Source organism: Coffea arabica, chromosome 6c, assembly GCF_036785885.1.
Source record: "Coffea arabica cultivar ET-39 chromosome 6c, Coffea Arabica ET-39 HiFi, whole genome shotgun sequence".
Classification (NCBI taxonomy): Eukaryota; Viridiplantae; Streptophyta; class Magnoliopsida; order Gentianales; family Rubiaceae; genus Coffea; species Coffea arabica.
In genome coordinates this window covers 15,281,543-15,342,490 of record NC_092320.1, presented here as the reverse complement: position 1 = coordinate 15,342,490, position 60,948 = coordinate 15,281,543, and the positions used below count along the sequence as shown (strand labels likewise).

The window sequence follows — 60,948 nt, the reverse complement described above, 5'->3', positions numbered from 1 at the left end:
AGAAAAGTGTAAACAAAAATTCAATTCATATGCATGATATTAACCTAGGGGAAAAAAAAAAGAAAAACAAAACGTGCATAGATAAAGTGGAATACTTAAATAAGGAAGGATGGATTGAATGATTTGAGAGGAAAGAGTATAAATGAGACGATTTGGATTTGAAGTCGGAGTGTAAGTGAACTCTCTCACTTAATTTATTTATTATTATTATTTTTTTTTGGAAAAGAAAGTGGAATACTTAAAAGACAATATAGCCAATTTTTCGTTCTTAATTTCCTAAAATCGTATGCAGCCCAAGTAATTAAGTCCAGCCCACAAACTACTACAAAAAAGTGTTGGGTCCGGTTCAAATCTCTGAGCTTTTCCCCACAATACTTCGGTTCAAGCCCAGAAAAAAAAATCCAAAATCTGCACCATCTCTTCTAATCCACCGAATTTCTGAACTGTTGCTGGAGGGACATCGGAAAGAAGAAAAAATGCCGAGCAAGAAGAGGAAGAGAGTTCAAGAAAGAGCGGCAATTCACCCTCGGAATAAATACTCCGAAAACCCGCCAGATTTCGGAGCCTTGGCGTCCATTTATCCCTCTTTCAAGCCTTACGTCTTCTACTCTTCTCGAGATGGTCGGCCAAGAATCGATTGGACTGATTACAATGCCACCCGTGAGCTCACCAGAGTCTTGCTCCTGCATGATCATGGCCTCAACTGGTAACAACTACTTAGTTAATTCGCCATTACTAAATTAACTACTCTATTTCGTTGTTTTGTTGACTTATCTTTTTTGGTTTCTGGGGCTTTATGGGACAGTATAAAAATGATCTTATATTGGTTTTGTATTTTGCTTCTTTGGGAAGGGGAGAAAGGGAATTACACGGATTTCTTTTTTGGCGAAATAAAGTTGTAACTTTTCTGGGATTTTTCTTTTGTGATGTGGGTATTAGGGGGTTAATGGATTGTGGCTTTGAATATTGAGGAAGAGATGGACAGAGTAAAAATGCACTTCAGTCACAATGAGCTAGGAAGATAAAAGTTTACGCATTTTTCTTTGCTTTCTTTCTTCATTTCACCTGTTTTCCTATTACATTTCAATTGTTCATCTAGCATATTGGAAACTGTGGTTTTATGGTTTATGGTTCTGCATACTTCAAAAATCCTGGAACCGGTAAAGCAATTGAAAATGGCTTGGATGCTTGTGTTCAATTCTTCATGAGTAATTTTGAACTTTATTATTTATTTTAAAACTTTCCAGCTGCATAGGATTCAGCTTTTCTTGTAGTATTTAAGATTAGTGTCATGCTGCAGCTGGCTTAGGTCGGATTGCCTTGTTGTATTGGTGCCGTGGATTGGAATTCTGAAGCAAAAGGGAAAAAGTCTTCTGAATGCATCGATTGGGTTGCTACTTTTTATGTATATGATATCAACATTTTTAGGATTTTCTTTCTTTTCTTATATTTGTTTGCAAAATGAAATTTTTGCATGTTTAATGATCCCAGACTAAATCCAACATCACAGGTGGATTCCTGATGGGCAGCTTTGTCCTACTGTTCCTAACAGATCCAATTACATCCACTGGATAGAAGACCTCTTGTCATCAGACATTATCCCTGATTGTCGAGCTGATGGGGATGCTGTAAAGGGTTTTGACATAGGAACTGGGGCCAACTGCATTTATCCCCTTCTTGGTGCGGCTCTACTTGGTTGGAGATTTGTTGCTTCAGGTGGTTTTCTTTGCCTATTCACCCTGTCATTTCCCTCACTTTCCCATTATTTTCCCAAATGATTTTTAACTATGATCTGATGGTAATTTACGATTTTATCTACAGATGTTACTGATGTTGCGTTGGAGTGGGCTGAAAGAAATGTTACAAGTAATCCGCATATCTCTGAATTGATTGAAATTAGAAAAATTGACAATGCAAAGACAATATTTGAAGAGAAAGACTTGCATGGTGAACTTGGCAGAGATAACGAAAGCATTGAAGATTTGGGCAACACAAGAGCCGTTATGATAGGGCCTGAACCATCATCTTCTCTCGAGTTACAATCTATGGTTGAGAAGAATTATCATGGCCCACCGATACTTGTAGGTGTTGTTAAGGATGAGGAGAAATTTGACTTCTGCATGTGTAATCCTCCCTTCTTTGAGACAATGGAGGAAGCAGGATTGAATCCAAAGACTGCATGTGGTGGGACTGCACAGGAGATGGTTTGTCCTGGTGGGGAAAAAGCTTTCATTACTCGAATGGTTGAAGATAGTGTTCAATTAAAGCAATCTTTTCGGTATATATGTTCAGAATCTTGTTTGATTCCTACTTAGTGCCCTTCATTTTCACAGAGAATTTTTGTGATTCAGTGTTTTGTAACTTCCATTTGCATGGTAGGTGGTACACTTCAATGATTGGAAGAAAATCAAATCTGAAAATCCTAATATCCAGGCTTCGGGAAGTTGGAGTCACCGTGGTGAAGACAACAGAATTTGTGCAAGGCCAAACTTGTAGATGGGGCCTTGCTTGGTCATTTGTACCACCATCTAGGAAGATTGTATCATCCAGTGCTACTGAGAAGAATAACCTATCTTTCATGCTTGAGGTGCACTATTCTTTTGTGTATTTTGCATTATTTTTTATTTACTTATTTTTGTTTGGCTTGCTGTTTCTACATGTCTTATCTTGTCTTCCCTTTATGAATTTTAGGTGTTTATGAATTGAGATGTCCAAATATTTTAATTAGGATGTATCGGCTGCTTCATGTAACTGGTCTCTTAGCTGTTAGAAAATATTGACAATTTGACATTAGGATGTATTATTGCTTCCATCGTGGTGTCTGGATTTAGCGCTGTCTACAAAATCACAGATTATGGTCACTCAGAAACCAGGTCATGTGTGTTTGTAGAGAGAGAGAGGTTGGGGGAGGGGGAGTAAGCAGGTTCTTGCTTTAGGCTTTTCAAAGCATGGTCCTTGTGAGGTTGAAGGCATCTCAGACAGGGACTTTTGGATTGTTGAATCAATAATCTTGGTGGGATTTCGTTAGTCAAATCACGAGTGCTCTTTGTTAGTATGAAATCCAAGTTTTAAGTTTCAGTTTTTCTTTGGTAATTGTTTTATTTGTACTGTTTTTGGATTCTAGTGAGTTATCTATTGTATTTTCCTGTCCTTGGGATTATTTGGATAAAATTAAGGTCCCAGAAGTTTTGACTATGATTTATGATTGTTGGACCCCTACAAGCATGGGCTGTTCCTGAATCAACTTTATCATCTTTTGTTTGATTCTTTAAATCTAATTCTTTTGGTCCACACTGAATTTCATGCTATTACGTATAATGCTGATCTTTCTCGTTGTTAACTTGACCAGATCTGGTATCTTGTAAGCTATTTGTGTTACTGTTGATTCAGGGTATTCAGCGCCAATATAGTGCTATTCACGTGTTGCAATCAGTGGAGTCCTTTTTGTGCAGTTGTGGTGCTTCTTGCAAAATAGATTCCACCTCCTTCAAGATTGATGTATGTTCATATTTCCAGTGTTTTGAAAATATTTGTTAATTTTAATACTTTATAACTCTTATAATTACTAAATCTGAGTTTTATGTTTTAGGTTATTGCTTCCAAAGATCAATGTGAGTCGATCCTTAACACTGAGGCACAAAATATATTTGCCACTCCAAGCTGTCCATATGAATTGGGGATGTCAAATGGTCCAAATGACCTTCAATCCAGTGACCTGCACCTTAGCATTTCGGTAAGTTTGCTTTTAGTATTTTGCTAGTAGGATAACTCTGTTTCACTACCTTTATAATTGGTCCAAATCTGTAGGTCTTTCAGCAAATTCCAGGCACACTTCTAGTTAAAGGCTTTTTGCACCAGAAAGAAAGTACAGGTATTCTCTAACCTTATTTCTTCATCTTCTTCCTTGTCAACATATTCTCTGCACCATGTACACTAATCTTGGTCAACTAAGCTGCTATAAATGGTTTGGCTTTACCTTGTAAGTGCTTTCTTCTATTTATCAGAAATTCAGCTTCTTTTGCTCAGATGTCATCCGGTCGCATTATTACATCTTGAAAGAATGTAAAATTTGCCTTTTCTGTCTCGAAAGCTTCTTTCATTTTTTTTTGTGTCGGGGGTTTTTGTGGTGGTTGGGGGTTTTGGGGGGGGGGGAGATAAAGAATAAAGCAATTGTCTTTAGTATTAGTAAATGACACGCTGTTTGTTGCTATTGACGAGAATTACTTGGTTGTTTACAGGATGACACTGAAGCTTGTTATGCTACTTCTGCAAGAATTGTTTTAATAGAACATTTTACTAGCATTGGTCAATTTCTTTGTTGTTTTTGGTGTGTGTGTGAAAAATTTCACATAGACATCTGATCATCTTAAACATACAGTGAATGAATTTGAATAGTCCATTTATCCTCTGATCGTTTATGCGAATAAGTGCTTGACTTTCCTTTAGATTAGTACTGATTCCTCAGTGCGAATAAGTGCTTGACTTTCTTTTACACCAGTCCGTCTTTCATCCTTTTATGATATTTCTGCAGTAGGGCCTCTAGAATACTTTATCTGCACTTGTAATATCTGCGCAAGAAACTTTGTCAGGAGAACAAAAATCAGCTAAATTGATCGTTGGTAATATTTTCTCTCATCATTTTTTCCCCTAAACTTCTTGCAGGGGTATTCTTCTTAATATTTCAGAAATTGGAAGAATTTTTGAAACAGAAATTTTGTAGACCAAAGACATCTGCTGAGCCTTCCTGCTCTGAGCGAAAGAGATAGTATCCGCATGCATACCAGAGGTGGAGAAGAAGATCAAACAAAGACTCCCTGAAGCACTTTAGAATGCAGCGGTTGAGGAGCAAGCTGTAGATAAGTTGTTCATATGTAGAACTTGTAATCTTGTGTAGACAACAGAGCACAATTGTCAGAAATGGATTCGTTGAGGCTTCTTATCCCATCTGATAGTGAAGTTGTTCCATTCTTCCATTTCTATTTGATCCCATTTGGTGGCGGGGTTACTTCATTGCCTTCCCAACTTCTGTGGCTATGTGAAATTCTACTCCGAAGCTGCATATGGTATATGTGAAATTTGAATTCGGATCTAAATAAAACCTAAAATACTGAAAAGCATAAAGATACTGAACTCAAATTTTAGAGAGTTGCGACGAAGGTGGCTACCAAATACCTGTGTCCATTTTCCCCTCCAATTCCTTGTAAATTTCAGTTGTGATAGTGACATTGTCTACGTGCTATCAAGTTATTACAAGGCCATATTAACTTTTAAAGAAACTCTTGCTTTTTGGCAATTGAATGACCACAAAGTTGACAGATCTTCTGCCACTCATATTACGGAGATGCAAAAGAAAAGAAAGGTAACATGCAGCACCATCTTTACCATTAAACAAAAGAAAATTGGTATTTGGTGATTAAATGGTAGTAATTGTTTTTAACAACCACAAAACTCATAAATTGATTTAACATTTTATTGAAATAAAAACGAAAAAAGAAAGAGTAATCTGCCATCGATTTGTTTGTTTACTAATTCTCCTAATTCCCTTTACTGGAGAGCACATATGTTTAAGATTCAACTCTTGTTACCCTTTTTGGAATATATTCAAAGAAAAGTACATACAAATGCATTTTTTTTTTTTTTTTGTTGAAGGCGGTCAATAGTGGTTCATCTTTTACTACAGCGATAGATCGAACTCATGACTTTACGGGTTACAGGTGAAGCGTCTTATCATCTGATTTGTGCTTGATTTTGTATGTAATGCATAATTATGGGACTTTCCAACCCTAACTTCTTATGGAGTTCGTATGGGGGTGACAATAAGTTAGCATTATCGTCATAGAAATTTCGGAGCTTCATGCCAATCTACGCAATGAAATTTAGCTTGCTAGAAGATTCAAGCTGTTGAACTCAATCAATATGTTCACAACTAAAACGCTTCCACTTGGTGATTACAAGATCATCAAACGTCAACTAAACACATCACACTTCGGTGTCCAAAAATTCGGTTTCCACATTTGGTATTGAAGAGTTGAGAAGCCTTCGTGGGCTGTTGGAAATTTTGTTTCGACAGCTTCATTGGTGAGCAAAACCATTGAATCATGCAATCATTCATTGATTCAATTCATCAACCAGTGGGCTCTCACACGCAACATAATCATTCGATGATTCAATCAAAATTTTCATCCTTTCGATGAATGCATGAAGATGATGTGCTTAAACCTTGTATCAATCGAAGCTTCCTGCTTTTCTACATTTCATGTGCCAATGGCTATCGTGTTGAGGTCATTGGAGCTTCCAAATGATTGTGTGTTATTTTGGCACAAATGCATAGCTGGAAAGAGTTCCGATAGCTAAACAATAATAGACTCCTTATGCCTAATGCTCCACTTTTAGAATCATTGCTGACTAATGACTGGTGTCTAGGTATAATTCTTGCTTCCTATAGTAAAGAAAAGACCATTGGGTGAATCAGCACAGCTTTGATATCAAATGGAAAGATATTCTCGTCATGTTTATGGTTCATGATCGTCTAGCTTATTCTACACCCCCCCCCCCCCCCCCCCCAAAACACAAAAAAAAAAAAAAAAAAAATATCAAGCTTATTGTTTTTTTTTTCGTTGAAGATGGTTATTTGTAAATGAAGTATGTACCATCGTCTCACATACCCTATCAATTATGTAAAAGCGATTTTTGTGCACGGTCTTCGATGTAATTAGTTTTACTAATATTGTTATCGATTGGATTTTAGTTGGATAAAATTGACATGTTAGGATGCAACGTGTCTAATTCGAATTGATATTTTGATGCAAGGTGAAAATGGAGCACAAGTTCAGACTAGTCTGTAAAGCGAAAATTTTAATCTACTTTCTACATTTAGATTTTTTGTAAATTAACTACACTTTTTAAAAAAATTAACACCTAAATTCCTTCCTAACGAGCTTCCATTGGGCACTGGTTAGTCAAACAGTAAAATTGAAGTTAAACCATCAGAAAAAAAGCCAATGTAATGATGTATCAAAATTTTGGCCACATTAGAGATCCGATGCCCCGGCCAGATTATCCTTCATAAACTAACCACACATCGGCAACCGACACAAGAAGCGTACAAATTTTGTAAAATTCCAAAAGAAAGTTCCAAAAGTCCCTCAAAATATCTCATAAAATTGTATAAAATTCCTTCTATTAGCTCTCTTTGAACCACAGATAATTAGCAGGCATTAAAAAAAAAACTACTTGACCCTAAAAATTATGGTTTGGGTCCTCAAATAGTCAGGTTCGTCACACCTTATAAGACTGTAGCCCACGTCAAATGTTCATCATCTTTCCAATCACCTGCTTTTTAATGCTAAAAACTTTCACTACCATTTGCTTTGAGAATGTGCCTTTCAGATCAAGCTTATGTGTACGTTGTCACGAGATGCAATTCCCTTCTTAATTATAGACTATGGATTTTGTTGAATTGCATTGAATCCTACTTTATTAATTAGTAATGTAGCAATTTGGCAAATTAAAATACCACATAAGTAATCATGTTGTCGGATTCGTGGATTGCTAATTTGTGGCTTTCCGCTGAAAAAGATGTAATAAAATGAACGACATTTATTTAATTGATCTGAAACAACTTGCAATCCCTAGACAATTAATCGGACAAAAGAATCGATTTTACGCAAACGATTTTTTTTTGTTTCCTTTCTTTGACACCGACTTTTATTGGCTTTATTATTATTACTATTATTGTTGTTATTTAACCTTGCATTCCTTATCCCAACTTGATGTGCTACAATATCCTCCTTTTACCTTAGGCTGCTTCCTCATATTTCATGCACGTAAAAATTAGGAGTGGTCAAGCCAATAAATGGGTCTGTACAAACTATGACATGTTTATATTCCTAAGCAGGCACGTCAATGGGTAGGATTTGGATTGAATTCCTTTGATCGAGATTTAGACTCATTTAATTTAGTTAGACCTAGACCCCGATCCAAACACTTGTAGGTCTGAAAAAGTAAGTCCATACCCAAACCCTTATGGATCTGAGTATCCAATGGGCATTCATGGATATTTTCTGAACATACTAAAGTAAAAATGTATTTAAAATATATAGAGTTCATAAATAATATAAATACTATCCAACTTTTGTTTTCAAATAATAAAATTAACATTCGACAAGTTGAATGCAATATTGTGAATTCAAAGAAAGAATTATTATTGACTACTTCTATATATTTTCAAAAATTCAACTGCATTCACATCTAATATTTCATTTGTTTGCCTTTACCTTTTCTCCTTTTCTTGAAAAAGTTTGTACCAATTACAATGGCAATTACGATTAGTTTTTAAAAAAGAAAACAACCATAACATATATAAATATTTAGTCTTATTAAAAAAAATGTAATTTTGCACCTCTTTTTTTTATTTAAACCTCAATGTTAGTAGATGTCTTACAATCCAGCACTAAAATAGTGAATGAGATAAAAGTCATTTGACTAATGACCAATGGCAAATAAATAATAGAATAAGAAAATTTATAAATACTTACTCTTTTTTTTTTTTTGATTCAATCCAATTATCAGCAATCACTAATGTTTCAACCATATCACCCAACCAACCACCCAACCACCCAACCACGAGTCTCATCAATCACCCAACCACCAATACTAAATGTAGATTCTGATGCCATAAAATCTTAATGTATTCGATCCACTAGCCATAAAATATTATATTCTTTTATAAATTTACCTATATATATTATATTTAATTAAATATATATGGATTTGGATAAAGTCTGGTATGGATCTGGATTTGGATATGGATTCTAGAAAATCAGACCCTACCCAGACCCATGACTCTCTCATAGGGTCTGGGTAAGGTCTGAATTTGAGAAATTAAATCCAAACTCTTCCCAAATATATTGGGTCTGGGTAAAATTCGACTCATTGACATGTCTATTCCTAAGTAAAACTGTATACAAAAGTAAAAAAAAACTGTATAAGTGTTTTGGTTTTTAGTGTAAACTCTTCCTAGAACAGGCGTAGACATGAGCTGAATTCAAAGGAAGACCAATCAGTCAAATAAGAAGGATATATACACCTCTCTCTCTCTCTCTCTCTCTCTCTCTCTCTATATATATATATATATATATGTTGACAAGTTTAATATTTCAATCTATACGTTGCATTTCAATAAATTCTATGGTCTCATTTAGGTGTAATCTAAATTATATAATGGATGAAAGAAAGAGAAGATTAAAGTTTTTGACGACATCAACGAATGGTTAAATGACGTCCTTGGAAAATTTAAACATTGGACAAACAAGAAAAAGAGAGGAAACTAAAGGAAGGAAAGAGGAATTCAAATTTTGGAATCCGGAAAGGAGAAATGGTCGAACTTTTTGCACTATATGATTTTGACATATGATTCCAGGGAATATGATAAAGAAAACAGTTCTGATGTGTTCCAAAATCTTCCAATTTGATTGAATGGAACTTTGATTTTGTTAGTACAGATTAAAGTTGGCTTCATGTTTCACCAACTGTTTTTCAGTCTTTCGGCTTTATTTCCTTTTCTGTACACCTCTAGTTCCAAGGCCAGAATGCTATGCTTTTTTCTCAGTAATTCAAGACCTGAGCGACATGTTCTTTTCCATCTGTTATTGATCGCTTGGTGGAGAGAAAACTCGAAAATCTTACACCACATAGTTTATTAGTTCTTAGTTCAAGATTAAATTAATTAACGAGTAAATTTTATATACGCTGATAGTATATACACTATCACAAGTTGATATACGATACATATACAAAGTTTGAGTTTCAAATTCAAATTTGGATTATATGTCATGCATTTAATGATAAAATTATATACACTGTCAATATATAGAAGATTAATCCTTAATTAATTACAAGTAATCGAAGTCGATTGAGACACAATGCTACTAATTCTAAAATATATAAGATTTCATTAATCCTCTTTGTGTATATATATTGTTATTTGAGTGAAGTAGCCTCAGTTGTTTAAGGACCCTTAATGCCATAATTAAGCTGCATATTTGATATGGAAGTCTAAGTTAAATGTCCATACATAATGCATTTTTCTGTGACATGAAAATTGTTAAGTACTTACATAGTAATAGTATACAAAGGTTTGTAACTGAAACATATAATGTAGTGTGCTTTGCAGTTAAATAATCAAGGCACAATCATTAATTTTTTTTTTGGAATTATGAAAGGATGGTAAATTGTCAAATTAAAGCCCCATACTATAAAAACTGTGACGTTTCAAAAATTATTCAAGGCATTGATTTAAATGAAAAGAACCTACATATTATACCAAAAAAAAAAAAAGAACCAATTAATCCATGGTTTTGTTAGGGAAAAAAATCGTCACATCCATGGTTTTGCACAATTTCTTTTGACCTGCTTCAATTTCCTCCCTCCTGGAATTTTGAAATTAAATACCTCCGAAACTAGGCTTAAGCTACAAGCTTCTCTTTTACAAAATCTTTCTTTATTTACCTTTAGGGTCATGATAAGGTTATGATATTGCAAATCTAAAAAGGGGTAGGGTAGAAACTAGAAAGTGAGTGGCATCAACATGAGTTGGGGAGAATAAGAAGTAGAAAAGAATAGAAAAGAAAAACAAGGCTAATCTTCCATCACGAGGGAGAATCTTGATGCTAGACTTGCAAGTTCTTGAAATCTTAAATTTAAACCTGTGTCAGCTTGGATTAAGTTATGCGGCTTTTTTTTTTTTTTTTTGGAGAAAGTTAATTGGTACTAATAAATAAAGAATCCGTTATTACACTTCACAGTCTACTCAAACTTGCATCTAGAAAGTATTATGTTTATCTAGTTGTAATGCACAAAATAGTTAAATGTTTTGATCGAAGTTTCCAACAGAACGATCCAAATCGTGTCTATTTGCAAATTGAACATCAGCATTTTTCAAAGTATTTTTTTTTGGGTCCAATTTCAGCATAGGCGTCTTATTATTCCAGATTCCATCAATTAATTAGTTAAGATAATTAATTAAATTGGAAACCATGCATAAAGCTTTCATTGACAATGAATGAAATTATCGACACAGCTTTTCGACTTAAGGGAAAAAAGTTGTAAACTTGTGGGAATCTTCAATGTGTTGTACAATTTTGTGGGACACCCTTGTATCTACCTCTGAAAGTTATTATTCTCCATATTTACTTTTGATTGCACCTCTAATCAGAATTAAACTAATGATTATCACATCATATAGGGGACCAAAAGTGGTAGCCTACTTAAGCCGCTGTAATAGGAGATTAATGTGGATTAGGTGATATTGGTTGATTATCTTGAAAGAGAATCTGGAGAGAGAGGAGAGAGAACACACACACACACACATACACACACACACATATATATATATATATATCTGACGTGTTCATAAAAAAATTGGAAAGAGGATATGCCAGTTAATATTTCCTTTATTTCTCTCTTTGTTGAAACCTTCATTCTAGTGTTTTTCCTTTTCTATTTTTGATTAAGTAGAGAAAATTGAACTAACAGTATGTGAATTAGCTGGTTTAGGTTGACAGCACAAAAAACTTAGATAAAAGCTAAAGTTTGGTAAGATTGAACTAGATTTCATTTAGGTGCTTTGATAGTTAACTTTTCCAAGCAAGCATGGAGGGTCTAATAGATATAATTATATATATATATATATATATATATATATATATATATATATATATATATATATATATATCCACAAGCACTAGCATGGTTTTTTTTTTTTTTTTTTCAATTACAACATGAGAAAATGAAATAGCATACTGAACCTCCAATCTCGTACAGATACGAACACCATAAATAAGAGTTGGCAATATTACCAAGCCATATGTACTTTAATAGTAGATTTCTTGAGGAAATACTTAATTTTTTTTTCTTTTTGAATAGCATGGAGATTCGATTGATCTCATCGTTGCCCCCACCCTTTCAACATCTCTCCCTTCTAAAAGGGATATTTTTTAGGGGAAAACAAGAAGGAAAAAAAAAGAAAGAATATGACACACATTCATCTTAGCTACTAGGAAGAAGAGAAGGAGAGGAAATTAGGTCTGGTGTTGGAGAATAGAGAGTCATTATTTTTGGTACTTTCCCATTGTTGTTTTTCTCGGGCAAAGACTTCAATCCTTGATTTTAGCTGTGTCTGCTGGTTATAACATTTGCGTTCAGCAGTGAATGGTGCCCTAATTTAATAGTCATTGGTCTTGCAATATCGGCGAAGAATCAGCCTTGTTTAGCTCTTCGAGTTGCTGGATTTTCTTTATTTTTTTCAGGTTAGATTTTCACTGAACTGAAAGCCCGCAAGACTTGGGCGACAAACAGGTACAGTGGTCATTTGCTTTTTCCACTGCCTAAGACCGCTTGTCTTTGGTTGTCTAGACCTGCTCTGGACCATGGTTTGTCTAAATGGCTTTCTTTTATCTTTCGATTTTGTTTTAATATATCTTTTCGTATTTCTCTCCACTCCAACACAAAAGTTCAAAATAACTGAGGCGGGGACATTTGTATACTGTACCAAAACAAATTTTGGTACATATTGGATGAATGAAACATATCACGGATTAAAAGTTTATCAAGTATACAATACAAAAAAAAAATTAAGCTTTTAGAAATGGGATGCTTGTTATTATGTAAATTGAGTCAATGTCAGTTTATTTTGGAAGACGAAGATTGGATTGGACGGTAAGGAGAGAAAGATTGTGAATAGGAAATTCTTAATTCAAAACCTTTCACTTATTGAAAAAAAAAAAAGAGCTTACTCTGGAGAGTATCCAGATTTCGTCTCGAATTATTTTCTTTGAGAAGCTCTTATTTTTCTCAATAGTAATAGAGTGCATTACTTTGCGAAACACTTGTCTGTTTTATGCGGTTTTCCACTTTGCACAACGAAAATTTGCTTGTTGATTATTCACAGAAATGAAAAAAAATGAAAGGCTAGACACACACGATGTCAAGAGTGGGGCAGGCTAGAAATGGTTATCCTGTTTAAGGTTTGACTGAAATTTCAATGAACAAGGATGAGAATTCTAATATTTTTGTACTCCATTTTATTTGACCTCAAGATAGTACTTCCAAAATTACAATGGAGTGATATCTTTTTGTTTGTTTGTTTGTTGTGTTAATAAGTGACTGAATTCTAATACACAACATAAAAAGACCAAGGTGAAGGCTTTCTTACAAGTTCTTGAATGTGTATCTATCATATATATGTACTGAGAAGTTAACTTGTTTTTCCTGTATGTCATTCATGCATTGGCATATGAATTCCACAGCACTTACAATTTTTTTTTGTTTTGCATTTTTAATTGAAAATTACAAGCTAAATAGCTGTAAAAGTTTTTGATGCCTAATTAGTGACCGCTGTCCTTGTCCAAGTATAAACCGGTGACAAATGGATATGGAAAAGAAAAGCCATTCTTAGTACTTCATGGTCTAAAAAGTGGTTGGCACTACTTTATTTGAATTACCTACTAACTTCTATGCAGTGCTCATTTGGTCATCGAGGTCCTTTATAAACTGATCAAGACTGTTTGGAGAATAGCACAGCACTTCAATCCATTTCATTTCATTTCATCCCCCACAGAAAAGAAACAAAAGAGAAGAAATGGCTGGTCCCTCCTCTCATCCAAAAACTCTCCACCTTCCTCTTCAGACCAGTTCCTCCCTAAAATCAGCTTCATCTTCTGCTCAACTGACTTCCTCCAAGCTCAAAACCATACTCCAATCCTTCATCTTCTCACACTTGTACCGCATTGTTCGTGCCCTCACCAAAGCAAAATCCATTGTCATTCAAGTTCTTAAAGATATTCAGCTGCTTCAGTTCATTCAACTGTCCGTGAAAAAGAACAGCAAGAATCTCAAGAACAAGCTGTTTCTGGGCTCATTTAGGATGCATTATAACTGGTGTTCTTCTCATGTCATGCCTGCCCCCATGCCTAAGCTCGAAGGCTACTACTCATCCAAAGATTGGTACTATGATTCCTCGTGGAACACTTGCGAAATCCCATCAACAGATTCTTGCGAAGAACTCATTGGAGGTGCTCCAGATTCGTCTTCGCAGCTTGCAGGATATCTCAAATGGCTTGAGGAGAGAAAGGATCGTAACAATCATGATCAGGGCAATGAAATTGACATGCTGGCTGATATGTTCATTGCTAATAGCCATGAGAAGTTCAGGTTGGAGAAACAAGAGTCCTATAGGAGATTCCAAGAGATGATGGATAGAAGCATATCATGAACTGAATTTATCTCATTGAAGCAGGAATCTGTAACTCTTTCTTCTTCCTTTTTTTTTTTTTTTGCCTGTTTCCTTTTGTTTCTTTTTTTTTTTTCACTCCTCAAAAAAAAAAAAAAATTACTATGGGGCAAGGATATGACGATATATATGTATAATGGGTTGCCTTTTGGCTGGAGAGACAATAGCCATCAATGAGTAGTAGATCGATGAAGTTAAATCCATGATATATATGGTTAGAAGTTCACATTTTCAGTAATTTCGCTTTCCCTTTTTGCTTTAATCCTTCTGATACCTATTTTCACCTACTGATGATGGGGTGGTCAAGGACTCTGGGATCCGTGCAATTCTTCCTTTAATTCATCTGTCGTACTTTCGGTTAATTTGAAACATTTTACCAGCGAAAGTGAAGAACTTATCTTTAATTTATCCAAAAAAAAAAAAAAAAAATTGTTAAAGTAGAAACCAGCTTTTGCAGCCCGTCTAAAGGTCTTAATTATAATAACTTTGTGGACTGTATGCCTGTAACCGGAAACTTTGTATACGTGTGACTTTCTCACTCATCTTCATATTCCATTTCCTACACACAAACACAATTGGGGAATATTGCATGATTTACCTACGACTATGATGTATTGATTGGTGCATATATATCAAACTATGTCGTGTAAGTTCCAATCACCTGGCTTGTAAACTCAGCAAAATTGTAAGTATTTTTTTGGCAAAACTCTGTACACAGAAATGGGATGCCAGTTCGAATTTTATTAATAATCAAAACAAGTATTAAGGATGGGAACATAAACCTTATCTCCTAAGTACAATGTACGAAAATAAATAAACCACCAAGAGTAGTAATCTTTCACAATGAATGATCTAATTGTGGGAAAATTAAGAGAAATTAGACGCAGTAATCCTCTAATCTGCAAAGGAATTAGAGTAGCAGGAGTATGAATAACAACAATTCAGTGAGTTCTTTGTTAAAGCTTAGAGTCTCTTCTTTTTTTTCAAAAAAAAAAAAAAATCATTAATTTTCTCGTAATTCAATCTCCTTGTCTCTAAGATTTCCATCTTTGATCTGAGACACTTTCATAAAATTTTTAAAATCTTAAAACCATAGTAAGATAACGACTTAGAGAGGAGGATATCTACTTAGTTCAAAATTACAGCCCCTGAAATGTTACTAAAATAAACACAGAAGTAGAATTATGTGATAATGAGCCCATTTCCGGAATCCCGGGTGCACATAACAAAGGAGAGTATAAAATTGCAATTTGGGTCAACTTGAACATTAGTGTATGACGATTAATTGACGGTCGTACAAGTATTACGTCTTGAATATATTTTTTATGTAATTCGTGATTCCTTACCCTTAGGCTTCAATTAATCACCAGCTCGCTATCATTATTATTATGGTACGCATATACGGAAGGACAGGTAAGGACTGGGTCATTTCATCTCTCTTTCTTTCTTTCTTTCTTTCTGATCAGCTGATGTTGGGAGATCGACATATCTTTCTGGGACCAATTTACGGCTCTTATTTACAATTTCTCTGCACTTTGCTGAACGAGTTTAATTTGGTGTTTAAAAAAAAAAAATCTGTCATTATTTGTTATTTCGATTTTACTCTTGCATGATTGAGTAAAAATATATAATCATCTCATATCCCGCCCATACTCTCACGTCCTCCCTACTTCTTCAACGTTTACATGCCTATTGCTATAATACTTATCTACTATTAACCACGTCTACATAACTGCTGCTACACTACTCCGCTATTGCTATATTTATCCCAAGTCTTCTCACCAACTTCAATAAAGAGTTAGAAAATTCTACTACTACTCTATAATTAATTTATGGATTAATCTTTTCTACATTAATAGTGTATATACTGTCAGTCAGCGTTGGATGAATGATAACTATGCAAAATTTAAATTTGAAATTCAACTTTTGCACACATGTCATGAATCAAACGGTGATAGTGTATATACTATCACGGTTGGATTAATGATACATGAGTAAAATTTAAATTTTAAATTCAAATTTAACACGTGTGTCATATATCTAACGATAATAGTATATAGATTGACAGTGCATACAAAATTAATTCTACAACTAAATTGTTATTTTATTTTTACCCTAAAATATGCACACACATAGAGTGTGTTTCACCCACTAGTTCGTTTTAAAAGGGCCCTAAGGGCATCATAAAATTCATTATACACGATGGCTATTCTTGTTTAGATTCATCAAGATAATTGTTTTTTTTTTTCCCTTAGGAAAGAGAAGCGTTATAATCAGTTGGTTATTCATTTCGCATCAATTAGTAACAATTTTGAGCCAGCCTATTAGCTACCATGACGTCAAAGATTTACATCTGATCTGGTTCAAGAACTAAATTCAACCAAATCAAGTCATTTGGTCGTAAAAATTATATTGTTTTTAGTGATATGACAAAATACCCCAAAAACAAATTTTTTTTAATCTAATTACAATAGTATTTTAGAAAAATAAATGTAGGCGTGAGCTATGAGCAAACTAAAACGACAAGCTAGTAAGCAAGAAGAATTTTTTTTTTCAAAAAAAAAAAAAAAGTAAAAGAAAAGACATGTCGTAGAAAATACACAAATTTTTTTCGTGAGTTTGCCTATTACAGTATGAATTGATTTATCTCCATTGATGTATAACAAAAAAAACTGGAAGGAGATTTGACTGTTTCAATGTGGGCTAGTATAGCTTTTATCTATCTGATCATTACTGATTTCTTGTCTTATATTTTGATGTGATTGTACTCGTTATTCCCCCCTGCCCCCCAACCCAAAATTTGTGTACTCTTCTCCTGTTAACCAATATCAAAAATAAGCTTCACCAAAGAAAATTTTTTAAAACATTTTTATAAACTAATTGTTTCATCAAATATATAAATAATGATATCACGAAAACATGGTAAATCTAATTTTCCACAATCGGTGTTTGGAGAGTAACCAAACACAAACAGAAAACGCCATACTGCAGTTAACATAAAGCAATAAGGAATTGAACACAAAAAAGAGGTAAATGCATCAAAATGACGTTCAATATATACTTTGCTGGAAAGTATGATTTTGCTTACATAATCCTCTAGGCATATCTGATTACTATCAGACAAAATAAAGAACTCTATGTAAAACTAGTGATCCTATCAGTGGAAAAATTCATAAACTACAGCTGATTAAACCTTCGAAAAACTTTAAATTAGGCCTAAAAAAGTTTGGCAGGTACCCAAAAACAAAGTGCGAACTTGTCAACAAAATCCCAATCATGGGGTGTCATGATATCCTATTTGGTCACGAAGCAACAAAATAGCTTACATCTGTCAAAGAAAACAAAAATAAAATTTTTTTGTTTTGGTTACATCAGTCAAAGAAATGCTTTTGAGCCATGATTATCTTCTTGATACAATAATATTTTATCAAACCATTAAAGGGGTTGCATCGGTGGTGAGAATGCTTTTTTATGCTTTTATATCTACTGCTTCTCTTTATTCCAAAAGTTCTTTCTTGCTTTTACATGGAAGAGAGAGCAAAAGAGTGCCTTATCAGGAGCACACGATTTGGTTCCTTTGGTCTCCTTGTCTTAGATTTCTTGAACTGCATTTACAGAGACGCAAGTGGAACTCCTCAACTCCCTTTGGATTTTTTTTTTTTCTGTCAAGATTATTGTTTTACATAAACTTCCCTTTGGATTATTGTTTTACATAACTGCCAAGATTATTGTTTTTTTTTTCTATTTGTTTCTTGTTTCGACACATACACAAATTTTCTAGGGCACTATTCTTCAGCTTTCTTCCTTGTTTTAAAGCCAAAGTCCAGGAAAAATCTCTTGATGATCACATTTAAGTGTGAGGGGAGGTGGGTAAATTGGCCAACAAGACAAATTGGACTTCTTCAAAAATCTTGCTGAGAAACCATTTGTCTTGAATTTGTTCGGCCAACTCTCCAGTCATTGGAGCATATTATTTTCAACATATGGTGGAAATTCGTTTTGCATCCTGATATTATATATTGTGGATTTGTGGTACTTACCTTTTGTCAGTGTGGATTAGAAAATCGTAACCTTGGATTGGTTGATTAGTCCAGATATTTGCCATGCGGGCTTTGGCCCAATATTCGCATGCGCCGATGCTTTTTTAACGAAAGGAATATGTCCGCCGGACCTGCACTACATGTTAACCATGTCTGGTTTAAGCGGGCCAAGATTTCGGCTCCATATTAAGAATTTTTGGTGGAAAGCGTTGAAAGCTCAATGTCTTAAGCAATTAATCATGGTTTTTTTTAATTTAAAAAAAAAAAACCATCAAGGGAAAGCTTAGACAATATCTTTACTTTTTTTTGTGTGTTTTTAAGCAATAACATGATTTGGAAGTTGTAGCATTTATTTAGTAAACTTTCACGAACAATAACCATTAGGAGTTCCACTGAAAAATAAATAAATAAAATCTAACCAACTGCTCCTAGACATTCACGAAGAGAACTTTAAGGCATAGGTCAAGAGATTAAAAAAAATTAGATTTTTCTCACAAAGTTTGCCGGCGGGTGCGTAGACACCCATCTGGGTCGGTGGTGATAAAAACTCTATACTAGTTCTTTTGTTTTCAATGAATTTTTGGTTGACTTTTGTAAATCGATGCAGAAGATTATCAAGATGATTTGTAAGCTCTCTAAAATGTAAAACATATAGTTCTACAATGATCGAATGACTCTTGCACAAGACCAAAGTAAGACTTCCATTGAATTTTACTTTCTTTTTTTTTTGTGCCAAAAAAGAAGGGAGGAAGAATCTATTTAATCAACTTTCTAGGAATCCTACTAAGTAGATTCTACCAGCACTTAATTGTTTACATATTTCATATCTCATAGAGAATAAACAAATTGCGTATTTTCCTACTTCCAAAAAAAAAAATATCTTTTTGCGTATTATGTATGAATAACCTTTTGGCTTGTAAAGGCAATAGTACTATTGCACCTAAAAGGTGAGATAGGTTCTACTTGTCTTGAGTCTCTTGACTGTCTTGACTGATTATATTAGCTCTCTCTCACCATCTCACATGGAGCAGTTGGGCTTCAGCTCCATTAATTAATACTACTCAAAACGGCGCCCCTATTTCTTAAAAGCAGCATAAATGTCTGCATTAAAGACCACTTTCGTTTCAATCAGATGTGAACCAACTACCAACATGGACTAATTTGCAACCTCCTTTTAGTTGTTGAAAAGTTATGGCATACACAATTTGTTTTTCTGGACAACCACATATTGCTAGAAGTTACTAGTTGTTTCTCAAAATTGGAAGCATTTCAGCCCAATAAAACTTGGTTTTAGTGCTTTTTTTTTTTCTGGAAAATTTTTGCTGGCATTTCCTTGGGGATACAGAGGAGAAAAGTAAAATGTCAATGTAATATTTCGCTCTCCTACAATATGATGTCTCTTACCCTATGTATGTATGGCAGCAATTCATGAGGTAAAAACAAAAAACCTTTGAGGACGTAATAAAATAAGAAGAGGATGATCAATGTGCAATGCACTTCCCCTATATCTCTTGTTAATTAGTCTTAATTATTTAAACTCATAAGACAAAACTTTGAACTTCTGGTATACTTTCCATTCATTCCCAAGAAAAAAGCTGGATTAAGATGTCCAGTTAGTAATAAATCTTTCGCTGTAGGATTTCACACAATAGCAGCAGTTTGATCAAGTTCTTCATTAGTTAGTACAACGAAAAGAAAAAGGAATTAATGCAGAACTTTTTGAAGCATCTTATCAAGAACCATAATCTATTTGTGTCTTGCCAGCAAAATTCCTACATAGACCAGTACCATAAAAAGATCACACATTGAAAACTTGCATCCTTAATAATATACACCTTGTAGAATACAAGTATACAAACGTTTGATACACGAAGATCGCAAAGAACCTGTCTATTTAAGAATTTTTCAAGAACTTCCCTACACGTAGACATTCAACAAAACAGAATTAGATCTAATAAGCATTAATTAGGACGACAAATAAAATCATGAATAGAACAGAAATGTGATTCCAACAGAAAACAATTAGGACGAGAAGAAAAAGTGAAGAGTTCATCCCTTATGACTTGCTCGATCAGAAAGCTCTTGCAGGCCAAATTAGTTCTGAATGGGGTTGAAAGTGCTTGGAGGTGTCTTCCTCACGCTTTGCTCCACAGCTTTCTTGGGCTGTCCTTTGGCTGCTCCACTGAGCTTTTGCGGACTTGTTTGCACCGTAGCCATAGAACTATGCAAAAGCTTCCTCGAATGGCTTCTCCCTGATCTTGAAAGAGCAGCGGCTGGGTGATCCGTATGCAGGAAAAGTGATGAGCCCATAAGAATGTGAAGGAAAATTAGTGCAAAAACAGCAGCTAAAAATCTGAGTTTGATTTTCATTGGGACGATTGGTTTCGCCAAGTGAAAGGAATGAAAGCTTCTAAGTGATGAAAGACGGGGAAAATAAATTTATATGGGCAGCATGCATGTTGGCTTGCTCCACGTGATTGACCATTACCTCTATAGTACTAAATGCTTCTTAGGTTTAAATAATCAAACACCCACCATAGAGACATTGTCTCATTTCGGATCGTGAAGTTTTAATATTTTAAGAGGTCTATATGTTTGCTTCTTAGTGTTGTCCCGACCGTTGTTTGTTCCAATCGTAACTTCAGTCAACATTAGACTAGGTATATAACCACCATGGACATGAGGCATGATGGGATCCCAAAGTACAATAGTACAATTAGATGATGTTTTCGCCAAAAATGTTTTATCATTAGTTCTAAATTTTCGTTACATTTTTTAGCTTTTTGAAATGACAAATAGTAGCATCATTATGAGATGCATGCGGAGCTATTATCTGTCTCTATAAAGGGTAAGCTGATGAATTTTGTTACAGCTACAATCGGAAATGTACATCGAATCTTGATATCAGTTTGGAATGGGAAGTAGAGGATGGCATGTTTTCTTGAGAATATTAACAATTAGGACTTCAAGCAAATTCGGAGCTACGGTGCAGCAGCATGCTAGCCTTTTGCCTCCCCTGATTTCTCGTCTAGCCATCAATCGTGCTAATTCTGAATGGTGACATAGCTTAATCTTTATCCTAATTGTTTACCAGCTTGGAACTTGGAAGCAGCTGATGAGCATGTGACCGGCCGTTTATTGACTATGAGGCCATTCAGCCCTGACTTCGCTGCAATCCTCATCACAACTGAGATTAAACAATGATCATAGTCATGTGCGTGGCACGTAGAATCCAAATATATGATTCAGATTTCCAACTCTGGGAGGACCTTTAGAAAAAAAATTTTGTCCTGCTAAATTTGATGAATTGACCAAAACCAGCCTATCACTTCTCCAGAAAATGCCAGCCTCCGCTCTTTTTCAAATCTGGTTTTTGGACCCCTTTGATTCCTCCTGTCTTATCTACGTCATAGATATCAGATTCAGCCTAAAAACTCATCTTTGGCTATCTTCAAAATTGTCGAATAAATAGTATCGAGGAAAAATTAGACAATTCAAAAAATTCCACTACACACATTCTATGATGTAGTCATTTGTTGCGAAGGACATGTTCTTGTTTCCCAAGAAAGATATTGTTGCATTAAGAATTTACCGTGAAATTCATCAACTTGTGAAGTTTTGTAAGGATTTTGTCCTTCATCATAATTAGCCCATTTGCTACATGCATTGGCTTCCCTAACAAATTGAGATGGTTGTGGTCCACTAGTAAGTAAAATTCAATTTTTTAAGCAGGAATTCTTGCGTATAATCAATTATACTTGAAGAACATTATGAATTGATATTCAATCAATAGTTTTTTTTTTTTTTTTTGCTAGAATTTGGACCAAATGCAAACGGACGGTTTCAAAACCAATCTACCCCGCCATATATATTAGGGGTTCCTTTGTCACTTTTTATTCTTCCCCATGTTGAATTGTGATCAATCAAAGGTGTTGTTTGATGGATGAATTAGTTATGGTTGGACTGAGATCGACCTTGAAACCCGATGGAGGAGATAGATATGGCTTCCCTTGGATAGAGTGTAGGGTTGCTGGACTTGTCAATAAGCCTGAAGCATATTAAGAAAAAGACACGAAACATAAAACCAATCTACCATGCCATAAGCTCTAATTGATTCATCAAAAAGCACATAGGCAAAAGGTGAACGTCCGTCATAGTCAACAAGACATATTTACATGCTGAGACTCAGATATACTAGTGATCCTTAAGCCCTAGTCCATCTCCATGCTGCTTGTCCCCTGGGCAAAGAACAAAAAAAGGTAGGTGGGTATCAATTCAATTCCAGTTATTAGGGTTTTCAAATAGCTGTGATTAACTTAATTTTACTGCCTCCAATTTGACTATCAACTAAGCTGAGTAACTGGACAGTTGTAAAAATTCTTAACAAAGAATAGTTTTTGATCAACCACATAAAAAAAAAAAAAAAAACAGAAAAAGAATTGGAACAGCTGCCCCATCAAAATATGCATTAACAAATATAGAGGGTGGTGAAGACTTACAGAAAAATGGTGGTGAAGAAATATATGGCATCTTTAAAGTCCAGAAGACAAACTCATTGTCTAGGCCAGCAGAACATTCTCATCTCCTACACATACTGCATCAGAAGCATTTTCTGGCCATAATTCATTGCAAAATTCGGCAGGCCAAGTGGTTGATAAGAATGGAGCGTCCTCTGAATGGTCTACATCTCTCTCACACTAACTCAAAGGGAGCGCATTAAGTAACAACACTTTCCACAATTAAAAGAAAAGAAACTAAGAGCAGAAACATAGAAAAATTTTTATATTTTTCGTGAATACATTTTTCAAATATTTTTTTATCTCATATATATCAATCCTCTACAATATACTTTTCTACAAAAACTCCTAAAAATAGCAAGTTATACTACAAAACTCCTGCAGTACATTTTTCTTCAGTGCTCTTTTCCCCAGAAATTTTTTTTGGGAGGGGGACACAAAGTTCTTTCCATTCTCCTTTTCTACCCTTCTGTGAAGGCTGAACAATCAAACTGAGAGTTTAAAAGAAACGGAGCAATCATTGTTCAAAAATTGACTGTGGGGTTAATTAGTAATTCTTTATGCATCCTATACCAAAACTACAAGCATAGGATCCGCTATGTGTATCCATTTACACACTTGCCACCCCACGTCCGTACAGAATTGAACTAAAAGAGATTGTCACTCACCTCGTTGACTGCTGCTTCTGTCAAAACATCATTCTTGGGTAGGTCATGCGTTGACGGGTAAGAAGGGAGTCTGCAATTAAAGAAATCCAGTGAGAAATGACAAGAATCAAGCAGACCTTGCATCCTTTTCATGGTCCAGGCTAGACTTTCGAATTCCATGAAGAAGAAAAAAAATACACCGAAGCATAATCAGCGCTGATATATATGAACAGCAATGTGTCCCCAGAGAAACAAAGTCAATAGGTTATAGCCGGACCAAAAGATTAACTATGATAGAAAACAAAAATATAAGTGTCATAGCCGCAAGAAGCTCACACTGCAACAGCTGCTAAAATGTGTACATTCGCAGGCAACCCCAGCTCAAGATGCTCATCTGATACCTCAAGGCGAGAACGCAAAATGGTGCTATGGAGACGAGGAGAGGCAGGAGGAGAAGCAGCGAACACAGACAATCTAACAACACAGGATTTCTCTTTCTCTTGATCTCGATTGACATGAGGGGACCAAAGCGTAGCATATTTAAAGGGAGCAATTGGCACGAGCAGAAATGCATCAGGGTCTTCGGGAATAATAGGCCAACCATCAGGACCAAGATAACGAGGAGGAGGAAGGCGACCACAATTTCCATACATACCCTGGACAAAACCGTGGAACCAAGGTACTGAGAGCGCCTCTTTGTGGTCGTGAAACACCCCGATGGCTACCACGGCTGTTGCGTCAGGTATGAATACGTAGTGGCCGTCCACAAACATGGCGTGCCCAACATACGAGCTCAGCGCACCAGAATCAGAAACTCTTCTCAATAATTTACTATGGACATCATAGCATACAGTAATTTGCTGAGGCCAACCTATGTGAGCCAAGACGTGGCGCTGGGGATCAAATTTTCCCTTCATGACAGGAAACTTAGAGGCTGAGAGAGATTCCCACTCCGAAAGGAGGCCGCCAGAGTCGCCAGGTGGTACATCCAGTGGATGCCATTTCCATTCCGAAAAGGGCAGCGACAAATCCAGATACTCACCCCATACATAACGAGGTTGATCACAACAATCCAATTCATCATCAGATAAGGCTACGCCTCCCAGCACGCAAAGCTTGCCGTCAACTATTTGGTGACGGGGCTTACGTCTGGTTGCAATCATATCAGGACCTTTGAACCACCCCCTCGCCGGATTTGCGGTATCGTGGAAGTAGATGGAGCGCAAGATTTTCTGGCGTTCAATGCGAGGACACGATGGGTCAGGCACGAAGATTGAGCCTCCCAAACCGTAAATCAGGGTCGTATATGATCCGAAAGTAACAAGGTGGACGCCTTGGAGTGGATATCGCATCTCCAGTTTCCGAGCACAAAGACCAGTACCTGCACGCCCGCTGCCGTAGCCACCTTTCCTGTTGGCAGCATTTAAATCAATTGCAAACCAAAACTCTTTTTGGTGAGGATAATCACATTCCTCCTCCGCAAGAAAATAGATGCATGATCTCTCTTCTACCAAGGGATCAGCAACGCTTGCTTTCTTCGTCTGCCGTTTGTTCCTCAGCTTACCGGCTGGTGGTGACCTGCTCCTCCCCATCGTGGTCATCAAACCATAGTGAGGTGCAACTGGGGAAATGTCTCTCCCTATCTATAGACGGCGTAAAACTTTTAGGGTTTAACCACTTTTACTGCGTTTGACACCAAAACCTCTGATAGGTGCTGCGAGAGTCGGGTCTCTGTTTTTATATGTTCATAGTAAGTAAATCTTTGACTATAGGTCAGGGGTTGCGAGAGTCGGGTCTCTGTTTTTATATGTTCATGGTCAGGGATGGCAACGGGGCGGGGTTGGGGCGGGGGACTCCTCCCCCGTCCCCCGTCCCGTCCCCCGCCTCTTGCTCCCCCCGCCCCGCCCCGCCCCGCCTTCCCCCGCTTCCCCTGCGGGTGCCCCGCGGGGTTAATAAAATTTTATTATATAATTTTATTATAATTAAATTTTAATAAATAATCAAGTACTAAAATATCAACACATCACCAAATTATTATTCATTGTAATTTTACAATTGAAACTCATAAAAACAATCAAACAGAAGTTATTTGAATACAATCCAATATGATGAAATAAATATAACTAAAATAGTCAAATTTTCACTTTTAGTACAAATGCAATCACTAATTCATCATTGTGTTTGTGCTTTTTTTTTGAGAAAAAAGTGTTATTCTATTAAGTGTAATTAGAAATTTAGTATAAATGTATTAGTAAATTTAGTATAACTAATTAATAAATTCTATTAGTAGACATGTATAATTATTCATATAATTGATAATATCAATTATATTACATAAACTAATATACATTATATAATACATCTAACTAATAATATCATTATCATAAGTTTATAACTAATTAACTTACATATAATATATAGTCATTTATATATATTTATATATATACAATTTTTTTTGTTTTGCGGGTGGCGGGGCGGGGGTATACTCCCCCGCCCCCCGCCCCGTTTCTAAGCGAGGGGAAAAATTCCCCCCGCCCCAGCCCCCGCCCCGTGAGCCCCCGCGCCCCATTGCCATCCCTATTCATGGTAAGTCCCTTTTTAACATGTAAGTCGGCTTTGAATCTTACTTACAGTGAAAAAAAAAATTCAAAGAAGATAAGTATGTGTACCTACTAGAGAAAAAATAATCAAATACAAAAAAACATAAAAATGAGAAAGCAATTGAGAAAGTTTAATGAAATTTAATTTATAGAATACCTAAAGCGATTTGAGTTTTCTCTAATCAAATACTACAGAAAAACATAAAAACGAGAAAGCAATTGATGATTTCAATGAAATTTAATTTATAGAATACCCGAAGCTATTTGAGTGAGATTGTCCAACGGCCAGAGGAATTAAAATAGATTAGGAAAATTGATTGTGGAATTGTTGTCTAATCACAACTGAGATTAAACAATGATCATAGTCATGTGCCTGGCGCGTAGAATCCATATATACGATTCAGATTTCCAACTCTAGGAGGGCATTTAGTAAAAAAAAATTCCTACTAAATTAGATTAATGGACCAAAACCAGCCTATCACTTGTCCAGAAAATGCCAGCCTCCACTCATTTTCAGATCTGGTTTTCTGGACAAAATTTAGCCCTTTGATTATTCCTCCTGTCTTATCCACGTCATAGATATCAGATTCATCCTAAAAACTCATCTTTGACTATCTTCAAAGTAGGCCAAGAATGCCTCCGAATTGCTCTATTAGCTGGTAATAATATCCATGAAAAACTAGACAATTCGAAAGATTCCGCTACACACATTCTGTGATGGTAGTAATTTGTTGTAAAGGATATGTTTCTTGTTTCCCAAGAAAGATTATTGTTGCATTGAGTACTTACCATGAAATTCATCAAACTTGTGAAGTTTTATACTGAGCATTTTTGCTTCTCTGACAAATTGAGATGGTTTTGTGTCATGATCATGATGATGTGAAATCATGATTGATCAAATGAGTAACTGCATGGCTGACGTGTCAGAGAGAGGCGGTTAGTAGCCGGAGGAAGTTAGTTACATTTCTGTTACAAATTCTGTTAAGCAGCATATCTACTAAAACTGTATCTTCTTGTCTGGAATCTTCTGCTAGCAAATTGTGAGTAAATTCCCAAAAAGTGTGACTTTTTAAACTAACTTCCCAAAGGGTGGTGATTTTTTAGTATCTTCCCAAAGGATGAAAAACGCATCCAGGAAATGCGTTTTTATAAATAAAATCGCAATTGTCAAATGCGTTATTTCAATTTTCATCAATTTATTTTAATATAAAAAAATTGGTTAAATAACGCATTATTAGAATGCCTTATTTTAAAAAGTCTCATAGGATGAATGCGTTTTTGGTCCTTAAAACCCATTTCTGAAATACGTTTATTAATAAAAAAACGCATTTGCTAAATGAGTTGTTTAGCATATCTAAGAAGCCTGTTCTACTCCCCGGTACTTCATAAGGGGTCTAAAAACTAATTTCCCCTCAATCCCTCTCTTTTTCTACCCTAACTTCTTCAGGCGCCAAACAAAACGCACCACCCATTCAATTTTTTCTTACATCTTATCCCACATTCGCAGCCAACGTAAGAGCAAGGGTGGTGATTGGGAGACTGCTGAGCTAATTAGGCATATTATCAGGTAATACTTAAAATCCCAAATTTAGGGTTTATGTAATGGATGCATTTAATTATTTTAAAGAGCAAAAAGCAAACCTGAGATGATTCTTTGGGGTTTATTGACAGAGGAAGATACCCTACAAAGGGCGAGAGTATTAGACAAAGAGATTCTGGAATTTTCTCAAATTCTACAGATCATCTACTCTCAGGTTTCTTTCTTTCTTTCTTTTTCCCTCTCAAGTAAGTGCTGAAATTTTTTTTTTCCCTCAAACTTAAAGTAAGTTTATTTTTTTGCAGATTCAAAGGATAAATTGTTGCCAGAGTATTCATTCTCTTCAAAGTGAGTGCTGAATTTCTTTTTCTTTTTTTTTCATACACTATTTTTGGTTGAAATATAAATGGCTTCCGTGTGTTTATGACATTTCTTCTACTAGTATACTTTTATATGTTGAGCTTCCAAGGTTGGAATTTTTGCTTCCTGTTGTTCTTGAAACCAATAAGAAGGGTGAAGCAATCAAAATAGTATAGAGCAATATGCATCCCGTACATTTATAGAAAAAGACAAAGTACGTGCCATCAACTAATGCATCATGAATTAAACTTCTAAAATCCGGATCTATTACTACTTGAATTCATAAATTTTTTACATCACCCAGTAATGCATCACTTAGATTCAAAAATGTATTGATCCATAATCTCTTGCACAATAATGAATTATAGAATACAAAGGAATTAAGCAATCCAGCAAACCCCAGCAGACAAAAAGTAAAAGATTTGGGAAAAGATATCCCCAACAGACCATAATATGAGATGATTATGTCAAGATGCTAAATTAGACTCCACACCTTGTACACTTTGCTGGAGATTACTTCAAAACTGAAGCAGGAGATATATTTTTCACCTTGTTTTCGAATTTTCTTTTTTTTTTTTTTACATGTCAGTGTAGTTAGCATTCAGTTAATTTATTTGAAGATATCTAACTTTCTCTCAGTTTACTTGTAAGAATGTACTTAATGTCAATTTAACTGGTCTGAACCATGATTTTGTTAGAAGAGGAGCAGGGGATTTTGTTAATCAGTCCAACAACTTGCCTTCTGAGCCACCCACTGCATGTGTTGTGTGCGTTCTTGTGTGCTTTTTTTAAATTCTCAAGACTTAGATACATGCAAGAGTTTAGATACAAAACGTAGCAGCATATTACATTCAACACTTTTGATACATGTATGTCTACTCTCTTTCAGTTATTGTTAGGTCGTTCTTGAAATATTTTCTTATTCTTTATTGGTTATTGGCGAATATGAATGTTGGCACTATAGATATTAATCTAAATTAATGTGTGGTCATGTCAAAATGAAAAGAAATAAGAGACTACTATAGACTTTTATTTTTGAAAGATTCTTTCACAGTATAGAACGTAATACCTGTGGACAGTTTAGAAGTTTAGGAGTTACCTACATTTACAAGATATGACTGGTTTTAAAATATACTTTTTATTTATAGTATTTTTCAACATTCGAGATGAATTGACTGTAGTTTACATTGCATTTGAAGGCTTGTTAGCATATGTTTTAATGGATCTTCAACATCCATTGAAACTTGCTTTATATTGGGATGGTCATATCCAATATTATCCTGATTTGGGATTTATAGGCCCAATTGGCAAGATAGTTACAATCAACCACAGGATAAGATTTGGAGACTTACTAAGTAATATACACTCATATATTGGAGTGGATACAATAACTATAGATTTGAAGCTCATCTGCAAATATCCTGATCATGGACCGTGGGGTTTCAAATTTTGCCCATTACTAATAATGAACGAAGAGGGAATGGATTTGATATTTTCTTTAGCAGCTGAGTACCCAAATACTATGGTTCATCTATACATTGTACGAGAATCAGTTGTCAATTGTCAGGAGGGCAATAACATCTTCACCAGTAAGGAAATGGCTCCATATGTAAATTTGCTGACACAAGATGTTGAATCTCCGATATTACCTGCACCTACAACTTCATGCACTCAATCTTTTCTTAAAGATAAGCATGGTGCACAATGGTTGCCATCTTCAAATAATGATACCATTTTTCGTGCAATGAGTAGTATGTCACCTTCATTGAAACCCATCCAATCATCATTACCTACTCCTTTAGTGTCACGGAATGCACTCGAATATACAGAACATAATGAAACTGCGAGTGCTAACCAACAAAGACAGGTGCATGTACTAGAAGATGATGTTGGCTGTTCTAGTTTATTTCAATTGGATCATAATAGAGAAGAAATTGGAACTATGAGAACCATTTTAGCAGCTGAAGAACCTATTGTTGGGGCTGAAATTGGAAATGCACTTGGGATAACTGATGTGATTCATAACTTAGTCCAGAATGAAGCATCTTTGCCGTCTAGAGATGATGCTTTCATTGATGCTGAACAAGGGCAGTCTGATGAAGACAGTGATTGCAATGTCGAGGTTGAAAATGAACAATGCACTTTTGGGGAGGATAATGGTCATACTAGTAATAATGTTACTTTTAGTCCTGAATTACCTGCTTACAATCCACCCGGAATGCCTTTTTATTTAGATATTGGAGATCTTGACAAATTTGTTGTCACTGGTAGGGGATCTCCTACAAGGATAGACTTTTGGAGTGAAAATAGTGCTGGTATTCGCAAGCATATGCGATTCAGTGACAAAGAGCAATTGATGATGGCAGTCCGACTTTGGTCTATGGAGCAATGCCGCGAGTTTCAAGTTCAAGAGAGTCGAAGTACAGCATGGAAAGTAAAATGTTTAAAATCTGATGAAGGCTGCAAATGGCAACTTAGAGCTTGTTTGAAAGCTACACATAAAACTTGGGAAGTTACTAAGTTGATTCCAGACCATACTTGTACTTCAACGGCATCAACAAATGATCATAGGCATCTTCAATCGAGGATCATTGCTCGCAGAATTGTGCATTTTATTAAAGAAAATGCACTTGCTAGTGTCAAGCAAGTTCAAACTCATGTTAAAAAAACTTTGCATTATGATGTGTCATACAAGAAGGCATGGATTGCTCGATGTAAAGCTATTGAAATGGTCTTTGGTGATTGGCCAACCTCATTCACAAAACTACCTAGGTTCATGGCAGCTATGGTATATTATAATCCTGGTACTATTGTTGTTTGGGAACACCACCCGTGCAGTTCAGAAATTTTGAAGACATTTGGCTATATGTTCTGGGCTTTCAAGCCAGCAATTGATGGTTTTTTGTCATGCCGATCTGTAATTAGTGTGGATGGAACATTTCTTCACACTCCATACAAGGCTAAGTTGCTACTTGCAGTCGGACAAGATGCAAACAATCAAATTTTTCCTTTGGCATATGCTTATGTGGATGAAGAGACCAATGAAAGCTGGAATTGGTTCTTGCGTCTTCTTCGTCAACATGTTCTTAAAGAAAGACAAGTTTGCTTGATTTCTGATCGTCATAAAGGAATATTAAATGCAATTAGATTGCAGAGGCTTTGGCAACCGCCATATGCAGTTCATCGACTTTGCTTGCGACATGTTAGGAGTAACTTTAACACAAAGTTTCATAACACGCATCTAAAGAAATTGTGTTGGGATGCTGGTTCTACCCCTCAAAAGCGCAAGTTCACCAAGATAATGGCAGAAATTGAGAGGATTGATGCAAAAGCTGCTAAATATCTAAGAGAAATAGGGAAAGAAGAGCTATGGACCTTAGCTTATGATGGGGGGTACCGACATGGAATGTTGACAACTAATATTTCTGAGAGTTTCAACAATGCAATCAAAGGTGTTCGTAATCTGCCTATTAGAGCTGCCGTTGAACTAGTATTCACTCGAATAGTTAAGATGTTTCAAGATAAGAAGGAGGATGCTCTACATTGTCAACATCCACTTCCAAAAAGGCCATGGAAGATATATCGAGAGGCTGAAATTAAAGGCAGAAAACATAGTGCTGTGCAATTCTCTTTAAGTGATGGCATTTTCAATATATTGACACACATAGATGAATCTGGAAAAGGAGGAAACACACAAACGGTATGTATGAAAGAAAGATCGTGCACGTGTGGTAAATGGATGATCACTCGCATCCCATGCTCCCATGCTATGCTTGCATGTCGTATGATGAGCATTAATCCTATTACACTTGTGGGCCAGGAGTACCACAAGAACTTGTATTTAAAGACGTATAGTGGGCAATTTCATCCTATACAACATGAGGATTATTGGCCTGGTCAACCATTTTCATTAGTAGGAGATATGACTCGTATGCGTCCACCACATCAAGGACGCACATCTACAGCACGTATTCACAATGAGATGGATGAGCGAGAAGATGATGCTCCTAGATGTCGAACCTGCCACCTTCCGGGTCATAATAGGAAAAATTGTCCAAGGTTGTCTTCTAATCAGTCAAGGCTATCTTATAATCAATCATAGTTCTACAGAGTCATAATTGGATTTTGGTATTCTTTCATTAGAGGGTCTAACATTGATTTCTAATCAATCATTGATTTGTATGTTTGAAATTAAATCCTTCAAGTGTTATTTTCTAATAATATTATCTTTTTTTTTTGGATTTTAGGACATATGGATAATGAACAATTAGTTGCATTTGTTCCTGGTCCTATTATTGGAGATGTATTGACGCGCCAACCCCACCATCGATCCACAGATATTTGGATAGGTGCTGGACACTATAGGCCATTACAAGTTCGGAGACATGACGGTGAATTTTGGAGAGGAATTCCATTCGATCCTAGGGTGCAAAGGTATATTGATGAAGCTGGCTTTGGTGGTGTTGTGCGCACAGGTCAAATACAACTCGACCACGCACTTGTCACAGCTTTGGTTGAGCGTTGGCGAACTGAAACTCACTCATTTCATCTTCCTATTGGTGAAGCTACCGTCACTTTACAAGATATAGGGATATTATGGGGGCTTCCTATTGACGGACAGCCTGTTATAGGTGTGGACACACATCGAAAATCAGAGGATTGGTTGCCGATTTGTGAGGACTTGTTAGGATTTCGACCTAAAACAGATGATATTAAGGGAGGGAAACTATTATTGGGTTGTTTAGATGCTCCCTTAGCTGTCAGACTTCCTAGTGATGCATCAGATGATGATATTAGATGTCATGCTAGGATGCGTATTTTACAGCTTATTGGTGGTCACCTGTTTTCAGATAAATCTGGCAACATGGTCAGCCTAATGTATTTGTCATTTCTAAGAGATTTTACTGTTACTCGAACATATAGTTGGGGGAGTGCAGTTCTTGCTTTTTTATATCGTGGACTATGTAGAGCTACTCTTTGTACCTCACAAGAGATTGCTGGACCATTGGTTCTTTTACAGGTATTTTCACTAAAACTCTTTGAATTTTTTTTTTGGTTTCTAACAATTATGACCTATTCTTGTTAAATATCCTAATTTTTGTTTTAGCTTTGGACATGGGAACGATTTCCTACCTTATGTCCAGATAGGCCAGTGCCTAAAATGGAGTTGCCAGCTGAGAGTCCTTATGGTGCAAGGTTAGTTTGTATCTGCCTATTAGTGTTAGGATATATTAGGTATATAATTTAGATACATTACCGTAACAATGACGGTGTATTGTTGATTATTCTGTAGGTGGAATGTCGATTTTAACCTTTCTAGAGTAGCAATGCATGTATTAGTTGTATATCGAGATCAACTAGATAGCTTGAGAGATGATCATGTAAGTATTTATTTCATGCATATTTCATGTATCATGGTAAATTGCAAGTTACAACCAAATTTTTTTAGTTTATTTTGTAATTTTCCATTTTGTTATTCATAGTTTGTATGGCAACCATATCCTCAACACATTTTAGAGACATTGCCTCAGTGTTGTTTGGCTAGTTCTGAATTGTGGCGTAGTCGAACTGCACTTATTTGTTGGGATATAGTAGAGCTACACCTACCAGATAGGTGTATGCGACAATTTGGATTTGTTCAGCATATTCCGGCACCATGTGACACGGATTGGAGTTTGCATCAAGTGGATCGTCGAGGTAGACGAAATACAGATTGGACCCTTAAACACTACCGCCACATCCAAATGTGGATGGATCGAGCTTCAAGTATACAAGAAGGTGAACTCGAGGAGGTTCCTGGTGAGGCTAGCTTAGAGTATATGACTTGGTATAAGCAGCGTACAAGATTGCTTATTGGCAACCCATCATTGAGACCACTATTACCAGCTGGTTATCAGGGTATTGCACCAGCTAATGAGATGATGGTAACCATTATTTAGATATTTTTAATTGACTACTTTGTTTAAAGTTTTGTATTGGCAGCATTAGAATTTATTTTGATAACATTTCAGGTAGATACATTGCATCGTGTCTATTATAGATCACTTGAAGCATTACCACATGCTGAGGCCATCTCTGTTCCTGCTCTCACTGATATTCGGGATATGTGCCAATCAACTATGCGTGCCATTGGATGTGAGATGAGATTGAAACTCCTACCATTGAATCCAATAATGCCGCTCTCAATGGATGAAGAGTTGCAACATGTAGTTCCACGGGCACGTGTTCGAAGAGCCACACAAGAAGGTTCACAAAGAATCCATAGAGGGGGACGAAGGCGAAAACACATCCAAACTGATCAAAACAGTGTACAAAATCAGATTTTAAGTCAGGATGAGTTTGTAGGAGATCATATGTTGAATCAAGAGACTAGAGACGTGGGAAATGAGGAAACAGCTAATGAGTTCAATCAGACATGTGATCGGACTTCTGAAATCAATCTCGATCAAGGTCAAGGGGATGAACATACAGAAGCTGATACAACACATGCACAAGCTGGTGAACATGATCTGACGCATGTGCAAAGTGATAAGCATGATCAGACACATCTGGAGTTTGATTTGCAACATCAAACACAAGAACATGTTGATCGAAATAAGCGTGACACTTGTAAAGGTCGTGGTAAAAATCAGCATCTACCCTTGCGGCCACCATCTAAAAGAGTCAGAAGGCAAAAGTTGTGTTACTCTGGAGGCATTCTCAAATGATTTATTGTACTTGTCTTGTTATAAGAATTCTTATTGTATAAGAGAATTTGGATTGAAAACCAAGTAAATTTAGTATATGAAATTAGATGTGATATTATATCATCTTATGACATATTTGAATATGCAAGTGTTTGCTTAACAGGTGATATAAATTAAGCACTGCCCTCCCTTAGAAGGAAATTGGAGCTCATTGCTAACAAAAGATTGTGAAAATTTACCTTTATACCCTAATTATTTGGAGAAACCTAATGGCCAAATTTTGCAAAAGAAACTTGTTTCTTGTCAACAAATTAAGTAACTGATTAAACTAATTAAATTACCTACGAGTGTTACTTTCGCGCAATTAATTTACGTTAAATATAAAACCTACAAGTTTTTCATAAAGAACTGGTATGTCATGGGCAATTTAATTTTGTTTTAACTTTCAAATATTTAATTTATGTTAAATACAAAACATACTAGTTTTCCTTTCATAAAAATATTAGTATAACACTTTTTAAATTTTACTTACAAACATTTATATATTTAACATAAATTATATGATTCAGAGTAAAATGCCTGCCCCCATAGCTAGTACTTTATTCAACTAATCGAAGAAACCCATAAAGAGTTGGTAAAAAGTGGGTAATTTCTTTTTTTTACTTTCACGTATTTAATTTATATTAAATACAAAACCTACTAGTTTTCCTTTCGTAATAATATTATTATAATACTTTTTGAATTTTACTACCAACATTTGAGATACAAAATTAGTGTATACATATGTAAAATCCAAAGTTCAAAACCTTTAAGCCTTTTGCAAACCTGAAATGAAATCTCTACCAACTAAATTAATAACAACTATGAAATAACAATTTTTTTGGATCTTGACTTCCATTAGTGAGCTAAATTAATAATAACTTCGATAAAATAATAAGATAATATTTAAAACAAAAACCTTACATAATCGAAGTCCAGAATGAAGAAATGAAAAAAAGTGGTACATATTGTAAACAAACAACGCATTCATCTAATGCGTTTTATTATAAAATAACGCATTTCCGAAATGCGTTTTATGGTGAGATCAAAAAACGCATTCTAATAATGCGTTATTTGACCAATTTTTTCATATTAAAATAAATTGATGAAAAATAAAATAACGCATTTGACAATTGCATTTTTATTTATAAAAACGCATTCCCTGGATGCGTTTTTCATCCTTTGGGAAGATACTAAAAAAACACCACCCTTTGGGAAGTTAGTTTAAAAAGTCACACTTTTTGGGAATTTACTCAGCAAATTGTATAAATGTAGGGACGATTTCCAGATTGTAAACAATTTTGTTGTGAATGAATTCATCTCTCTATTACTCTACCAATTTCTCCTTCTCCTTCTTCTTTTCTCTACTCTACTGTCCAAAAATTCTTCTATCTAGTTATCAATTGCAGATTCAGCAGCTAATTAAGCTGAATCTTCTTGTCAATCCTTCCGTCAAGTTCATTACATTGTGGTCTGCTAGCTAGTAAGCAAAATTCAATTTTGGAAGCAGGGCATTCTTGTGTATAATCAATTATGCATCAAGAACATTATGAATCGGTGTTCAATAAAAAAAACAAAAAATTTTACAGGCTTTGCTCTATTCACTCCTTCATTTTTGTGTCATAATCTTATGCCTCGTAGTCAGGGCGCTGTGATTTATGTAGGTACATAAAGTGAGACAAGTAGAACAATTTAAGCTGTTAAAAAGAGTCAATTCATGGCTCTATACACTTATAAAACTATAAAATTGAGCTATGAAGCGATTTTTTTGGGCTTTCTATGTTGCCAATACAAGTAGAGTGGGAGTGCAGCAAGATACAGTAGTTAATGAAAAGAGCTGCTGGCATCATGGGTTGGACAGAAATCACCCTAAAATTATATAAATTTGTACTAAATATTTTAGGAGTTATATCAACCAGACTCAATAGACAGAAATCAACTGAAGAGCCCCTGAATCGACATATCATAGAATTCATTTAATAAAGATTTTGCGAGTTATGCACTTCTGATAGACGTGGAGTCCTTTTTTTTTAACATGGTGTACTGATAATTGGCTGATCCAAAGGATGCAACTTTAGGACTAAAGAAGTTTTAAACGCCTAAGAAAATTGAATTTACATGTGCTAAATTTTCGTTTATCAAAAAAATTGAGAGTGATTGGACTAAGATGGGATGTTAGACACGCATTAAGGTGTACAACTTTCCGAGGGGATACCTTTATGGTAGGAAGGGCATTGACTGTCCTACCGTAGGTAGAGGAGCAGAGCATGACACGTGTATTTGGAAATAAAGGTGCTAACAGACCAGTTATGTTGTAGTTCTAACGCGCGTGGAGAATGTCAGCCATATAGAAGCATTGTATGTGATTTGGTATATTTTAATACTCTACCATTTTCAAGACATTAATCAAGCATGATCAGTTCAATTTCTTTTATTTTCTCCAAAAACTCTCATTTTTTCTTCTTGTATCTTTTTCGTTTTCAATACATCAGTTTGGACCAAAAAAATAAAATAAAATTGAAAATATGTAAAAGGTTCATAAATTAATTGAAAAACACTTTATAGACTACCCAAAACATTATCTTTGTAACTTGCAAAAACTTCAAATAAACATTCAAATACTAACTATTGGTATTTAAAAAATGCACTATATTTTATAAAATCAGAATAAATCCTTATACTTTTTTATTTTTATTTGTTTTTAATATACTCAAGTTTTGGTAATAAAAAGTAAGACAACAAAAGGGTATATTTAGAATTACATTTTTTAAGACAACAAAAGGGTAAATTTAGAATTACATTTATTAATGTACTCAAAATGAATTTTTTAAATATTATATTTTAAAATGAGCTGTAAATAAACAAATAGTTTAAAGTAAGGGAGGCAAGTGAGTTTCACACCCAAAAAAAAAAAAAAAAAAGAGAGAGGCAAGTGAGATTTTTCAATATTTGTGAGTGCCAAGTAAAATTGTTAGAAACCTCCGGGGAGGTTTATGAAATTATCCCAAACAAAAATTTAGAATGAATAAGTTACCTTTTATAACGGTTCTAAAGGTTGCTTGAGACTTTATAAATTAGGTGTCTTGAGTTTGCAAAAACAATTTCTTGCATATCTATAGCTAGTGGAAACGGAGTTTAAACTTGCTATAGGTTAGTTTCTTGTTTTCAATTGTATCCTAAAGGGTAATTTGCCATTCAACCTAATTTTATTCTGATTTTATCCAATTAATAAATTAGCTTATGGAAAAATGGGTAAATGGATAAGTTATGGAGGAAAGCCATAAAGAGTTAGTATTTTATTGGAAAATGAGTTTATTTTTATTTTATCCGATAAATAAATTTGTTTATGAAAAAATGGGTACTCTGTTCTTATAATGGAGGAAAGCCATAAAGAACTGGTGTTTTATTGGAAAACGGATTTATTTTTATTTTATTCGATAAATAAATTTGTGTATGGGAAAACAGGTATTCTGGAACATAGGTACTCTGTTCTTATAATGGAAGAAAGCCATAAAGAGCTGATATTTGATGGGAAAATGATACTTTAGGATACCAATGGATAACAGTTAAAACACACTCACAGATTTGGTATTTTAAATAATGAGATTGTTTTTAGGGGTGTTTTTATGGTTGTATTTTGGGATATTTTTAGAATTTAAGAATTATTTGAGATATTTTATAAAAACTTCAACCACCCACCACCACCCACTGGGACCACGGGCTAGCGATTTTATGTATTTTGCACATCGACCCATAAACCACTCCTCCAACATATGAACAAAGCACCCGCTCTTTATGGGTCGGTGTGTAAAATACATAAAATCACTAGCCCGTGGTCCCTGTGGGTGGTGGTGGGTGGTTGAAATTTTTATAAAATATCTCAAATAATTCTTAAATTCTAAAAATTCTTTTACATATTTTCAATTTTATTTTATTTTTTTGGTCCAATTGATGTATTGAAAACGAAAAAGATACAAAAAGAAAAAATGAGAGCTTTTGGAGAAAATGAAAGAAATTGAACTGATCATGTTTGATCAATGTCTTGAAAATGATAGAGTATTAAAATATACCAAATCACATACAATGCTTCTATATGGTTGACATTCTCCACGCGCGTTAGGACTACAGCATAACCGGTCCGTTAGCACCTTTATTTCCAAATACACGTGTCATGCTCTGCTCTGCCCCTCTACCTACGGTAGAACGCCTTCCTACCATAAAGGTTTCCCTTTCCGAGGTGTAAAGTGGTGTTAACTGTGAATCCTTGGAATGCTACCTAGCTTGCTTTTAGAATGGGAAAATCATTCAAAATGTTCTCATATTTTCTCAAATGAATTTTTTTATTCTTTATTTTTAAAATATTAATTTTACATTCCCTATAAATTTAATTTAACAAAATTGATCTGAGTTTAAGTTTTCGACCACTTTTAATTTAAAATCACCATTAACCCAAATTCATTCATTTTTTTTTAGGTACAAAAGGGTCAGATCTCACTTTTTCAGTGGCAAAAATGAATATAATTGGATCCGATCTTACTTTTTTAAAAGAAAAATGAATGTGATTCGGATTAGATCTTACTTTGTTTTAGAGACAGAAATAAATATGAATCAAATCATTTGTTTAACTACAAACATGATCTTACGTTTTTGCCCCTAACATAATGATCTTATGTGAGTTACATAATAAATTCAGGGTCAAAAGTGGTTGAAAATCTAGGTTGGGACCAAACTTTTACTAATTTGATTTTGAAAGGGATGTAAAGTTATCATCATAAAAGTGAATGACGAAAAAATTCATTTGGTAAAATATGAGAGACATTTGATCGACTTTCCCTTTTAAAATTCACCAGAATTTGGACTAGACTATGAAAATCAAGTTCATTGATTGCCCGATAAAACTGGAGTTTTTATTGTGAAATCTGCATTGGTAGCTTTGCGACAGTAGACAATTGTTGTTTACTAGCACAAGTTGGTCTGGGGTAAAGGCAATATTCCACGCTTTTCATTCATTCTCTGGCTCCTATGTGAGCGCAAGCTAGCTACTCTTGACAGATTAAGGCGACAGAGAGTGCCGGTAAACCCTGAAATGTGTGTTCTTTGCAAAGAGCAGGACGAGAGCACTGATCATCTCTTTTTTGAATGCTAGGTGACTAAATCAGTTTAGCAAAAAGTGCAACACCTTTGTTTTACCTATAGAGATCATTACTCGTTAGAAGATGAGTTATTTTAGATTGCTCACCAGTGGGTTGGAGATTCCTTTCTATCCAGATTCAAAAGGCTAGCATTTGTTTTCATGGTTTATCATATTTGGAGAGCCCGGAATGTTGCTTTGTTCCAATCTAAATCAGTGACAAATATGGGCATTATGATGGAAATTGTGGATGAAATCCAACATGTGATGCTTGCCTGGGGAAAAATTCCAAGAACTCAAGAAACCTGGAAGTTGGCTTGGAATGGGGCTCATCCCCTAATAAATGTTTCTCCTAATTCCTATTGTACATGTTATAGGTTCTTGTATTTGAGATTCTTATTTTTCTTATAAAGCTACATTTTTTGACATCAATAAAGGTTTACAATTATGCCTTCAAAAAAAAAAGAAGAATTTGGACCAAATGCTAACGGGTTCGATTCCAAAGCAGGGCATGGTATAGCTAGTGGAGTAGGGGCAGAGATTACAAAGTTTTTTAATTTTTGGGAAGGAAAAAAAAAAAACAACTGCTCCAGAATTTGTTAAGAGCTGAAATATATCAGCCCAATATTTAGCCCGCAAGATATTTTGACCACTGAATATCACCTTAAACAACTAGAAATCTGATGGATACATGAAAACTTATTAGATGGAGGATTTTACCCACGAATTATAACCAAACTATTTTATTAAGAATTAGATTACTAATAAAGAATCATGAGTTAAAATTATGTTTGTATACACGAAAACTGTCAAAATTGTAAAGCGGTTTAAAAGCGAATGTGCTTCATTACAAAATCGAGTCAATATCATTCACTGGATACATGATGAGGGCGCCTACAACAAACTATAGATCAAATTAAAGAAAATATAATTTGAGTTCATAGTCTACCCGAACAAAAGTTCCGTTTGGCTTGAGTTCATCTTCTTTTACGAGACAGCAAATCCATGGGGCGAGTGTTTGGATCTATCGCCGTATTTGGCTGGTTTATCTCAACACCATCCTCCCTTGATTGGACAATGGCATTCACTGGATTTACCACCCGGCCCCTTTTTCTGTAGGGAATTCTCCCTCAGCCTTTGAACTGCCTATTATGAGAGGAAAATTTGACCCTCACCGCCACATCTTGGTTAGGTTAGGATAGGAAAATTTGACCCTCACCGCCACATCTTGGTTAGGATAGGCTATCCTCAAAAAATTGTTGTATGCTATATATGATTTCCGCAAAAAATTATTTCGCGGAGTTTCTGATTCTGATGTACTGAGCTTTTACGATGCACACACCCTGGTTGTGGATGAGGACTACATGTTCGTCCCTAACTAGAGCTGTTAAACGAACCGAATAGTTCAGTAATTCGGTTCATTTCGACACGTTCGTGTTCGTGAAAGACTCGTTCGAAACCTTAAATGAATCGAGTTCGAACGAATTTTTTTGTTCAATTAATAATCAAGCGAACATGAGTATGTTCGCGAGTTTTAACGAATGTTCGCGAACATGGACATAATTATCATTTGACAAATTTTAGGGTTAATTTTATGGCTAGACTTTTATATTTGGAGGGTTTTATTTGTTATTTTTATGTTAATGTTAGTTATATAGTTAATGAATAATAGAATTAAATCACTTAGTGCTTTAATTATTTTTTAGAATGATTAATGATTTGTATGGCATATTCAAGGCTTAAAATAATTTGGATTCGAGCATTTCGAGTATGTTCGCGAACGGCTCGTTTATGTTAAACGAGTCGAACTCGAACTCGAACATGAATTTTGCTTAACGAGCCGTACACGAATACAGGTTTGGAGTTCGAAAATTAACGAACGAACACGAACGTTGTTCGAATTGTTTAATGAACAGAGCTCAAACATGAGATAATCGGTTCGATTCGACTCGTTTACAGCTCTATCCCTAACGCAACAAATGTGTTAGCAGACGGGGTATTTGGTAACCGCTGCTCACCACCTTGGTTCCATGGTTCTGTTGAGCGTATGTTTTGCACTTGTGATTGCCTTTCTCGTCCAAGTGGTTATATTGATGATTTATGGTGAATCTTTGTCCCCTGAAGACCCTACTGTATTTTCACTCCTGCGGATTGCTCCCTTTAAATATGCTACCCTTTGGTCCCTTTTGTTGATTGGGATGATGAAGAGGGATCAAGTGTTGTTAGGTTGTCTGTTTTCACGGTTTCTCCTGCTTCCCCGACGACCATGGAGCATGGCATACCTCTACTGTATGCTTGAATTGATGTATGGATTAGATGAACATCTTGCGCTAGGGTTGGAAGTAAACGTAGACGTTGTAGCAGCCCTTGCAGTGGGAGTTTCTTCACTTTTATTTTCAGTCACTAGCAAGCCTAAAATACACTTTTTATTTTCAGTCCTGAAATTCCTCCCTCTGCTCTGCCATTGTTCCGAAGGTGAGGCATAGAAACTTATCTGGCTCATTTGAGTAGAATTTTCATACCAAAAACAAATTTCTTTCTAATCTTTCCGCAAACTTAGACTAAACGGCAAACTGCTCTTTTCTTGATGACCAAAATAGCTTCTGGAAGACAAAATAATTAAATTCTGTCTAAAGTGGAAATCCTGCGTATCCGTAAATTGCAAATTTACGATATTTTCTTCGTAAATCTATATTGTTTAATTTAGGGAAAAACTCACTTCTCAATCTATTTGAAAAACAAAATCCTCCTTATTATCCCTATTCTTTGATCCCTCATACTCCTCAACTCTCTTCGGAAGATAACCCCTTGCTTTCAATTTTGTGTCCCATTTTAAAGCACTTTAAAATGACAAATCAATATTGATAAATGAACCTATCAACTGTGTGAGTAAATAATTCATCTATACTAGGGTATGTCTTAAGCTTAATTTTGTCACTTCGACACTCTGATATGTACATAAAATCTCGATATACCATTCAACTGAGATAAAAATACTGAGGAGTAACGAAAATATAATTTGCGTTCATAGTCTACCCGGGTAAAACTTAGATTTGGCTTGAGAAGATATTGTTAATTTTAGCATGGAAAGTAGGATGGTTTTAGGTCAAATTCTATTGAGCATGGATCAACAATTGAGATTTCAAGCAAATTTCTAGCTAATATGTAGCAGCGCCAGCAACATGGATGGAAGTCTTTCGTGCCTGATCTTTCTTCTGAATCGTGAATTGTGACAAAGCTTAATCTGTGTCCTAAGTATTAACCCGCTTTGTAGACCATGATGATTAGGACAATCGGCCTTGACTTCGTTGCAATTTTCATTACTAATCAAAATCATGTGGATTGCACGTAGCTATCAAATCCCTCATTATATAGATGATGAAATGTCTAGCTCTAGGACCTTTAGTAGAACGTTTGCTAATTAAAGTAGCCGAATTGACTTCCAGTATTCATTTTCAATCTGTTTTTGGCCATAATCTACCGCCTACCCCCCACCTTGATCTCTCCTATATATCTTGTCTACATCATAAATGTCAGATTCAGCTTAAATACCTATTTATTTATTTGATAGATTTTCTTAATTAGTTCTCATTGGGTATTCATCGGGTATTCGTTAAGACACCTAAGTCACATTTAAGTTATCATATTAATAGATACTCACATTTCTTACATACCCTGAATTGTGACTTCTTTCACGAATTAATATATTTTTTCAATAACCTAATACCTAAAAGTCAAATCGTTTTTTTTTTTTAATGGTATTCAAATTAGGTAGGGAATATCTTTGAATTGCTCCATTGGCTGCCGTATTCAGTATACTGTATACATGAAAATTAGACTATTCAAATTAGATTGATGAATTTTATTAGTATTTTTAGAAATGTTAAATAGATGTATAATGGGCACTCAATTGCGCATCTAAATCATATCCAACCTATCATGTTATGCATACAGCAGCAATTATCATCTTTTCTTGCATTTATACACTTCTCTAATTAATTTTACTTTTTAAAAAAATTTAACATCTTAAGTAAATCTTAACAAGAGCCCATTGGCCCGTTAGATAGATCTGGTATTTTAACTTCTTTCGTGGGCCCAAAATTACTAATTTGACCCTAAATTTAATTCCAAATACTACTTCTGTCCCATTTTGATAGTCCTGTTTTTCTTGTTCGTCTGTTCTAAATTGTAGTCCACTTTCCAACTAAAGAATGTAGTTATCTTTTAATTTCTCTAAAATACTCTTATTCAATGTAGGTTGCTATTAGTATAAACTATCTTATTTAATATAGATAATTATTGAATATAACCTATCCCATTTAATGTAAAATGAGGATTGATTTTTTCTTGACCATCAATTCAAATTCTTATAAACCATCAATTCAAGTTTTCATGAATAATTAATATAAAGTTGTACTCTATTTAATGTAAGAGTATTTTAGAAAAATAGCAATCTAAATTTGTTTTTCCAACAAAATTAACTATTTTTTCTTAAACTGTGTTAAAAAAAACTAAAACTATCAAAATGGGATAGAGGAAGTAATATCAGTACTCTAATATAAACCCCAAATTCATCAGCCCAAAATATGGCATAGAAGTCAGGATAAAATTCAGGAATTCAATGAAAGATAGGGAATAGTTCAGAAAGAGCTATTAATTACTTGATACAAAGAGAGATATTTTAGATTTTCACTTTATAAATAAGAAAGACAGAAACTTTCTCAAGAAGAAATAATCCTAACCAGGGTTTCCATGACCAAAGCAAATACTAGATCTTTTGGAAAGATGGAGAGGCAGGAGAAAAAGAAGGCAAGGGTTTTTGACTCGAAAGAAGTAGTAGGAGAGAAATCTTCCTTCTATTTTCTTGTTAAGGAGCTAATTGCTGATGATTCTCTTCACCAAAAAAGTATTGGTATGCAATTGATTGAAATAATGCTAACAAAAAAAATGTGGGTAAGGGTGCAGTTAGTGGTACTAGTCTTTGTGCTATGAAACTAGATATGCAATATCCAGTAGAAGACATCGGCGTCTTACTTTCGGTTCATATGGAACCTTGATTACAGTTTGGGAGGCGAAATCTGGGAGTCTGACCTATTGTATCCTACAGTTTTGTGCCACAAAATTTTGTGGTCCATGTTCTTTTACGATATAGCACATCCTGCAAGAAGGTGGTTTGTAGGTCCTGATATGATTGCAACCAAACTTGAGCCTTCTTTGTTACCAAGTAGTTGACTACAAACTTTATATGCTTAGAGGCATAGCCCTATCTAAGAATGAAATTCTGGAACAACCTTTTTATGCATGGGGCAAGTATTTGGATTTGAAATTGTCTCACGATCCAATCCGGTCTTGGCAATGGCATCCTATGGATTTACTGACCTGCCTGTCATAAAGGATAAATTTGTTCCCTAGTGTCACATCTTGACTAAGATAGGCTGGCCATCTCATCTAACTGTTTCATGCTATGATGTCCATAGAAGATTATTCTGCAAAGTTTTTGATTCAGATACACTAAGCTCTCATAAGGGGCATACCCTGATTGTGGACAGTGACTACATATTCGCCCCTAACGTGACAAAGGTGTCCCAGATCGAGGTATTTGGCAAACGCTCACCATCTTGGTTCAATGGTGCTGTTGAGGGTATGTTTCACACATGTGGTTGCCTTTCTTGTCCACGTTATTATATTGACGAATGATGAATCTTTGTTACCCGAAAAGCCTAGTGAATTTTCACTCTTATGGATTGCTTCCTTTAAATATGCTACCCTTTAGTCCCCTTGTGTTGATAGGGATGATCAGGAGAAACAGAAAGAGGAACTGAATGTTTTTACATTGTCTATTTTCACTATTTCTCCTGCTTCTTCTCCTCCGTGCATAAGCAAGGAAGAAGATGATAAACTTCTATTGTACGCTAGAATTGATGCATTAGATGAACATATCGCTCTAAAGGAGTATGTAAATGTATGCATCATAGCAACTATTACAATCTAATCAATTTCTCTCAGCTATATAAGTTGATCGAGATAATCGATAGCTAGACATTTTATTCCGGAATCCTTTGCAAAATCTTTTCCTATTCGATTAACTAGTTTATTTGACTAAAACCAGCCTACCACTTCTTCTATATTCTAGTTTTTTGCCACAACATCACCCTATTGGTTCCTTGTGTTTTGTCTTAGTCATACATATATGCTCATACTATATAAGAATGAGTTGTGGTCAAAGAAGGGTTTTGAATTTCAACCGTATGAATAGGGGCATTTTGGAAATATGCAATGATGTATAATTTTTTTAAAACTTTCGGTACAATTGACGGCAGCATGCTTTTGAGTACGTTTACGGAAATGTCCTCATATTTGTACATTTAAAGCTTTAATTTATTGAGATATTTGGGTATTCCTGGAATATAGGATTATTTTACAATCGTTTTTTGCATCAAGTACAACTCATATAAGTTTATGTGTTGGCATAATTACTGAAATGGTGTTATAGACACATTTAATTGAAGTATGATTTTTATTGTGCAATTAATTCCTTATACTATATAAGAATGAGTTTTTGTCAAACTCATCTTTGAATTTCAACTGCATTAAGGGTTATCTTCGTCTTTTAAAGTGGGTATTGATATGTGGTGAAACTTGGAGTACAAATAATGGAAGCATGAAATTTTGTTAACTTGACTATATTATCTTTCTTGTGTTTTCTTTTCGAGTGTCAGGTTTGTCAAAATTAACGTGGATAAGATAAAACTAGTTAAGAACAAAGTTAAGTGTTAAGCTTTTTTAATCTTGTAATGAGATGTAGTATAAGGGTGGAATTATTTATTTGACATTAAAAAACAAGTTTTTGCTCTCATTTGTTATGTTGATATTGAATAATAAAACGTAACATATTATAACTTCAACTCTGGATGTCTTCTGATTATGTTATTCAGTTAGCATTTTTTTGACAATTCCTTCTGTGTTCTTGATTAACATATGTAGAAAAAATATATTATGTGCACTTAAAAATTAACTTTATTTTTGTGCAGGGTATGAAAGGATTTGTTTATGGGTAATTCTACTTCAACTGATATGATACTTACTTTATATACACGTTTTTTTTTTAATAACTTATATCTAAAATACTTTCTGTTTTCTCAATCTTATTGTATTTTTCTTGAAATCATGTAAAAAATTTTAGAAAAAAGGCACCCAACACCCACACGTTGCACGGGGTTTCATCCCCTATTTTTGTAACTATATTTCAAAATTAGAATATGTTTGAAAATTGAAATATCTCTTAATTTCCTCTTTAAGTTAGGTGGCATATATATGAAAATTAGACTATCCACTACAGAAATTTAATTATGTAATACATTTTTTGCGAATGTTATCTTCTTATTATTATCACAAAAATTGATGCATAAATTAATTTGTAATTTATTTTATGATGACATTTGTCCTTCACTTCACCAATTTGTTGTATGCACCTTCCCTGGTGGTCCTAATAAGTTGAGATGCTCATTTGTGGTTCACTAGTGAGCAAATTGATTTTTGTATTCATGAATGCTATATAATGTAACGTATTATGCTTCTAGAACATTATGCATCAATATTAATCTTATTACAACTTTGCTCTATTCACTTGTTGGTTTAGTGTCATTATCTTGCGGCTCCTAGTTAGGGCTCATGTTCATAGGTGCAGTGTGATAACTAAAAGCTATAAAAGAAAGTCAATTCACGGCTCTATATCTGCAAAATATTTGTGTGATGTTTTGAGCTTTCCATAATATATTTATAAGGTTCACTCTTTCTTTTCGAGTGTCAGACTTGTCAAAATTGATGTGGATGAGATAAAACTAGTTAAGAACAAAGGTAAATGTTAAACATTTTTAATCTTGAAATGAGATGTAGTATAAGGATGGGAATTATCTATTTGACATTAAAAAAAAAATTTGCTCTCATTTATTATGTTGATGTTGAATAATAAATGTAACATATTAGAACTTTAACTTTGGATGTTTTCTTATTATGTTATTTAGTTAGCATTTTTTTGACATTTCCTTCTGTGCTGTTGATTAACATATGTAGAAAAAAATACTATGTACACTTAAAAATTAACTTTATTTCTGTGTAGGGCGTGAAAGAATTTCTTTATGGGTAATTCTACTTCAACTGATATAATACATACATTATATACATGTTTTTTTTAATAAATTATATCTGCAATACTTTTTGCTTTCTCAATCTTATTGTATTTTTTTCTAAAAAGTCATGTAAAAAATTTTTAAAAAAGACACCCAACACCCGCGCGTCGCGTTGGGTTTCATCCCCTATTTTTGTAACTATATTTTAGAATTAGAATATGCTTGGAAATTGAAATATCTCTTAATTGCCTCTTTACATTAGGTGACATATATATGAAAATTAGACTATCCACTACAGAAATTTAATTACGAAAATTAGATAGATGAAGTCAGCTTTCCTTGAAGACTTCCAAAAATAAGAACAGTCCATAGCCCGATCAGTTTCACTTTATAGGAGTCAACCAGCAAGGCAACAGCAAAGTTGCCATGGAATACTAATTTAGATCTAAGGATGCTTGGAGTCTGTGTCTATCTACCTTCCAGGACTAAAACATCAGCAATAAAACATCTGCTGGGCTCTTTGAGATGTTGTGGTGCTGTACTAAAACATCTGCACCCCTTAAGGAATGTATCCACATTTTCCCAAAACCATTTCATGTCGTCTACGTAAGGATCCCCTTCCACTCACACCAATAGTAGATTAAGAGAGAATAAATAGTTAAGGCAATATCAAAAAGATAGAAGGACACTCAGTTTGCTAAGAATATCATTAGCAATTTCCAAATAAATGAACTTGCATTTTTTCACAATATGATCATGGATTATATTGAACTATTCTCTGGTTTCCTTTGTCCCTATAGTAAGAAGGATAGTTTTTTCTGCAACATTCTACAAGGTTTGGATCTACTGGAATGTCAGTGTTTTTAAGCAATATGTCTACGTCATTCGAGGCATGGCAGTGGGCTGCAAGCAATTTAAAGCAAGTTCTGAAACACTGCTGTTGTGTTTTGAGATGAATCTTCCCAAATTTATATTTGCTTAGTCTAATATTTGTATAGTGTATTTTATTTTAAGATGTTAGTTTTCTTTCTATTGTAAAGTTGTTTAGGGGATCCCCTCCCTTGTGTACTCTTATTACCACATCAATGCAAGGTATAACTTACTAAAAAAATCACAATTTTAACAAAAAATGAAATCAATGCTTAAAAATTATGTGATGGTGTAGCAATGAAATCTTTGAGATGCTGTGGTGCTGCACTAAAACATCAGCATCCCATATGGAATGTATCCACCTTTTCCCAAAACCATTTCATGTTGTCTGCGTAAAAACCCCTTTGCACTCATACCAATAGTAGATTAGGAGAGAATAAATAGTTTAGACAATATAAAAAAGATACAAGGACGCTCAATTTGCTAAGAATACCATTAGCAATATCCAAGTATGTGAACTTGCATTTTTTCACAATATGATCATGGTCCCCTTCCTTCTCCACATATACAACGATACCAATTCTATAATGAACTTTGAAGCCGTTTTCATGAGCTTTCAACATTGATTACATAAGCTCACTATAAATTTTTGACAAAATTTTCAGATTAAAGCAATAAAAAAAAAGAAAAAAAATCAAAAGACATGACCAAGATAATTACAATGATAATTTTAAAACTGACCTAAAGAATGCCCCAAGATATATTTTGGCCTTTTCCCATACGTTTTTCTTCTGATATTTCATTTTGCCCTTGAATAGCTCAAACCAGACATTATAAGGCATGGCATGTGATGACCCCACCTCCCCTTAAGATGTACTTCGGGGTTTAGCAAACCGCCTGTCCAACTCTCGTCAAGACTCACTTACTCACTCCAAATAAAACAGTTCACAATCTCAAGCGTAAATGGACTAATAGTTCTCAAGTGTGGAACGTACATGTACATTCATTTCTATCTCAAACATTTAGACCATTCCAAATATAACAAAAGATTTGAGTTCCAGATACATTCAACCCTAATCAAGCACTAATGCGAGTACAATCGCAAAAGTTCAAAACTAGACTATACTAGCATGTACCATTCTCACGCCTAGCTCGTTCCCCCTGTAAGGAAAATAAATTTAACGGAATTGGGTGAGCTAAACCTCAATGAGATTTCAAATAGCAAGTTGACCATTATTCAAAGTGCAAGTATCAAAGTAGCGAGTATAACAAATCAAGAAAATGAGTAATAACACTTCAAATAGCAAATATAAAAAATGAGCAAGTGTAAAGTTTTTTGTAAAAAAGAAACAATAACACGATAAGTAATAATCATTTCAAAATATAAAAATACAAATGGCTCTCAGGAGCCAAATTTCCGTTGCTTTACCAGAATTTAATAAAGTAGTAGTTGATACTCCGTCAACTTTCGAGTAAAGTAACAAATCCAGTAGTGCCCCACTAAACATCAATTTCCGTCCACCATTCAACCCCTTTACCAGACTCGAACGCTAAAATAAACACGTGTGGTAATACTCGAGTATATCGATTAATCGAGAAGGTATCAATCCACTCGACAAAACAAGAGACCTATGGTTCGTTATCTAATCGACCAAACCCTTGCCGACTCGACTCGATTAACTAGCCAGTGGGGTTTGGGTTTCCAAGTAGTCAACATAGTCGAAGACCAATCGACTTAGTCAAGAGAAAAACTACGGAGACGGGAATAAGAGACATTTCCCACTCGGATCGAGTGTGGTACATGCTGCCGCTCGGTATTTACAAGTCAAACACAAGTACAAATACAAGTACAAGTCAATGCAAATCAAATTACTTGTACAAGCATGAATGAGATATCAAGTGATTAGTTAAGTTAGATCAAGTGCGATAAAGTACACACTTGCCCTATCAAACCAAGCAAATCTTATCCGATCACGTTGGTAAAGAATTTAAATCAAGTATCAATTTCAATCATGTAATTGAAAGCACTCACCAAAGATTTAGTGCTTGCCAAAATTACGCTCAGGTACAACTCCTTGGTTGGAGTTCAAATCTGCGGTAAAACATCATTTAAAAGTTTGAAATCAACTAGAGTTCGAAACTTAACGGTTTTGCTTAAAGAAAATCAAATAACTGAAACTCATTTAGGTAGTATTCATGCTCGCTCTTTTGGTATTGCTACAGAAACAAATAAAACTTTGAAATTCGTGTTTGAGTCTAAAAGACGAGGAAAATATATTTCGAGTTGTCGCTACTTTCACTTTTTCAAGGGTACGAGTTTCAGCAAAATTTCAACTTATATACCTCTACGAAAGAAAACTCGAACACCCTAGACAATCTAAATCCAATTCGACCTCAAATCGTCGCTCAAGTCGCGAGTACATACGCCTAACCCTCAAGTGAAAATTTGATCAACACGCCCTTTGTATTTAGCTATTTTTCAGCCTTTTATGGCTTCATTATTTTTCTCAATTCAGCCCAAATTAAACACATAAGCAATCCTAACACAATAACTCTTCAACTAGGTTCAATATCATCCAAATACAAGTCAATTTTAACAATAAAACCACCAAGACCAAAACTGAAAACAAGTATTAAAGAAGAATGTCTAAGTGGCAGATTTGTCATCTTTCGGCATTTTGGTCACAACTGAACCTACACTTATTGGATTGAGGCAAATGTTATGGCGTTTCGAATCTAAGGCATAGACCTACATTTTTTATGAGACATCAACACCCATTTCTCTCATTTCCAGGGTCAAAATTTGAAATCTCAGAGAAAACAGAAAGCTGCCTGTGAAACAGTACTCCGATTGAGTTAAAATTTTGTATGTAGATAGTTAAATCAATTCCCTACAACTTTCATGTTTTGAGTAAGAACTTATTTGGTTTTATCATAGACGAATATACAGGTCAGATTGATTCCAAAAACAGGGCAGAATCTCTACCAAATGCTGGAATTCAATTTTTACTCTAACAAAGTTACACTCAAGCCCAAAATCACTTCACAAGTTCTATTTTCAACATCAATAACATCATTTACTAGTTAAACAATACTAATCAAAACTGAAAAGATGCAAATCCTAACTAAACATGCCACTACTCTATCAAAACTAAACAAGTAGCCATAGCAAACCAAGAATATAAGCTTCTATCCCAAATTCAACAAGATTAAGCAAGAGAAAAGGAAAGTCAAGCCTTATACCCTCCAAAAGCTGCTTGCAAGTGAAAATCAAATCACTCTCTTCCAAAAATTTCACCACACCAAACTTTTCAAACACCAATAGGTAAGTTTAATTGGTTTAGTTTTTGAGATTTCAATTCAACATGGAAGAATTAAGGTTGGAGTTGAAGCTGTTTTTCTCTCTTTTTCCCTCTCTTAATTTCGGCCAACATGAAGCAAAAATGAATGAAATTGAGCCAAAAAGAAAGATAAGAAAGTAGAAAATTTGTTTAGTCAAAGTTTACTAAATTTCCAACAAGTGTCACGCTTTGATTTGAGGTCAAATTTTTTCTTTTCACTCTTGTTTTTTAGTCCAAAATTTCAGCTGGTATAAGGAGATATTTAGGGCTGATTTTGCTCAATTAATAACAAGGAGATTAAGGTAATAAAATAGTGTTCAATTGGTACACTCAATCAGTAACAACCGGTGCACGTCGATTCAAACCTATTTTTCTTAACTCGTGCGTACTAGTGTTTTCACTTATGATTCACTAACTTATTATTAGCACTTCTAATCACACACTTTCTCTTATTTAAAACTCACTTTTAACCACCAAATTTAGTACACACACCTCACCAAATGATCACACTATCAAAATGCACCAAAAACACACCAAAAACCCTATAATACACAAAAAAACCCTAACTTATGCCATTCCTTTAGAAAAATCGTAACTTGAGTTATAAATGTCAAACATTCATACAACTTGACCTGTTAAAAACTAGACCTAAACACTAATAATCTTTAGAAGACATCTCAAAGAAATTCAACTCATAAGTTAGTCCAAATTGAATCATAAATTATTACAACATTCTTATGTTTACTTGTGCAAGGCAGAATTTTCAGTCAATTTTGCCAATTTTCTGGAATTTATAGAGATTGAATCAAAGTCTAAATTTTTCACTGTAGGAAACCCTATGAGTCTAGTTTCAAACGCAACAAACGGAACTCAATTCCGACTTTCCAATACGAAGTTTTAGCCAATTTTTCAAAGCTGCGCATAGCCTTCTGCGAAAATTTCTAAATTTTCCAGCAATTTGAGATTATGAAATTTTTCTTAACAAAATTCACTCCCTTGACTCAAATTTAACCATTAAAACAATCAAGAATCTAAGGCAAATAAATTCAAATAAAAGTTATAAAAACAAGTAAAATTTTGCGGTCTCACATGGCATCATCAACAAGCATGTGAATATCAACACCAGTTAGGTATCGTATTTAGAAGATAGGGATTAACAAGGTAATCCAAACTGTGTTTTTTCTAAAAGTCAAACATCTCATATTCCTCACAAGGCAAAATGGTCAATTCTCTTTCTTTTTGTGAGGGGTAGGTAAATAGTGAAGTCTCTGCCTTCTTATAGCCTGCTTTCATAGACAATTTCGTCTGTATTTTTGATTAAAATATGTAAAAAAAAATATCATGTGCACTTAGAAATTAACTTTATTTTTGTGTAGGGCGAGAAGGGATTAGTGTACGTGTAATTCTATTTCAACTGATATGATACTTACTTTATATACACGTTTTTTAACAATTTATATCTACAACACTTTTTACGTTCTCAATCTTATTGTATTTTTCTTAAAAATCATGTAAACAATTTTAAAAAAAGGCACCCAACACCCGCGCCTCACGTTGGGTTTCATCCTCTATTTTTGTAACTATCTTTCAGAATTAGAAAATGTTTGGAAATTGAAATATCTCTTAATTGCCTCTTTACATTAGGTGGCATATATATGAAAATTAGACTATCCACTACAGAAATTTAATTATGAAAATTAGACAGATGAAGTTAGCTTTCCTTGAAGACTTCCAAAAATAAGAACAGTCGATAGTCCGATTAGCTTCACTTTATAGGAGTCAACCAGCAAGGCAACAGAAAATTTGCATTGGTCAAAGATATATAGTGAAATTGTCGCATAGAAATTTCAATTAAATGGTAACAACATAATTTGAGGCATGTGGAGTGTGCTATGCTAAAAAATTGTGTGTTTGTATTCGATTGTAGTTATAAGGATGTTAAGAACAGTATATCGGAGCAGTCTCCTTGGCCCTTTGATAGTCGCACGTTGTTCTTCAAGCCATGGAATCCTAGGATATAAGGATGCTTGAAGCTAGTGCCTATCAGCCTTCCAGGACTCAAGTTGCATTATTACAATACTAGAGGACTAAAAAAATTAGCAAGTTAGGTTGGGAAACCGTTATACGCAGAAGTTTTGGATCTTGAGATAGCCGGTTGCACGCCCTCATTTATTTGTATAATAGAAGATTGAGATGCTGGACCTAAGCTATTCAAATTTCACAAAATCCAGATGAAAAGTTCTAGGTTCCAAGAAGTCTTATGAAATGCTAGAAAACCAGATGTAGTGGGCAACCCATTAGAAGTTTTATGCAATAAACTTAGAATATTGAGGACAGGACTTAAGGAATTAAATAAGTGAAATTACAGGGATATATCTAGCAAATTGCGAACAACTAGAGAGGAACTTTATCTTGTTCAAAGGATTAAAATATAGTGCTTTTGATAAACATTTTGATGATGAGCTTTGGTGGATGATATTGAACTGTTCTCTGGTTTCCTTTGTTCCTATAGTGAGAATGATAGTTTTTGCTGCAACATTCTACAAGGTTTGGATCTACTGGAATGTCAGTGTTTTTAAGCAATATGTCTACGCCATTCGAGGCATGGCAGTGGGCTGGAAGCAATTTAAAGCTAGTTTAGAAACAGTGCAGTTGTGTTTTGAGATGAATCTTTTCAATTCTATATTTGCTTAGTCTAACATTTGAATAGTGTATTTTATTTTAAGATGTTAGTTTTCTTTCGATTGCAAAGTTGTTTAGGGGATTCCATCCCTGGTGTACTCTTATTGCGACATCAATACAAGGTATAACATACTAAAAAAATACAATTTTAACAAAAAATGAAATCAATGCTTACAAATTATATGATGGTGCAGCAATGAAATCTTTGAGATGCTGTGGTGCCGCACTAAAACATCAGCATCCCTTATGGAATATATCAACCTTTTCCCAAAACCATTTCATGTCATCTACGTAAGGACCCCCTTGTACTCACACCAATAGTATATTAGGAGAGAATAAAAAGTTTAGATAATATCAAAAAGATATAAGGACACTCAGTTAGCTAAGAATACCATTAGCAATATCTAAGTAAGTGAACTTGCATTTTTTCACAATCTGATCATGGTCCCTTTCCTTCTCCACATATACAACGATACCAATTCTATCATAAACTTTGAAGCCGTTTTCATGAGCTTTCAACATTGATTCCATAAGCTCACTACAAATTTTTAACAAAATTTTTAGATTAAAGCAATAAAAAAAATCAAAAGACATAACTAAGATAATTGCAATGACAATTTTAAAACTGACCTAAATAATGCTCCAATATATATTTTGGCCCTTTCCCACATGTTTTCCTTCTGATATTTCATTTTGCCTTGAATAACTCAAACCAAGCATCATAAGGCATGGCATCCTCAACAAGCATGTGAATATCAACACCAGTTAGGTATCGTATTTAAAAGATAGGGATTAACAAGGTAATCCAAACTGTGTTTTTTCTAAAAGTCAAACATCTCATATTCCTTACATGCCAAAATGGTCAATTCTCTTTCTTTTTGTGAGGGGTAGGTAAATAGTGAAGTCTCTGCCTTCTTATAGACTGCTTTCATAGACAATTTCGTCTGTGTTCTTGATTAAAATATGTAAAAACAAAACATTATGTGCACTTAGAAATTAACTTTATTTTTGTGTAGGGCGAGAAGGGATTAGTGTACGTGTAATTCTATTTCAACTGATATAATACTTACTTTATATACACGTTTTTAACAATTTATATCTACATCACTTTTTACGTTCTCAATCTTATTGTATTTTCTTAAAAATCATGTAAAAAATTTTAAATAAAGGCACCCAACACCCGCGCCTCATGTTGGGTTTCATCCTCTATTTTTGTAACTATCTTTCAGAATTAGAAAATGTTTGAAAATTGAAATATCTCTTAATTGCCTCTTTACATTAGGTGGCATATATATGAAAATTAGACTATCCACTACAGAAATTTAATTATGAAAATTAGAGAGATGAAATTAGCTTTTCTTGAAGACTTCTAAAAATAAGAACAGTCGATAGTCCGATTAGCTTCACTTTATAGGAGTCAACCAGCAAGGCAACAGAAAAGTTGCATTGGTCAAAGATATATAGTGACATTGTCGCATAGAAATTTCAATTAAATGGTAACAACATAATTTGAGGCATGTGGAGTGTGCTATGCTAAAAAATTGTGTGTTTGTGTTCGATTGTAGTTATAAGGATGTTAAGAACAGTATATCGGAGCAGTCTCCTTGACTCTTTGATAGTCGCACGTTGTTCTTCAAGCCATGGAATCCTAATTTGGATATAAGGATGCTTGAAGCTAGTGCCTATCAGCCTTCCAGAACTCAAGTTGCATTATTATAATACTAGAGGACTAAAAAAATTAGCAAGCTAGGTTGGGAAACCGTTATACGCAGAAGTTTTGGATCCTGAGATAGCCGGTTGCACACCCTCATTTATTTGTATAATAGAAGATTGAGATGCTGGACCTAAGCCATTCAAATTTCACAAAATCCAGATGAAAAGTTCTAGGTTCCAAGAAGTCTTATGAAATGCTTGAAAATCAGATGTAGTGGGCAACCCATTAGAAGTTTTATTCAATAAACTTAGAATATTGACGACAAGACTTAAGGAATTAAATAAGTGAAATTACAGGGATATATCTAGCAAAGTGCGAACAACTAGAGAGGAGCTTTATGTTGTTCAAATGATTAAAATAGAATGCTTTTGATAAACATTTTGATGATGAGCTTTGGTGGATGATATTGAACTGTTCTCTGGTTTCCTTTGTTCCTATAGTGAGAAGGATAGTTTTTGCTGCAACATTCTACAAGGTTTGGATCTACTGGAATGTCAGTGTTTTTAAGCAATATGTCTACGCCATTCGAGGCATGGCAGTGGGCTGGAAGCAATTTAAAGCTAGTTTAGAAACAGTGCAGTTGTGTTTTGAGATGAATCTTTTCAATTCTATATTTGCTTAGTCTAACATTTGAATAGTGTATTTTATTTTAAGATGTTAGTTTTCTTTCGATTGCAAAGTTGTTTAGGGGATTCCATCCCTGGTGTACTCTTATTGCGACATCAATACAAGGTATAACTTACTAAAAAAATACAATTTTAACAAAAAATGAAATCAATGCTTGCAAATTATATGATGGTGCAGCAATGAAATCTTTGAGATGCTGTGGTGCCGCACTAAAACATCAGCATCCCTTATGGAATATATCAACCTTTTCCCAAAATCATTTCATGTCGTCTATGTAAGGATCCCCTTGTACTCACACCAATAGTATATTAGGAGAGAATAAAAAGTTTAGATAATATCAAAAAGATATAAGGACACTCAGTTAGCTAAGAATACCATTAGCAATATCCAAGTAAGGGAACTTGCATTATTTCACAATCTGATCATGGTCCCTTTCCTTCTCCATATATACAACGATACCAATTCTATCATAAACTTTGAAGCCGTTTACATGAGCTTTCAACATTGATTCCATAAGCTCACTACAAATTTTTAATAAAATTTTCAGATTAAAGCAATAAAAAAAATCAAAAGACATAACTAAGATAATTGCAATGACAATTTTAAAACTGACCTAAATAATGCTCCAAGATATATTTTGGTCCTTTCCCACATGTTTTCCTTCTGATATTTCATTTTGCCCTTGAATAACTCAAACCAAGCATCATAAGGCATGGCATCCTCAACAAGCATGTGAATATCAACACCAGTTAGGTATCGTATTTAGAAGATAGGGATTAACAAGGTAATCCAAACTGTGTTTTTTCTTAAAGTCAAACATCTCATATTCCTTGCATGCCAAAATAGTCAATTCTCTTTCTTTTTGTGAGGGGTAGGTAAATAGTGAAGTTTCTGTCTTCTTATAGACTGCTTTCATAGACAATTTCGTCTGTGTTCTTGATTAAAATATGTAAAAAAAAAAAAACATTATGTGCACTTAGAAATTAACTTTATTTTTGTGTAGAGCGAGAAGGGATTAGTGTACGTGTAATTCTATTTCAAATGATATGATACTTACTTTATATACACGTTTTTTAACAATTTATATCTACAACACTTTTTACGTTCTCAATCTTATTGTATTTTTCTTAAAAATCATGTAAAAAATTTTAAAAAAAGGCACCCAACACCCGCGCCTCATGTTGGGTTTCATCCTCTATTTTTGTAACTATCTTTCAGAATTAGAAAATGTTTGGAAATTGAAATATCTCTTAATTGCCTCTTTACATTAGGTGGCATATATATGAAAATTAGACTATCCACTACAGAAATTTAATTATGAAAATTAGAGAGATGAAATTAGCTTTCCTTCAAGACTTTCAAAAATAAGAACAGTCGATAGTCCGATTAGTTTCACTTTATAGGAGTCAACCATCAAGGCAACAGAAAAGTTGCATTGGTCAAAGATATATAGTGAAATTGTCGCATAGAAATTTCAATTAAATGGTAACAACATAATTTGAGGCATGTGGAGTGTGCTATGCTAAAAAATTGTGTGTTTGTGTTCGATTGTAGTTATAAGGATGTTAAGAACAGTATATCAGAGCAGTCTCCTTGACCCTTTGATAGTCGCACGTTGTTCTTCAAGCCATGAAATCCTAATTTGGATATAAGGATGCTTGAAGCTAGTGCCTATCAGCCTTCCAGAACTCAAGTTGCATTATTATAATACTAGAGGACTAAAAAAATTAGCAAGCTAGGTTGGGAAACCGTTATACGCAGAAGTTTTGGATCCTGAGATAGCCGGTTGCACGCCCTCATTTATTTGTATAATAGAAGATTGAGATGCTGGACCTAAGCCATTTAAATTTCACAAAATCCAGATGAAAAGTTCTAGGTTCCAAGAAGTCTTATGAAATGCTTGAAAACCAGATGTAGTGGGCAACCCATTAGAAGTTTTATGCATTAAACTTAGAATATTGAGAACAAGACTTAAGGAATTAAATAAGTGAAATTACAGGGATATATTTAGCAAAGTGCGAACAACTAAAGATGAGCTTTATCTTGTTCAAAGGATTAAAATAGAGTGCTTTTGATAAACATTTTGATGATGAGCTTTGGTGGATGATATTGAACTGTTCTCTGGTTTCCTTTGTTCCTATAGTGATAATGATAGTTTTTGCTGCAACATTCTACAAGGTTTGGATCTACTGGAATGTCAGTATTTTTAAACAATATGTCTACGCCATTCGAGGCATGGCAGTGGGCTAGAAGCAATTTAAAGCCAGTTTAGAAACAGTGCAATTGTGTTTTGAGATGAATCTTTTCAATTCTATATTTGCTTAGTCTAACATTTTTATAGTGTATTTTATTTTAAGATGTTAGTTTTCTTTCGATTGCAAAGTTATTTAGGGGATTCCATCCCTGGTGTACTCTTATTGGGACATCAATACAAGGTATAACTTACTAAAAAAATACAATTTTAACAAAACATGAAATCAATGCTTACAAATTATGTGATGGCGCAGCAATGAAATCTTTGAGATGCTGTGGTGTTGCACTAAAACATCAGCATCCCTTATGGAATATATCAATCTTTTTTCAAAACCATTTCATGTCGTCTACGTAAGGACCCCCTTGTACTCACACCAATAGTAGATTAGGAGAGAATAAATAGTTTAGATAATATCAAAAAAATATAAGGACACTCAGTTTGCTAAGAATACCATTAGCAATATCCAAGTAAGTGAACTTGCATTTTTTCACAATATGATCATGGTCCCTTTCCTTCTCTATATATACAACGTTACCAATTCTATCATGAATTTTGAAGCCGTTTTCATGAGCTTTCAACATTGATTCCATAAGCTCACTACAAATTTTTAACAAAATTTTCAGATTAAAGCAATAAAAAAAATCAAAAGACATAACTAAGATAATTGCAATGACAATTTTAAAACTGACGTAAATAATGCTCCAAGATATATTTTGACCCTTTCCCACATGTTTTCCTTCTGATATTTCATTTTGCCCTTGAATAACTCAAACCAAGCATCATAAGGCATGGCATCCTCTACAAGCATGTGAATATCAACACCAGTTAGGTATCGTATTTAGAAGATAGGGATTAACAAGGTAATCCAAATGTGTTTTTTCTAAAAGTCAAACATCTCATATTCCTTGCATGCCAAAATGGTCAATTCTCTTTCTTTTTGTGAGGGGTAGGTAAATAGTGAAGTCTCTGCCTTCTTATAGACTGCTTTCATACACAATTTCGCTTCTGTTCTTGATTAACATATGTAGAAAAAAACATTATGTGCACTCAAAATTAACTTTATTTTTGTGTAGGGCGAGAAGGAATTAGTGTACGTGTAATTCTATTTCAATTGATATGATACTTACTTTATATACACGTTTTTTAACAATTTATATCTAAAACACTTTTTACGTTTTCAATCTTATTGTATTTTTCTTAAAAATCATATAAAAAATTTTAAAAAAAGGCACCCAACACCGGCGCGTCACGTTGGGTTTCATCCCCTATTTTTATAACTATTTTCAGAATTAGAAAATATTTGGAAATTGAAATATCTCTTAATTGCCTCTTTACATTAGGTGGCATATATATGAAAATTAGACTATCCACTACAGAAATTTAATTATGAAAATTAGACAGATGAAGTTAGCTTTCCTTGAAGACTTCCAAAAATAAGAACAGTCGATAGTCCGATTAGTTTCACTTTATAGGAGTCAACCAGC

At 34.5% G+C, this 60,948-nt stretch overlaps 5 protein-coding genes and 1 long non-coding RNA gene across 7 annotated transcripts; 5 read left to right on the top strand and 1 right to left on the bottom strand.

The window, feature by feature from the left end:
* Positions 1-376: 376 nt before the first annotated feature.
* LOC113691582 (psilocybin synthase) lies at positions 377-4,973 on the top strand. Its single transcript, XM_027209787.2, has 8 exons — positions 377-706; positions 1,511-1,716; positions 1,822-2,278; positions 2,380-2,587; positions 3,391-3,498; positions 3,590-3,733; positions 3,808-3,871; positions 4,663-4,973. The coding sequence occupies exons 1-8, from the start codon at positions 477-479 to the stop codon at positions 4,764-4,766; spliced, it is 1,521 nt and encodes a 506-aa protein (XP_027065588.1). The 5' UTR covers positions 377-476; the 3' UTR covers positions 4,767-4,973.
* An 8,666-nt stretch (positions 4,974-13,639) lies between these two features.
* Positions 13,640-14,272, top strand: LOC113693010 (uncharacterized). The gene has a single exon (XM_027211601.1). The coding sequence runs from the start codon at positions 13,640-13,642 to the stop codon at positions 14,270-14,272; it is 633 nt and encodes a 210-aa protein (XP_027067402.1).
* An 8,137-nt stretch (positions 14,273-22,409) lies between these two features.
* Positions 22,410-25,335, bottom strand: LOC140007997 (uncharacterized). The gene is made up of 4 exons (XM_072051639.1): positions 23,831-25,335; positions 23,516-23,585; positions 22,830-23,027; positions 22,410-22,568 (listed from the first exon to the last, which is right to left on the bottom strand). Exons 1-3 carry the CDS (start codon positions 25,093-25,095, stop codon positions 22,890-22,892), a joined length of 1,473 nt encoding a protein of 490 aa, XP_071907740.1. The 5' UTR covers positions 25,096-25,335; the 3' UTR covers positions 22,410-22,568; positions 22,830-22,889.
* A 2,075-nt stretch (positions 25,336-27,410) lies between these two features.
* Positions 27,411-29,509, top strand: LOC113691756 (uncharacterized). 2 transcript variants are annotated; one of them, XR_011815898.1, is made up of 4 exons: positions 27,411-27,661; positions 27,766-27,848; positions 27,937-27,979; positions 29,191-29,509. It is a non-coding gene; the product is annotated as an uncharacterized lncRNA (long non-coding RNA). The 2 variants fall into 2 exon arrangements; XR_011815897.1 differs by lacking the exon at positions 29,191-29,509 and having other exon boundaries at positions 27,414-27,661; positions 27,937-28,903.
* A 2,734-nt stretch (positions 29,510-32,243) lies between these two features.
* Positions 32,244-33,605, top strand: LOC113693009 (serine/threonine-protein phosphatase 7 long form homolog). The gene is made up of 4 exons (XM_027211600.1): positions 32,244-33,011; positions 33,099-33,187; positions 33,285-33,372; positions 33,555-33,605. Exons 1-4 carry the CDS (start codon positions 32,244-32,246, stop codon positions 33,603-33,605), a joined length of 996 nt encoding a protein of 331 aa, XP_027067401.1.
* LOC140004072 (uncharacterized) lies at positions 33,454-34,810 on the top strand. Its single transcript, XM_072053089.1, has 2 exons — positions 33,454-33,915; positions 34,003-34,810. Exons 1-2 carry the CDS (start codon positions 33,610-33,612, stop codon positions 34,696-34,698), a joined length of 1,002 nt encoding a protein of 333 aa, XP_071909190.1. The 5' UTR covers positions 33,454-33,609; the 3' UTR covers positions 34,699-34,810.
* The last annotated feature ends 26,138 nt before the right edge of the window (positions 34,811-60,948 follow it).

Coding starts and splice junctions, on each gene's coding strand:
- LOC140007997 (XM_072051639.1), bottom strand. CDS start 25,095: ATGACCACGATGGGGAGGAGCAGGTCACCACCAGCCGGTAAGCTGAGG. Junction 23,586..23,830: donor ATTTTAGCAGCTGTTGCAGT/GTGAGCTTCTTG, acceptor CTTTAATTGCAG/ACTCCCTTCTTACCCGTCAA. Junction 23,028..23,515: donor CAGAAGCAGCAGTCAACGAG/GTGAGTGACAAT, acceptor CCTTTGAGTTAG/TGTGAGAGAGATGTAGACCA.
- LOC140004072 (XM_072053089.1), top strand. CDS start 33,610: ATGCGACAATTTGGATTTGTTCAGCATATTCCGGCACCATGTGACACG. Junction 33,916..34,002: donor CACCAGCTAATGAGATGATG/GTAACCATTATT, acceptor ATAACATTTCAG/GTAGATACATTGCATCGTGT.
- LOC113693010 (XM_027211601.1), top strand. CDS start 13,640: ATGGCTGGTCCCTCCTCTCATCCAAAAACTCTCCACCTTCCTCTTCAG.
- LOC113693009 (XM_027211600.1), top strand. CDS start 32,244: ATGGATAATGAACAATTAGTTGCATTTGTTCCTGGTCCTATTATTGGA. Junction 33,012..33,098: donor GACCATTGGTTCTTTTACAG/GTATTTTCACTA, acceptor TTTTTGTTTTAG/CTTTGGACATGGGAACGATT. Junction 33,373..33,554: donor ATAGCTTGAGAGATGATCAT/GTAAGTATTTAT, acceptor ATTGTGGCGTAG/TCGAACTGCACTTATTTGTT.
- LOC113691582 (XM_027209787.2), top strand. CDS start 477: ATGCCGAGCAAGAAGAGGAAGAGAGTTCAAGAAAGAGCGGCAATTCAC. Junction 3,499..3,589: donor CCACCTCCTTCAAGATTGAT/GTATGTTCATAT, acceptor TTTATGTTTTAG/GTTATTGCTTCCAAAGATCA. Junction 3,734..3,807: donor ACCTGCACCTTAGCATTTCG/GTAAGTTTGCTT, acceptor CCAAATCTGTAG/GTCTTTCAGCAAATTCCAGG.